Genomic DNA, 69,134 nt, shown 5'->3' on the forward strand with positions numbered 1-69,134 from the left:
ACGGAGAGGGGTTATGACGTTTTCAAAGGTTTTTATTAAAACTTTATTTTCAGACCCACTCACCCTTGTTTTTCACCCCTCTAGGTTCTAGTAGTAGAGCTTTCGTATCAACGAAGATTATTGGCAAATCTTGGTGTAAACGATACCTTCGATGGTATAATTCTCACCCTGTTTTACTGTACTGTACTTAAGCACTTTTAGGTTTAAATTTATTCACATTTTCCACATCACTACACTTTATGGCTTCGCCACCTTCTAGGTGTCGGCCAATACAACTCGATTCGGAGTCTAAGTGGGCATTCCGGATCAAGGTGTGTCAAAATGAGAAAGCCAAAAAAAACTTCAAAAATCATTTTTTTGTGTAAAAAATATTGAATACAATGCAATTTTTTTTGTTAGTTGTTTAAGTTCATCCACATTTTGATCTCCTATCAACTTTAAATCACATCGCTAATACTTGCAAGTTGGTAAAGTCCAACCATTTTCAGTTTGTATTTTTATAGTTCAAATTTCATTTTGTTTTAAGTTTTAGATATTCATTTATAAAATTTTATTTGTTTTTTAACTTCTTCTATTGCTTTTTTACATTTTAAGTTGAAGTTCCTAATATAGCACTACATTTTAGGGGTGGGTTCAAAAAACCGAAAACCGAAAAAAACCGAAAACCAAACCGAACCGAGGCCGAAAAAAACCGAACCGAAAAAACACCGAACCGAAACTGTCAAACCGAACCGAACCGAATCTGACCGGTTCGGTTTCGGTTTTTGAGGTTCGGAAACCGAACCGAACCGAACCGAACCGATATATATATATTTAATTATTTTTTAAAATATTATAAATAGTTTAGTCATACAATCATAACAAAACATACCTTGTTGCTAAGTTGGTTTCGGTGAACCTTTTAAAACCCCAGCGCACGGGTTCGAACCTCCAGATGTCTGAGATGTTTTTTAATTTTTTTGGAGAACTTAACAAAACCCTTTAACCCTAGCCACTAGCAGCCATACCTTTTCAAATTGATGTTTCATTCCCTTCCTCTCTCTCTCTCGTTCCCTGCCTCAGCCGAGCCTCCTCTCTCTCTTGCTCTGTCTCTCTCGTTCCCTGCCTCTTCTCCTCCAGTGTAACCCTAACCCACGGCGGCGCGACCCTTTTCCCTTATCCCTCTTCTCTGTACTCTGGAGTCTGGACCCTCTCTCCTTCCTTCCCAACTCCGCCGCTCTTCCGCTTCGTCTTCTTCCTTCACAGTGACCTGCAAGTTGCGTGTGTGGAAACCCTCATGGTTTGATCAGGAAGTACGGCCTCATGTGCTGCAGGCAGTGCTTCCGCAGCAATGCCAAGGAAATCGGCTTCATCAAGGTAAAGGCTTCGAGAACCCTTAGCTACTGATTGTGTTCTGATTCCGTTTACTGAGCTGAGATTACACCGTTTCCACAATGTAATTGGGTTTCATTTTTCGAACTTTTTGTTTGCAGTACCGTTAAGTGGCTGATATTCAAACATTGCATGAGTCGATGATTTGGTCCAAGATGAGTACTAGTAGTAGTGGTTTCTGAGTTCTCATAAACTTTTAAGAAGATATTTTTGTTTTAGCTGATCTGCTATTGAACTTGAATTGGTTGTCAGACTTAAGAATATTTGTTATTAATGAAATCGTGTTTCCAGTTTGCTATTTGTATAAATGATATGGAATCGTGTTTCCAATTGGTCTTAGATCTTTGATTTTGCATTGATTGCCATGATGTATGTTTATAAATTTATACAACCATGACATTGGAGCCATCTCATGACCCGTCTGTATTTTTGTGTGTGCCAGATATCCATTCAAACAAGCACTTCAGCTGGTTTAGAGCAAACTTTGCCATGGATCTTTTATCATAAGGTTATTGGAGTAACAAACTTTTTCCTTTTCGTGGAAGGGAAGGCTGCATCCCCCAAAGTATCTAAAAAATTTGGTAAATGTGTTATTGCCAGTTAACTAGCTTGAAATGAGGATCTGTCTAACGTGTTTTTGGTTTTACCTTTTTGTTGTTGTTTTGAATTAATTGAATATAGTCTTCCTTTGCCACCTCAATTCTAATGAGAAATTTACTGGCTTTTGCAGATTGAGCTAAGACGGGCATATAATTGCGAAATAATGCTTACTAAAGTAAAAATCCCTTTGCCTGATTTGATGGTAAGCTAAACCTAAATGGACATGTTTTCTTGTATATCCTCAACAGTTTGAGTTAGTCTGTGGTTTTATAAACAAAGAAATGGGAGTTAAATACAGATTAAGTTACAATTTCAAAACTTCAAATACTAGCAAGTAGTGGCTGTTTCTTTGCTGAAAAGATGCATGATATCTTATGTTGGGGTTGTTTTGCATTTTTTGGAGGAAAAAAAAAAAAAAAAAAACCGAAAAAAAATCAAAACCGAACCGAAAAAACCGAACCAAAAAAAAAACCGAACCGAAAAAAACCGAAAAAAATTTGGGCCGAACCGAACCGAACCGAAATTTCGGTTTGGTTTCGGTTTTGGCAAAAAACCGAACCGAAACAAACCGAACCCAGCCCTACTACATTTAATGAAAAAAAAGGCATTAGTGAAAAGGACCAATAGTGCAATACATTGTTAAGTTTGAGGACTAAATAAACTAATATGAGAGTTCATGTACTAAAATTAAATTACTATGAATAAAATTCAAGGACCATTTTTGCAATTAAGCGTTTTAGAAAAATAAGTTATTAAATAAGTCATTAGATACAAGGCTTGTACATAGACCTGACAATATCTTACACAACCCATTAACACAAAACAAAAACTACACGAAAATAACATGTTTTGAGTCAACACTATAATTGGGTCACCCGTTAAGAATCCATTAATTAATAACGGGTCTTTAACGGGTTTACACACAGGCAACCCATGCGTAACCCATTCGACCTGTTAAGAAAAAAATTATTTTGAAATTTTAAAGTTAAACTACTAAAAAAAAACTTACTACAACATACAATAGCTAGAATGTATATATTGTATGTTAAATATGTATTGTTGTATTATTGTTCTATTTAAGTTTAAAAAATTAAGTTTTATTTATTTATTTATTGTATTATGAGAGTTTCTTATTATCATTACCGGGATAAATTTTACTTAACCTGTTGTCCACAATTCAAATAACTAGTATAGCAAAAAAGATAGACTTTTAATTTTAGAGTCAATGACCTAAGAAAGTTTTTTACTCTTTCTCGTACAGTCATACACATAAATGTTTTATCCTTTTAAAAATAAGATTAAAACAATATAAAAGACATTAAAAATTAAAAAAATTAAAGTAATTTAAAAATACCAAACACATTAAAAAATTATAATAATTAATTTACCAAGTGTGAAAAAATGTGAAAGAATATTCAAACACTTGTGATCGCACCCTCTACGTTTTGAGACGCTTTGAGATGGGTAGATCATCGTCTTAATTTTTAAAATCCTACAAACCCTCGTGAATAGTATTTTTAGGGGAGTTCAAAATAAATAAAAATTCATAATAATTAATGTACAAATGTGATTAATGTGAATGAATATATAAGTGCTCGTGATAGCATCCTCCATGCGTAGACGATGGTTACATCATTGTTTATATTTTTAAAACTCTCCAAACCTTCATGAATAGTGTTTTTTATTCGTTTGAAAAATTAATAAAATGCATAATTGTTATTGTAGAACTATGAAAAATGTAAAAAAGATATACAATCACTCATAATGACAAGTTTTACAACTTTCTTGAAGGGGTCAACTCCGAAATTCAACACCATAATCCATACACCTTAGATTTATATTTAACCGTCGATTGTCGTTTACGCTTTATTCTTCTCACCGAATTTCGTTTTTCAAATTTTCTTTTTGAAAACATGATCTTTTAGTGGAGGTAGAAAAGTGAATGGTTCAGATTGTTGACATCACATTTTGATATTTATGGTTAACTAAAATATGAGTCGATTTTATATAGTTTATAGAGACTTTATAAACTCCAAGCAATATTTTTACTAACGCTAAAACTCTAGACTTAATATCAACGATCCGAATCGTTCATCTTCCTGCATCCTCTAAAAGATAATGTTTTCAAAAAATAAAATTTGGTGAGAAGAATGAAGCATAAATGTAAACAACAATCAACAATTAAATTTCGATCTATAATTTATGGGATTATAGTGGCGAATTTCGAAGTTGAGCCTTTCACGAAAGTTGTAACGCTTGTCACTACGAGCGTGTATATATATATATATATTAAAATTAATAATAGGAGGATTCTCTCCCCTCCTAACCTCTCTCTCCTTCCCTCCCCTCCTACTCTCCTTCCCTCCCCTCCTACTTAAACGGTTATGACTAAACCACGTCAACATTTTATATTATTTTTTTTACAGAGACAATAAGACACAAAGCAAAGTGTGAGAAAATGAAAAAAAAAAGGCATGAAATTAGAAAGGGAGAAAATCCTACTCCCATCAAATTATCCTTTTGAAATTTGATGATCCTTTTTGCAAAAGGTTCAAGGGCAAGGAGACATATGGTGAAAAGGACGGCACCAGAACTGTATTATAAGAAAAGACAACAATAACACGAGCCAGTAGACGGTGATGGATGTAATGGCCCTTGCCAAGAATGATCGATGCCATTTTTCAATAAAATTTGCTGTGCACCATTCATTCAGTTTTTCAGTTGAGTCAATCTGACTAGACGGTAGGCAGGGACCATCTTCATATTCAAGCCTGTGATCCTCTGCATTTACGATTTATATTAAAATTCAACAAGAAACATGCAGACGTGAGACCGTAGTAACGTCGGACAGAGTACATATGTTCAGTGGCTGAGTCAGAAATCAAAGTTAGGAGAGGCCTCTAAGCCATATGCCAGAAATTGACAAAAACTAATATAACTAATGAGAAAAAAAAAAAGAGGAATTAAAATTTTTAATCAAAAGAGAGCAATAAAGTCACAATTTTTTTAGATAATTATATCATAAATACCAAATGCCTTTATAAGTTCCTACATTGAAGTTGAATAAAAATTAATATTCATGGCTCAAAACTGCAGCTATGGGAATTTTCTTTTAAGAGAAATTCTTCTTCTATTCCATATATAAGTGTTTCATTATAAAAAAAACAAGCTATCATGCAAAATAGTGAACAAAGGAAGACTATAGTTGATATAAGGCTTTGGTTTCATAACAATACTACTATGTTAACTCATATAGTAAAGTCGAAGAATGCAGAGTATCCAACCAAAATGATACAAAGAGAAGCTACAAAAGGAAAAATTTCAAGGTATGTCCGAACCTCCTCTGGTCCTCAAGTGGCTCCACCACTGCGTATGCTTCCTTCATATATTCACATATGAGTTTGAATCATGTTTCTCATTAATTTGAAATAAACACTACAAGAAATATGGACACTGCACACAATAAATTATCTGTGCCCTTTGAGGTCAAAGAGCACCAAAAATTGTGCCCATAGACCAATAGCAACAGAGCAGCAACAAAAATATTGTCTGTGCCCTCTATGGGCGTCACCATTTGTCAAAGAGCACAATAAGGTATGTTGTGCTGAAAAGTGTAAGCACAAATAAAGGTTCTTTTGTGCCCAGTTCTGACAAAATTGTCAGATGACTGCTACCACCCATGTTAGCACATTTATTGTTATTGTGCCCAATATGTCCATTATTTTTAAAAAAAAATTTAAAAACTGAAATCACCTACAAATTGAGATCGAGGCTAAACAAAAAATTATTTTTTCATAAAATTAAAACAGCCCACAACCACAAGCATCTATAATATTACAATTTACAAAGATATTTACAACCATTATATATAAAAACAACTATAATTTTACATGTTCTTTCCCCAACTAAAATTATAAAGGTTTTAAGTGAATATCGGTTCTCTCTAGAATAAGGACATCAAATATTAAGGTTTTAAGTGAACCTGCACAGTTCTTTTCTCATCTTCCAGTTCCAAAATTTTCTTTCCAAAATGCTGCTTGAGTGCCACAGTGTCGGACCCTTCAAAATTTACACAGAGCAATACGAAATGAGTATGTAGTGGCTTCCAAATTTTCAAATTATGATTCTTTATCTTTATCTCATGAGCTGTTGTATATCATTCATCCCACAGATTAATTGGTGTAATTCTGCTATGTATACATGCACTTGTTTGTGATTGAAACATAAAGACTTTTGCCCGACACTTTAGTAACATTCTTAAATGGATGGCAAGCAATCCTCAGACAAATTAGGACATAAAAATAGAATCCAAAGTCCCAACAATATAATTCTCACTCTTTCAAATGTAAAGAACTAAATCTAAGAATTTATCCAAACCCTAAATCTAAGAATTTTAACGAATACTCTAGCATCAATTGAGAGAGGAATTGAGAGAATACCATATACACGGTATGTTACCCGTGGGCCACACTCAACAACATATCCAAGCTGCTCCTTCGTCCTATTTCCAGAAATAGCAGACAATTATATGAACATATATTCAAATATATTTGAAAACATTATTATTAGTTCCCAGATTCTTTTGCTAGGCAGTATGTAAGTAAAAGTATCAGCCTCAAATAAAATCACCTTAGTTGATTGAAAAGTGGCTCCACAATTTCATCGAAAAGATCTATCAATGCTTTCAATCGGATTGACTCAATCCCTGCTTCTTGCTCAACTTGAAAATACAGCTGCAATATGAAACCACAACCAAGGGAAGAATATCAACGTACAAACAAAGACAGTACACCTTCATAAAGGGAAACCGAAACGAAAATGTTCCATTTTGAGTTACCTCAATCACAGAGTTCATTTCTAACTTATTCTTCACATTGGAATCTCTAATCAGGTTAGCACCAGGAGGAAGACAAATAACATACTCTTTATGCCTCAATTCGATAGGCAGTGGTGGTACGGAAAAATTCGATTTGAATATATATTTGACAGGGTAATTGCTTCGTCCTCTTAACAAATTTCCATGGCAAAGGCCCTCAATGTATAGCTGCACATATTAAGGGGAGGGTAAGCTGAAGCAAATGCCTTAATTAAACTTATTCTAAGAGCTTTGACAAAAAATAAACAAATGAATCATTCTAACATCAAATATAAAAAATTATTTTTAAATAAAAGTCAAAATTAACTATTGGGCAACTCTCCGATTCTCTCACTAGAACATACTACTCGGCACTTATCAAGTTACGTGTCAAAGTGAAAGAATATAAGGTCAAGAAGCCTGAACCGCATGGATTTCTCATGAAAATATACCCTGCTTGAGGATAATGTTAAGAATTTGAGTTTCACAAATTGACAGCAGTAACCTATAACAAATATAGGTACATTTGTGTAGTGTACCTGGGAACAAAGCTCGAGAATGAATGACTTCAAATCAGAAATAGAAAATTCATCCAAAACATGCAACTTCTCATCTGCATCATAAAAAAATTGACACAGAACTTGCAGTCTTAAGTATGATGAGTGACTCAGAGGCTTCATATTGGTGTTCTTTAACCTTCGCTTCATATCTTCTTTAACGACCTGTTAAAGTGTCAATTAGCAATGGACAAGCCAAAAGAAACAAGCAAGGTATGAAAAATCAAACTTAAACCAGACATAGAGTGGAGTCATAGAAACAAAAGGCAACACATGTACCTTAAAACGATCATCTGTTGGCATGCAACTTTTGGCAGCTGCCAACACTTCTGACAACACTTTTCACAACAACAAATAAGTAAAATTGAGCAAAATTTACCTCCATCAAGCAAAAATTTAGCATCTTCCATCTTCACCATAGCAGGTGGACTCATCTAAACCCTAGCTGAACCAAACCAAAATCAAGTTACCAAAGTTAATTCCAACCGTTAATTTCTATAAAATCATACCTCAAAAGGTAAAACCAAACGAAATTGAAGGGTTTTACATGGATTTGTGAATGCAAGAATTTGAATTTCCAAAAACCCACTACTGTAAACCCCCCCCCCCCCAAAAAAAATCCCAAGATTTATACCCAAAAAAGAAAGAAAATTTCCAAAACATGAAACCCTAAAAACCAAAAACCCACAAATATGCCCTCCTTGAGGAACCATCCGAGATTCAAATCAGAGAAATCGCACAGAAGAAATTGGAGATTATCACATACCGACTTGGAAGAGGCAACCTTCGGGAGAGCAAATCGTGATCTGACGATCGTATCCGCCTCATCTTCCTCGGCTCATGATTTGAATGCTTCGATTTCTTAGCCTCTTCCCCTTCTATGGTTTTAAGGGTTCCTCTGAAATGGCGTATCAGACCTCTGAGCTTCTTCTTCTATCATCGTGATTCTGCAAGCCGCAAGCTCTCTCTCTCCCTCCCTCTCTGCAAGTCGAAGGCTCTCCCTCGTAACCCATCCCACACAGCTGTTGATACCACCGACTGCAAAAGAAAGAGAGGGAAATAAAAATATTTGGGGAAAATGATAAAGAGAGAGAGAGCCCCTGGGGTGGAAGAGAGGCTAGGTTCGATTGGGAAAGGGAAAGCGAGAGAGAGAGAGAGAGAGAGGAGAGGCGGAGGAACTGAGGAGAGGGTGGGTTTGAATGGGGAAACACAGAGAGGCGCAGGTAAGGAGGAAAAGGAGGACAGTGTGAGGTGTGAAGATTGAGGAAAGTGTTTTTTATTTTGTTTAAAACATTATTTTGAGCAAAGGCACAAAAAATCTACTTTTACTTTAAATATATTAAATTACAGGGCACAATAATATTTATAGTGTCATTGCAAATTAATAAAAAAAATTCATTGCTGACATTAAAGGCACAAAAGTTTTGGTTATGTGCCCAATAATGTGTTTGTGTCTATTTTTCTTCACATTGGGCACAATACATGGTGCTCATTATGGAATGAACACTGTTCCACCCTATTGATGTTTAAACAAACACAAACACCTCATTTGTGTCCTTAATTTTGTGCCCAAAGGCCATTTTTCTTGTAGTGAAAATATCACTTGTATTAAAAATTTTGAAATGGAGTTACATTTCTTGTCCCATACGTTAATAAAATTTGAGGTTACTTTGTGTTAATTTTGAGGTTACGGCACAGCGAGGCAGCCTAGAAGGATTTTGGTGCTTCTTTGGGTTGGATGCATGCATAGCTACTGTGCCACTACTAAGCCAGCATGTAGCTTAGGTGGGTTGAATATGGAATTTTGGATGACGGATAATGCGTTCGGGGTCTGACTTTTAAGTATCCAGCTAACAAAATGATTGTTCGGCTAAGGAAGGAACTTTGTTGACCTAGATTCTTTCTCCACCTTGCTATCAAAATCAGGTACTATTTTTAGTTCATGGCAAAAATGATGCTTGTTCAAAACTGAAAGTGTTTGGACGAGAAAAAAAAAACTAGGATTATGAGTGACAAGAGTTTTTTCTATTTTTCTTTATTTAAAGAAAAGCCTCAATTTATTTACCGCACAGGGCCTCCTAAATCAATAGACCGAAACTAATACAACAATTTTAGGTTGGTTGTGAACATGGTCGTGATAACATGTTAGGCCATGAACATTCTAGTAGCAGCGTAATTTGACGCAACACAAATCGATCAAAGGGTTACCAACGTAATCCCTTGTAGAACAAAGTCTTAAATCCACAAGAAAATTGAAAGAAATTACAAAGGATAATTTGATTAAAGATTGAATTGATGATTACAATTGAAAAATCCAACAACTTAAATAAAGGATTTCAACTGCTTGAAACAACTTAAAGGACTTTGGTAATTAAAACAACACTGATCAGATGACAACTCAAAGGTCTGCTTTCTATAACAAAAATTAAAAGGGGTGCATTCAATTGGAATTTTGTAGGGATTTTAATGGATTTATACATCCATGGATTTGGTGAAGTTTACTTGATTCCTAAAAAGTCTTTGTAAAATTGTGAGTGAATTCCCTCAATTTTTTAGGGGGGAGATTTGAGGTTTGAGAATGTTTAAACAAAATCTCTCCAATTCTCTCAAATTCACCAACTTTTTAAAATTCTTAAGAATCAATTTCTAATTGAATATACTAGGATATAAACTCCTTTTCAAATACTGATTGAATACACCTAGACTTTCGAAGAATCAATTAAAATTCTGAATAAGTACCCCTGAATTTGTAAAAAGAATTCAAATCTGTCAAAGTCTCAATTGAATACACCCCTAAAACTGTGTTTTGAAAGCCTAAACGACTTCAGATGGCTTAAAAAACGATGGGCTCATGGTATACCGTGAGTTGTTGTGTTCGATATTTTCTTCAAAATCAACATATATATTATACATTCAATTCTGACGTCAGAATATTATTTGTTGTCATTGTCTAATCTGTCACCATATCGATTGAATAAAATATTTTTCAACTTTAATTCTTCTTTTCCATAATTTAAACATTTTATTTTCTTTACATTTCTTCTTCAAAATTGACCCATATTTTATCCTACATCTTTATCCCATCGACTAGTTAGCTTCAGTAAAATTTCGGCGTATGTTAGAATTCAACCTAATTAGACTCGAATGACCAAAAAACAAAAATAACAAAAAAAACCCTAATTAGACTCTTGGTCTACGCCACGCCGCACGTCCATTTGTCATCTTAGTCCAATATGGCCACTATATAGCAGTCCAAATTCATTCTAGTCGGGCGGTTTTGAATTTTGGGTACAAACATGATGGTGTTCGCCAATATATATGTGCAGTTGTAAGGGGTTATTCTTGCTTTATGTGACGTGTACCCTAATTTGGTTTTGATCTAAGGATTTGGATTCCGGATTCAAATTATGGGGTTCTTAAGAATTCTCACATCTTAGCCATTCATCGTGCATCGTGGGATCAAAAATTATTTATTTATCTTTATTTAAAATTAAACACAAATAGTACCTGACAAATTCAAACCTAAATGAGTTGGTCAACCTTATCATGGACAAGTTAGTTCACTTTTTTTTTAGTAATTAAACTTAAAATATGGTATTTTGACTTAAATTTTTGGGTCAATCTCACTTACTACTCTGAATTTTCTTGGTTTTCAACAATTGGTACATGAAGTTTTTTCATCCCAGAGTGGTACCTAAAGTCATAATTTTGGGACATTTTCATACATCTGTTAATGTTACTGTTAAATCAGCCGTTGACTGGTGACGTGATGTCCACGTGGACAATGATAGGGTGTCACATGTCAATATTAAAAAGTTATAAGTAATAAAAAATTATTAAAAAACAATTGGGGTCTTCTCCTACCTCCCATGACCCTCCCTCCCTCCCTTCTCTCCTCTGCACCCACCCCCAAACCCTCTTCTCTTCTTCGATAGCCCCACCTACCAGATCTCGTCGCGAAGCACTGATGTCATGGCCGAATCGGAAGCAACATCAAAGAACCAATTGCAATCAGAGGAGCATCGCGAGATGATATGCATCAAAGGGGTTGCAATTTTGGTTGGTGCTCCATGGCTCTCCACTGTCGTCAAATATGGTAGGTGGGGCCCGAAGGTTTGTGCTCACGAGGCCGTCGAAGAGTAGAGTAGAGGAGAGGAGGGTTGGGTGGGTGGAGTCGAAGAGGGAGGGGGAATGGTGGATGTGCGAGGAGTCGAAGAGGAGAGGAAGGTTGGGTGGGTTAGTGCAGAGGAGAGAAGAAAGGAAGAAGGGAGGAAGGGAGGGGAGGGGGAGGTAGGAGAAGACCACTAAAAATTTTTTAATAAAATTTTTAATTTTTTTAATACCCACGTGGGCCTCATATTGATACGTGGCACCCAATCATTGTCTATATGGCCACACGTCACCAGTTAACGGCTAATTTAACAGCAACCTTAACGGATGTATGAAAATATCCCAAAATTATAATTTCAAGTATCACTATGGGATAAAATAAATAAATTTAAAAAAAAAAAACACTTCATGTACCAAATTTTAAAAATAAAAAAACTTTAAGGTAGTAAATTGAGATTAATCCTAAATTTTTTTTATTGTTTATTCATAGCTGAATGATTTACCTATCATTCCCTTATTACCAATATCACTCACTTTCCAAAAAATGTAAATAAACATACCACTAAAGAACTTTTTTTCTTTTTTCTTTTTCTCCATCAACGTTGTCATCGTAATTACACAGTTTTTTGTTCCCAAAGAAAGACAAGTATTAGAAGTGGTAAAAGTGATAAATGTGATTGGAGAAAAGAAAATTAAGAGCTAGCAAACCTCTACTGATTTCAAAACAATCTTTTTTACACATGGGTGTAGAAAACAAGTATGATATGATTTAAGAAAGGAGATAAATATACACTATTTTCTTCTATCTACATAACCATAAATAAAATTAAATATAGACGTGTAAAAGAAAGAAAATCATCGTGTGAATATCATTTCCCTACTATAATTATCTGCCATAAAAGTACAAAGGTCAATTGGATCCGTCCATATGACTAATTGACGTACGTGAGCTGGACAGTATATCAATCCAATTCCAATTCCAGCCATAAGGGCCCCTTCTCCTACCGTGTCAGCAATTTGGAGTTTCTCTCACCTCCTTTTAGCTTGAAAAAACTTATTAAACAAAGCTCACGAGACACTGATAGATTTTCAAAAGCTTCGAAAAAAGGCCATCCACAAACTGAAATATTACATAATAACAAAGGAAATATTATACGTAGCAGTCCCATATAAAACAAAAACGCGAAAACAAATCGGAGAGAGAGAGAGAGAGAGAGAGAGATCTCAACACAAGTTGTGGTTGATATCCATCCGACCTCTATAGACTCCCACTACCAACTGCAAAAGCAACAAAAACCCTTGAGGGATATCCAACCTCATTACACAACTTGTTTGCCTCCTCTACTCTCCTCTCACATCCTTCATTCTAGCATAGCTACTCCGATGGAGCAGTACTTACTGGCTAGCTGTTAACCCTAGAGGGTGAGCCGTGTGCTTGAAATTATTTTTCAGCAGACTAGCTGATTTATTAGCTACTACCGCTGTTAATTTTGGTATTATTTTTTTGCATCCGGAAATTAATCAGAAATAATTGCTTGATGCTTATTTTATCACCTTTGCGGGAGGGTCATCATCACCATCAGCTCAAAGATGAAAAACAATTAGGTGATGATGGTGACGTGGAGAGTAGTTTTGCTTTTAATGGCGGAAATAACGCGGTGCTTGATTTCCCAGAGTTTTCCGGGGGAATGGGAATGGGGAGTCTGCTGGATAGCATCGACTTCGATGACTTCTTCATTGGTATCCATGACGGAGATGTGTTGCCGGATTTGGAAATGGACTCGGAAATACTTGACTTTTCAATTTCAGCACCAGCCGGCGACACCAACACAACAACAACTACACCATCCAAAGAGGAAGAGGAGGTTGCTGACGGTTACTATAATACCGCAAAGACTACGACGACGTTGTCCAAAGTGGAAGAACCGGAGGAGGAGGACATGCAGGGGCATGACGAGGTTGCTGCAGCCGCAGTTGGTATAACGAGTACTAATAATAATTCAGGGTTGAATCAAAATTACTCCAGCTCCAGTACTACTACTCCTACTCCCGATCATCGAGTAGATCAAGAAATAGCGAGTAAAAGATATGATACTAATGAAATTAGGGCAGCTCATCGTCCATCCTCCGGATCCACCAGAAGAGAATCAGCTGATCAGAAATTAGCAACAAAGTCTTCATCCACAGTCCAATCCAAGAATTCTCATGGGAAGCGAAAAGTTAAGGTACATATATATAGCTTGGCTTTTGCAATTATCAATTAAATTTCTAGGTTTTGCAGTATGTTACTTGAGTTGGATGAAATATATGAGAAGCTCGTACTATGTAATATGTATAGATAACAACTCTCTCTCTCTCTCTATCTCTCTCTCTCTCTCTCTCTCTCTCTCTCTCTCTCTCTGTGTCGGTCATGGGATCTTCACAAACTTCATCAACTGCAAAGAATTCACGGGAATCAAGCAGGAGCGGATTGTAATTTATTCGTTTCTTATCAAGCTTGTGAATGGCAATGCTCTAAAAAAATGTTTGTGAATGGCAATAATTGAGAGAGAGAGAGAGAGAGAGAGAGAGAGAGATTTGTGGTTTTTTCTTTTGTATCTTTTCAATTATTTGGCAACTTTAAAAGAAATTTTTGTATATATATATATATATATATATATATATATATATATATATATATATATATATATGCAGTGCGGGAATCTGACATTGAAAATGGTTTTGGTTATTGAATTGTGTGTAGGTGGATTGGACACCAGAACTTCACAGGAGATTCGTGCAAGCAGTAGAGCAGCTGGGGGTGGATAAGGCAGTCCCTTCCAGGATTCTAGAGCTTATGGGAATAGATTGTCTTACTCGCCACAATATTGCTAGCCACCTTCAAGTACAATATTTTCCCCACCTAGTTAATTCTATACTACTCTATTCCATCTCTAGTTAATCTAGTTAATTAGCCTTTATACATAACATATATACATGCTGAACATGGAACTAGATATATATAGCTTATTCAATTGTCAGTCTGCGTTTTTATTTTTTTGGTTTTAGTTTAGGTCTCTCATATATAGTTTAAAATAAGGGTGTTTTCCTTCAGATTGATATTCCAACGAGCGGTATAAATAAGGGTTTTCGATCTTCAAAGAGAAACAAATCTATTTGGGAATTACAAAGATATTTGTTTCTTTCATGATTTTGGAATTCGTTTTAGTGACTTTTCCAATACATTTAGATTTATAAATTATTATTTAATGTGCAGAAATATCGATCGCATAGGAAACACTTGTTAGCCCGTGAAGCAGACGCAGCTAGCTGGACCCAGAGACGGCAAATGTATGGGGCAGCAACTGCCGCTGGAGAAGGAGCAGGAGCCAAGAGTAGAAGGGACGTCATGATGATGAATAGCCCTAATTGGCTTAATGCACCCACCATGGGTTTCCCTCCGATAACTAGTACTACACCTCCTCCCATGCACCACGCTCAACACCACCACCAGTTAACCAGACCCTTACATGTGTGGGGTCACCCCACCATGGACCAATCCATGATGCACATGTGTCCACCAAAGCATCATCTTCCCCACCATTTCCCATCTCCAGTACTACCACCTCCACCAACAACTCCTGCACATACATGGCCTCCTCCTCTACCATCTCCTCCAGACGCTTCGTACTGGCACCACCCTCACTCTCACCACCAGCGTGTAAGTTCTCTCTCTCTCTCTCTCTCTCTCTCTCTCTAAACAAATTGGTTTAGTTCTCTATCTCTATGTCTAGTTAAGTAAAGTGCTTCTTAGTATAATTCTCTATCTCTAGGTCATTTCCTTTTTCAGATTTTGTCTCTTATTTATACTTTTTAACAAATAAAAAACCTTAATTGGTAACTGTATTCAGTTTTCCAAAGACTGAAAGTTGAAAATTAAATGAAGGAAAATTTTGAAACCTTACAAAAGTAGTTTTTACTCCAAGAACTAAAAATAGTTGTTATAGACAAGTTGACTTGCTTGGTTAACTAGAGCAGGAGAGATTTTTCAGTGTAACCGTCACACGAGGTGGTACACCACGTGTTCTTATATAAATGGTGGGTTATGTGTGTTAAAAGGTTAATAACTTAAAAAATTAAAATTTTCCACCACTTGCTTAAAAACACGTGGTGTACCATCCGTGTTCCCATCACAACTAAAAAATTTCTCCTAGAGCAGTATGCTCCATTCTATACACTCAAGTTTGAACCTTTCTTGTAGTTTAGATAATATTTTTGCTTATTTTTAGCTCCGTCCCCTATAACTTGATTTTAATCTCACTTTGCTTCCTATAACTCAAAAGTCGCAATTTTACTCTCTGAAACTCAAAATTCGCTTCACTTTGCCACCTAAAACTCGATTTTGATTTCATTTTTCCATCTGAAACTTGAAAGCCGTCTCTATAAAACTCAAAATTTGCCCATTGCTTTAGATCTGTTAATTTCTTTTTATTTGGGTGAGCCAGGCTAATCAATTTCATTTTATATTTTCATCTCTCAATTTCTTTTAAACTTAATATTCTCTGATTGTTGAATGTTGATGCATAATGAAGACTTATAATCAAATTTATTGCACATGTGACATAGTTAGTTATTGGGTGTTGGGTCCCACATATGTTTTAGGAGGCGACCAATAAGTTTCAGGGAGAAAAAAGAGTCCATAGTCAAAGTAGAACAAATTTTGAGTTTCAGTGAGTAAAGTTATAACTTTTGAGTTATAGGGGCAAAGTTAGATTAAGATAGAGTTCTAAGGAGTGTAGCTAAAAATAAGCCTAAATTTTTAAGAAAAACTAATGAAATGATTTTAAAACTTTGAATATTAATAAAAATCATTTAATTAGTTTATTTAACAATAAGGACAAGAGAAAAGGGCAAAAAAAAAACCTACATAAAGGCGCGTGCAAGGGCACGCCAACCAATCCTTCAGCTACATAACACTTTAACATAATCCAAACATATTTTATTCCTTTAAAATTAAAATTTTAAATTGAGGTGGGTTTCGTGTGATTTAGAATCACATATGGGGCAAGTATGGTTGGGAGGGAGTGGGTCAAGTCTGGGTTGGGATGATGGGGGGTGGGTGCAGGGGTGGGGCAGCGGCGGTGAGCGTTTTGGGAAGGGATGGTGATCGAGTTTTGTGGAAGGGCGGGCATGAGGCATGCCTTTTCTTTTTATTTTTTATTTTATTTCTATGTTTTTAATTCATACAATTTTTTAGATCTTGGTTTATAAATTGATAATGGAAGAAAATTAAGTATTGGTGTAGAAAGCTAAGAAATTGAAGAGATTTCGAGAAAATTTGATGAGAATAAGAAAATTAGAAGAAGAAAAGTTGTTTGGAATGTGAGAAAGTGTCGAGAAAAATCAAAAAGAGGAGATAAAAGAATGGTCGTTAGACTTCCTGGAGAGGTACCATATTTAGTTTTAAAACATATTCAGTGCATGCTAACTTGTGTTCAATTTTAAAAATAGTACCCGTGTTCAGTTGCAGAAATAGTGTAGTAGCTGTGTTCAATTTTAGAATAATGTAGTACTCGTGTTAAGTTTCAGAAATAATTAGTGTTCAGTTTTCAGAAATAGTGTTCAGTTTAAAAAATAGTGTAATACCGTTCAGTTTCAAAAATAGTGTGTGCGTCATTTTTTTAATTTCTTTATTTGTATTTTATTTTTTATTGTATTAAACTTTTGCCATTTTTATTAAAATTTAAGTCATTTTCATTAAAGTTCAAGCCATTTTCATTAAATAAAATTATAGATGGTTTTTGCCTTTTGGTTAAAACAAACTTAACCCTAACCTTTTTCATTAAAACTCCCAAATTTGAGTACTAAAATACATTTACGACTTGATGGTGTAGGTTCCGGACGGACTAACTCCAGGAACACCGTGCTTTCCGAGGCAGCTGGCTGCTCCGACGGTAACTAATCATTCCTTACACTTTTGGAGTTTGTAGTTTTTATTGGTACAAATACAATGCAATTCATAAACATTTTGGAACATAAAAAACGTTCCATAGATTACATGATACGTTAGCCGACATCTTTTATGAATGCGTGTCATTGTATTTTGTACATGGAACAATATTTTGGCTTAATTAATTTTGTTTGAATCTTATTTGATGCAACAGAGATTTCCCGCCCCACCGGTTCCGGGTATTCCACCGCATGCCATGTACAAAGTAGACCACGCAGGCATTGCTGTCCCCACTCCACCACAATCTGGCCCTCACCCTCGTCTCGACTTTCATCCGGTGAGTCAGTCTGTCACTTAATTCATGGGAGTTATATTGCAGAAATGTTCTCGTAGTCAACTAACCAACAATTCGTGATTGTTCACTTTTAATATTTTTAGATTTGATATTAAAGATAAAGAATAAAAGAATGTATTGTTAATGTTTTAATCTCAACACTTGATATTAAATCAAAAGATCAGTGACCATGAATATTCTTGGTCATCAGATGACCTAGAAAACGAGATCTTATTTATTATCTGTGTATATAAATTCAAAATCGTTGATATCTCATTAGCAGTAACTTTAGTTTAGAACTAATTAAGGATGACAATTTAATCTCTTTTAATTGTATATGTAACAGTCAAAAGAGAGCATAGATGCAGCCATTGGAGATGTTTTATCGAAACCGTGGCTGCCTCTTCCTCTTGGCCTAAGACCTCCCACTACTGATACCGTCATGGTGGAGCTACAGCGACAGGGAGTTCCAAAAATACCACTCTCCTGTGCCTGATGGTGTTTGTTCAAGACACAGAGGTTGAAAACCTCAAATTTGACGACATGTCCTTTCATGGATAATATTGTACACATCGACCTGCTCTGCGAGTTTTTTTCTTTTTTTTTTTTTCTTTTCGGCCCGTCATTTTTCTGCCTTCTTCCATAAGCTAATTGAGTACAAACTACTTTCTTCGTAATATGTGTCCAAGACACCTTCTTATATTAGCATATATATGTCGGAATAAAGCGAATGATTTTTGTAGTGGTTGTTCAAAGTAAATAAACTACAAGCTTTTTATGCTCAACCATGCACTGTTAGTTTGCCTTCTGTCCACAATTATATGGTCACGTTTTAGTGTATAAAGGTAGACTCACTAGATTCGAGATGTGATGAAAGAACAAAATGGTAGAATATCAACGCCTTGTAACTAATACATATAATTTTTTCAACCTGGGTATAATTTGAAAGCTAATCTCAATTTCTTACTTTGAATATACTAAGTTATCTAATAGGTCAATATTATATTATATATTTTACCCTATTCTTAGTATAATTTGGTAATTATTTTGGTAGAATTTTGATATTTTGCTTTATATTTTCAATGTAGGACATTCGACTTCCTCTGAAGAAAAACGTGATCATACAAACGAATTTTAGAGTGATTCAAATTGGAGAACGTTCGTGTGTCTCTTGGCTTGTTTGTATCAAAATTTGGGAATTTTCTACCAAGCGGTTATTTTCTGACGATTTATTAAAGAAGTAGTGTACATTGCTGAAAAGTGACGTTTCTGGGCTTAAACTGCATTTTTGGAGCCCAAAATGACCTCAGATGGGTTCGTGGCCTTCTGGATAAGTGTTCAGAATAGTCCAAGCTTTAAATCCAGCTATTTTGGACCAGTTTTGGAGCTGATTTGGGTCCAAAACGTGGCTGTGCAGAATTTTGGCCGAATTACCAAGTTAATGTAGAATTATGTTTCCTATTTTATTTCAATTTATTAGGTTTCCTAGTCTTATTCTAAGACCTTTTACTAGGAGGATTTTAATTAGAGTAGTATAAATAAGCCTTTTTGGCCAGCCTAGGGTTTGGGGAACATATGCAAGATTTAAGAAGAAGAATTTGACTAAATCTCAGAGATTTTCAGACTTTATTCTACAAGGTGTTTTCAATCTTTTTCTAGTTTAATATAATTTTTTTGATTTTTAATTATGAATATGCGTAACTAATTTTCTTTTGCTAGGGCGATGCCTTGAGCCTTAGCATGAATATGTAGTTTTTATCTAATTGCTTATGATCTTACGCATGCATACTTTGAATTATTAATCAATGTGCTTTAAACTGTTTTTGTTTCATAATGATTCATGACCATTAGGATGTTTAGATAAGTAATTGGATGCAATTCGGTCGGAATGCCATCGAGGAATTGAGTATTGTTTCTTGTGATTGATAGTTGTAATTTCACTTAGGGTGAATGCCACATCTTAGGGGTTGCATGGTTTTTCAAAAGGTTTTCACAAATCATAATGAGTCATGCATGCTTATATTTGATCTGAATGTCACAGACGGATTGCATGTTTGATATACGTTCTAGCTTGAATGCCACAAGTAGAATATGCATAAGGAAAACCTAATCTTCAAAGTTGCATGGGTAATTCATAAGTAATTAGCAAATCTACATATAATTGTTAAGGGGATGGTGGAACCCTAGTGCTTTTCCACATTTATTTCTCAAAACCTTTTCTCTTTGATTTATTTCCTTTTTAATTGGTTATTATATTACTTTTAAATTCAAAATCAACATTTTCCAATCTTTGTTTCAAATAATTAACTGAGATTTTGGTTTTGCATTAATTGTTTTAAATAATCCCAACGGAAAACAACATTGCTTGAGCCATTTATGTTGGAAAATATTAGTATTTTGGTTTATTTGAATGTTTGGTTTTTTAGGCTTAGCCCGTTAGAATTAGGTTTTATTAGGAATTAGGGTCAGTTTATTATAAATAGGGTGCTTTGTTATTCATTAGAGAATAAGAAATCATTCACAATATAACCTCTTGGGTTATATAACCATCATGGTAATCTTTCGTTTACTTAATAAAATTATATTAGTATATATTCAGTTTGTTCGTTTGTTTATTGCGTACTCTGATATTCAACTTAGTATCAGAGCAGGTTAAATCCTTCGGGAATTAATCTGTTTTGGGGTTGATATCGATTTGTTTGTCTGTTCAATATCAGTTATGTTGTTAAAAGAAAGATGGTTGAATTTGTTTGCTTGGGAGGGCCGAGGCACACCGTGCTGAACCCAGAACCCCAGTTTGAGACCACTGCCACACTAGATCGATTCCTCTCATACCCGCATCACCACCCACACTTCACTGCCTGCCTGAACCTTCCGTGCATCGTCACCCAGCCACCAGCTTTTATACCAGGTTTGCATCATCGCACCACCAGCCACGCCACACCGCCTTGTTGCCCAGAACTCGGACATGTACGATCCTATTATTGTTAGCATCTGACGTTGTAAATTAGCCCTGAACCTGTAAACCCGTCCGCCCATCTGCACGCTGCCGCTGCAATCAGAAACCCAGCACATCTGTCGTTCGAATCCACCCCGTCGCCAAGCCACCCAATCACGCCTCCACCCATTGCTTGAAATCTCACAGCCGTCACTTGCTTCCTCGCCTGAAAAGCTGCAACCACACCTCGGAGTCTGGGTTTAGAATGTTGGTCTGCACATGTTTTGCGCCCATTTTGCTACCAGAACCGAAGAAAGAAAGAAGGAAAGGAAAGAAAAAAAAATAGAAAAAGAAAACAGGAAAAAGGAAAAAAAAGAAAAAAATGTATGGAGCCCACAATCTGTTGGGCTATTATGATTTGTTTGAAGGCCTTTAGTTGGGCCTTGTTGATTGAAGCCTGGATTGTTCGTTTGCTTGCTTGATTGCTTGCTCGCTTGTCTGTCTGTCCGTGTTGCGGAGTCTGCCTATTTGTCTGTTCGCGTTGCGGAGCCTGCCTGTCTGTCTGTCCGCCTAACGGAGCCTGTTCACATCTGCTTGTTTGCAAACTCATGTCGTATACCGCCATGCGTTCGACAGGGGGTGTTGGAAAATATTAGTATTTTGGTTTATTTGAATGTTTGGTTTTTTGGGCTTAGCCCGTTAGAATTAGGTTTTGTTAGAAATTATGGTTAGTTTATTATAAATAAGGTGCTTTGTTATTCATTAGAGAATAAGAAGTCATTCACAATGTAGCCTCTTGGGTTATATAGCCGTCATGGCAATCTTTCGTTTACTTAATAAAATTATATTAGTTTATATTCAGTTTGTTCGTTTGTTCATTGTGTGCTCTGATATTCAACCATTTATATTATAACAACCTTGTTCGCTTGCAAGTATTTTGTGTGATTTTAACCTCTTTTGCACAAGTACCTAAAAATCCTATCATTATCCAATCCAATTCAATCTTTCGTATTATGTTAATATGACTTATAGAATGAAATCTAAAACATTTTAAATTGAAAGTTAATAGCAACACTTATTCATATCAGTAGCTTTTTCTTTATAAATAAAACTTAGGGATATATCCCAAGTGGTTAATTATGACTCAATATAAACTCTTCAATATGATATACCACATTTGAATTTGAGTTTACCATGTACCTTACCCAAGATGCTACAGCAGCTGGGAATATCTCAAAAAACCAACTCAGATTATGATACTACTCAGCAAACCAATCCTTTGGGTTGTTAACAATGTTTAAACTATAGATCGGTTTTGTATTTCAATTGCAAGATCTGAGTACAATGGTATATATGTGCTGCTAAATAAATTCTGCTCTTGGACTTGTCAGTGTATCTCGCAGCTGCAACCGGCCAAAACCTCCCGTAAGACTTCAATATATATGGCTGTGCTAAGGTTTCTTTTGTGTAGATCAAAAGCATATAAGGATAATCATGCATGCGATAGGATTAAACTGAAAAACACTTGGAATTATCAACTTGATAAACATGCAAACTTATCAATTTAGGTGTTAACTAACATTCTAAATAACAAGGCAACCAGGAGCTGATTCATCAAGTCCAAACCAAAATAACGGTAATAACCAAATCAGGATCAATTCGTAAGCCCAAAACCATGCAGCCAAAACTAAATGTATTTGAACCAAAATAAACCTAATTACAAAAAATGCATATGCATGACAAACTTACCTGAGTGTATCTAAAATGCTTGACATTCTTATGACCAAGAGCACGAGAGACAAACTTAGACTTAAATAATTATAACCGAAAACATACACTAGTATAAGAAATTACAAACTCAAGCATTTTGTTAGAAATTGCCAATTTTACACAAATGTCTTTCAGTCTAGAAGTTTATGTGATCATTCTTAGTGCTTTAAACCTGATGGGTGGTGATTTAGGCCTTCCAAAGCATCATTCATAACAGCCCACTTGAGTGGCTGATTTCCCCCACCATTTCTGGAGCGGGGTCGTAATCAAAAAAACAAAAAATATGACCTTTGAAAAGAAAAGCACTCACAATGTTTTGACATGTCGAGGCACGCAGGCATTCTTAGTCCAGTGATTGCGCCACAAACAACAATACCTTCAACTTCAAGATTGCTTAGAAACAAATCAATGACTATTGGGGTAAGATGCCATGCTTTTTGTTCATGCCGCTTTTATCCAATACTTCTGTAAATACTGTTTTATTTGGTTTTTCTTTTTTAGAAATTGAGTGACGATAAAATATTTACACTAAGACCCGTGAGATTGAATAAATTGATATCAAAATTGCCAGTCACGAAACTCAAACCTAATAAATCTTTCACTTGGAAATGAAACTAAGTGATTTTCTTTTGGCATGAAGCACAAACATAATTTGAAAAACAAAAAAACAAAAAACAAAAAAAAAAACACATCATCAAGCAATATCAAAGGAAAGCCAGAATGGGAATGGGGAGTGGGGCCTCTCACCGTCCTTTTCTTTTTCCTTTCTCTTTTTAAATTTTTATTTACCTAACTAACTCAACTGCCAGTATAAAATATAAAAAGAACTAACTCAACTAGTTGATCTTTAGTCGGAATGGGGAGGTGAGTTCGCAAAGCATGTTTAGCTTCTCATACAATTTTTTTTTTTGCATTTGGTCATTAGATTCAACAAATTTAACAGGGACAATGGACAAGGCTAAACTAGATTGTGTGAGAAGTTAAACAAGGTGTATATTTATCATTAATTATTGATTCATACACATATGTGTATATAGTGTTTAGCTTACAACTCAACTATTAAAAGTAGACTAATTTAGTGGTATAACACGTGTTAAAAATTATGTAAAAGATCTAACAACTAATTGCATTTTGCAATCTTCAGATTTGAGGTGATTTTCAAAATGGGTTAAGAGGCTCTAATTTTTTTGACATTGCACTTTGAGGTTTTCAAATTAGGTAATGCTAGATAGACTAAATTTGTAGACTAAATTTTTAAAACTAAAGAAAATGAAAGTTGATGATTGGTTTATTACTTAAAGCGTTGATAAGCGAGCTAATTTATATTGGTAACACATTATTTAGTTTGTAAAGTTTGAGAAATTTTTAGTTGTGACGGGAACACAAGTGGTACACCACGTGTTTTAATAGGAATTGTGGGAAATTTTATTTTTTAAGTTATTAACTTTTTAGCACACATATCCTACCATTTGTTTAGTGACACGTGATACACCACCCCATATACCGGTCACACTGAAAAATCTCTCGTAAATTTTGCCTAAAAATTTAGGGGTGTGCTATCCACACACCCCAAATTACTTCTCACACACCCCTTGTTAATTTCTGTTCGTTGATCTTCTTTAATTCATCCGATCCGATGACCGAAAATTAAAAGAGTGTGTGAGAAATAAAATGGGGTGTGTGAATATCACATCCCAAAATTTAATCTCTCTAGTATTACCCCTTGAAATTATATCAGCGTAGGACCCTTTGGTTGCATAACTAAAAGGAAAAAGGAAAATCCGTTTCTATAGGCTTTTGACCGAGAGTCATGCGTCATGAATTGCACATGCAGCGTGCCCTATATCCCTCTATTTTCAAACCCCACATGGATCCCCTTCCTCAATCTACGCATAATTGCTCGGCCAATTAGTTAGACAACACAAGCACAGCAAAATCCTCTCTATAAATAAGCTTCAAAAATACAAGACATTACACCACCAAGTCCTAAACCCTAAAAGCAATGGCTTCTTTTGCAAAACCACTGCCATTTTTCTTCCTTCTGGTGCTAGTTTGCTCTTCTTTTACACGCATCATTCATGCTAGACAGAGCGTGTCTTTCAGCAAGGTCACCCACGACAACAACAACAACAACGACAAAAACGATAATTATGTTATGGAGGCGGAGGCCGAAGCACCAACGCCAGCACTACAAGTAGTAGCAGAGGCACCGGAACTAGTACCAACACCGGCACCGACACCAAGTTACACCGAAAGAGACCATGGCAGCAACAGCGGCCTTTATGGTCTTGGCTCGACCAATTCCCCTTCCACGAAGGAGACTCCAACCACAATTACCGATGTTGAAGATCAAATTTTGAGTGAAGAACTTAGCGGTGAAAGTTTTGATCATCCAAAAGGTAATTACGAAAGCACCAACTTGTACAACAAGGACAACATTAATCAGGACACTGGCTACACCGGCAACAGCTACTATGTCAAAAACTACGATAGCAGAGGAGGCTACAACCGCAATCCCCCGAGTGGAGGCAATGGGATTAGTGAACAGCAAGGGATTAGTAAACAGGACATTGGCTACACCGTCAACAGTTACTACGTCAAAAATTTCGATGGCAGAGGAGGCTACAACCGCAATCCCCCCGGTGGAGGCAATGAGATTAGTGAACAGCAAGGGATGAGTGATACAAGGTTTCTGGAAAATGGTAAATACTATCATGATGTGAAGAATGAGATCAAAAATAATAATTTCAATGGTAACTACGAATCAGATGGGAGAGGAAGTACCAGAAATGATGTTGAGGGCTATTATGGCAACAGTCACAGCTCCAATGAATTCAACACCATGGAGGAGTATGATAGGTACCAGAAGACCCAAGGATATGTGCCCTAAATGATATTTATGTTACACTTTGCATAATTATGTCCAACATACAGAGAGATCTCATGTTTTTAGGTGTGCGTTGAAAACTTAATCAATATATAAGAGATTTTATGGTTTGTTTTGGAATTCCATTTGTCTTTTGTATATGTTTTCGCTATAAAAATTAAACCATTTCACTCCTAACAAGTTTCTAATTCGCCAATTCTTCATACTTTCGAATATATTTATATGGATGAGTGTCCAAAGATGATTTTTTGGTGTAAATAGAAATACTGTTTTCCCTTTTACAAACATCTGCTCAACTGTTATAAATTATATGGGTGCCATGTTAATGTCACATTATTTTCATTTTGTTATATCTAGAAGGTTTAGTCTGAATTCATATTAGTTAAAGAGTCATTGGGTTAGCTAGGCAAATTATCTTATCTTATTCTTTTGTCCAAGGATAGAAGATTTTATTGAATTGGAATAGAAACGTATATAGAAGATTTTATTGAATTGGAATAGAAACGTATACATCGGATGCCACATCATTGAACTACCAAACACATATTTTACTCTAGCCTTTTTTTACCCCTATTTTTAAAATAATTTAAGCAGTACCAAACCAGTACAAGCGCGGAGATCAAACAAGAACTCTACTGACCTCAAGTGTTGCTTCAAACAGTGTATGTCGTATGGAAAAATTTCAATCGTAGCCTCCGGCTAAACTTCACCTCTAGGGCTCTAACCACTCCCACAAGGGTCTGAGAATCAGATTCTATATCAACCTAGATAAATCCTTTCTCCACACAAGCCACCCGCCCTCACCGGCTTCCGCCTCGACCATGATACTCCATTCGCAATGAATTGGTCACAACCACCCGGACCTTGAAATAGACCCGCAAAATTTCTTGCCACCCACCCAGTGGCAGACCGACTTAGGGGCAAGGGGGGTCAGTTGACCCTCCAAACTCCAGTGAATCTCCATGGATGACTTGGGTGTTGCCTTTTTGAAGATTGGAGTTGCCCTTCATATATGCCCTTCAATTGCTTGATAAAATGCGTTAGAGATGTGTTACCCCCCTTTACAATCTAGTCCTAATATTATATACCTTTGGCTTGTTTGTTAGTTGTGATTACAATTGTAGGAAGAAAAAAATAAGAGAGCTTTAATGAAAAGGGTTTGGACTAACTTTACTTTAACAAAAAACCATACAATAACTTTATTTAATCAAAAGGCATGAGTTTTAATAAAAAAGGACAAAACTAGAAGAAAACAAGCCTAAATAAAAGGCCCACGAGCTGGAAGCAAGCCCAGCGTGCAAAACAATTTTTTTTTTCTTTCAGTCCATGCCCCTGACGGAAAAGGCCTTCCGTCAGCCCAAACCGTTAGAATTTTGAATTTCCAAAGCTATTTGCTTAATTTGTCTTGTTGTAAGCAATTACATGCGCAATTGGGCATGGACTTCTCATTGTTTGATAGATCAAATTATATTTTTTATGTCATTATTGCAACTCCCGACCTACCTTCACTTTCTTAATTCTTTCTTTCCACTAAATTACTCAACCATCCACTATAAGACATTTTCCGATTAATTTCTCATTTTATAGACGACTAATTATGTAAACTGTCATCAAATTAAAATTACGTAGCAGAAATATCCCATCAAATTATGATATACAACAACAAATTAATTGTCTAGGATAGCATCTTTAAAAGTCTCCTTGTTATGTCCTAGCAACAACCTGAAAACAAATGAACCAAAAATGCATCAAAATCGTACTAAAAATTTAATACATCACGATTCTTCGAGTGTAAAAAAGGAGCTTTAATGAAAAGGCTTGGGTTAACTTTAATTTAACTAAAAACTACCTTAAACTATTATTTAACCAAAAAAAGCCTAAAATTAACCTTATGGACACGGGCTGAATAAAAGACACGAGCTGAATTAAAAGCCTAATGCTCAATACATATGTTTTAGAACTATTGTGATTTATTTTGTTGTATTTCCAAGCACAATGTGGATTATTTTAGTTCTGTTTAAAAAATAGTGTGAATTATCTTGCTGTTGTTCCATAAATAGTGTTTATTTTGGTTTTGTTACAGAAATATTGTATTTTGTTTCTTTTTAGAAATAATGTAAATGACACATATAAAATAAATTTAAAAAAAAGGCCTGAAAAAGAATTAAATTTTAATGAAAAACCCTTAAATTTTAATAAAAAGAATAAAAAAACTTAAATTTTAATGAAAATGACACAATTTTAATATAAAATATATATATATTTTTTTTAAAATACCTAATGCCCATGACTCGTCCATCACATACACTATTTTTGAAATTGAACGGTACTACACTATTTATTGGTCCAATTTCATAAATAGTGCCTAGTTATTGGTTCACTTTCATAAATATTGTCTAGTTTTTTGTCATATTTCATAATTAGTGCCTAGTTATTGGGTTTAGTCTCATAACTAGTGTATAGTAGTTAATACAGTTTCATAAATAGTGTCTAGTTATTGATCAACTTTCATAAATAATATCTAGTTCTTGGTCATGTTTCATAAATAGTGTCTCTTTTTTTGTCCAATTTTACAAGTAGTGCCTAGTTATTGGTCCACTTTCATAAATTGTGCCTAATTCTTAGTCATGTTTCATAAATAGTGTCTAGTTATTGGGTCCAGTTTCATAAATAGTGTACAGTAATTTGTACAGTTTCATAAATAGTGTCTCTTTCTTGGTCCAGTTTCATAAATAGTGCCTAGTTTATTGGTCCACTTTCATAAATAGTGTCTAGTTTTTTTATCATATTTCATAAATAGTGTAGTTCTTGGTCCAGTTTCATAAATAGTGTATAGTCCAGTCTCATAAATAGTTTTCACCTATTGGTTTAGTTTTAGAAATAGTGCCTGATTCTTGGTTTCGTTTCGTAAATAATGTCTACTTATTGGTCCAGTTTCATAAATAGTGTCTACTTATTGGTCAAGTTTTATAAATAATGTCTAATTCTGGGTTGTTCGAAAATATAAAATAAAGATGAAAAAATAAAAAATAAAGTCAAGAAATTGGAGATTGGATGTTCGGAAAAAGACTACCGAACCTCAAAATTTTATCCTTTAGAAACTTTTGATTTTTTTGTTTAATATGTGCATGTACATACGAATGTTTGTGAGCCCATAAATACGCATTTATTAAAACAGAAAGATGAGAAAGTGATTTTCTTAGAAATTTCATCTACCAACGCAGACATCATGTAATAAATGGTTAGTAGTACGTATTCAGTAAACATACTTGGCGATAAGTGACTCTAGCACTTCCAGTGCAGAATCCTCCTTCTGTGGCTAAGGCGTGTCCCATTGCAGCAGTAATAACATCTATTTTTTCAACCTGAAAAATCACACCACGTAATAATATCTATTTTTTCAACCTGAAAAATTACACCACTAGAAATCACAAACAGTAATGGATCAATACTTACGAGATATTGGAAAAAAAGGAGGCTTTCTAGAAATACCGGAATCCCACAGTATTCAGTTAGACCTCTTCCAGTTTTTCCAAGCACGCCAAATGAGTTACTCTCATCCAATAAAACATGAAGCTTATATTTCTCCTTCAATTCAACAATCTTGTCTAAGGAGGCTATTTGGCCAGAATTCTGCAAATTTTATTAAAGGGAGAGAAAAGTCATATAAAATCAACATACATCTAATTGCATACAGATATAGAAGTTCTGAACAAAACTGGAGACATTTGTCAACATGCAAATGACAACTTTCAATGCTGAAAAGACAGTGTGTTTTTCTATTTACCAGTGATTCATGTAGAGATGAAAGTTTTCCTCAAAACGTAATATAACACCAAGATTTTAAGAAAAACCTTGAAAAATTGTGTGCGCTGAAGAACAAGCAACCTATTTCGTGAAAGTGGATGATGCTGGACTGAATCATAAATGAGCTCACAACATATAAAAAAGAATTAAATAAAATTTGATATACGGAATAGACTGGGATATCTGGTACACAGCTTTAACTACAATGTATCGCAACAATGTCTTAACTCGCTCACTTTTCTTATTTCAAGTGAGTTTCTCCAGAGCTTTCCTTAAATCTTCCATGTTGTTGCGTTTGAAATACTACTTGATTGTGCTTCTAGAAAGATGATCATTTTGTATTACCTAATGGACACCTTCATCTCTAGGAAAATGAAAAAGAAACCGCCTTACATATTCATATGTGAACAAAAAATTTCATGATATCTTTTTAGCAGGGCATAAGGTCCAATGATACTAAGGTACAAGATCAAAAATATCAGACATGTGTAAAAATAAAATGAAAACATACATAGTACTTGAAAAATATGAAGGCAAGGGCTAACATATTGAACTCCATGTCATGCAAATACATCAAACAAAAGAAATTTATTCCCACTGGACAAGGCCATACAATAGAAACCCAGTGGGAATAAAATTTCAATAGAAGTGATTCCATGTCATGCAAATATTAGTCGAAGGATACCAATTGTTCAATAAAACCCACGAGGACCACATGAACCAACACCATATTTTTCCAATGCGGAGTTACATGAATCCTGAGATCAGACACTGCTATAAATGCTCTGTTTAAGAAAATATACATAAAGAAAAATGTATTCAGTAATGCTATGTAAAGCTCTGTCTTACAAATGAAATTTACATATAAATAGCTAGTTTTTCTTAACAATCGTCCACATAATCGCCAGAAAATCAGGGTGTTCAATGAGATCCAACAGCAAACAAAACCCTGGAGTCGCCTCCTAAAATAAATTAACCAAAAATTCGGGGCCTTTCGGTTTGCAATTCAAAATAATTCCCAAAATATGAGCTGATTAATCTAAATTATCATTTGCGTAATCTATACATATACATACATATGCGTGCTTATGATCGATGGATGGAGACAGAAGACAGTGAGGAGATGAGTGAAGAGTAGTACCTGATGATCATTGAGAGTTGGTGAGACGGCGGAGGTGGTGACGATTGCGGCGACGGAGCAACGAGGAGGATTCAAATGTGTTCTTCTTTCACTTCCATCACTTCTCTTCTCTCTCAGATGTGTCAGGAAGAAATGGGGGAGACAGACCATAGCAGAGCAGAGAGGAGAGATTAAACGGAGAAATGCTTTGCCATCAGGGGCAAAATCGGACGCTCACTGTTTGGGCCATTTTATTTGGATTGATTTAGTGTTGGACTTTGTCCTAACCATTAAATAAACTTACAACATGGTTTTTTGTTAAAATCCAAAATTTCCAGGCCTTTATGGTTAGTTTTCCTAAAAAATAACCAAGTGAAAAAACTATCCAAAAATGCAAAGTAAATGAAATGGTGATATCAAAGAATAACAAAGCATCATCATTCTTGGACAAACATATTAATGAGATGCAATGATATCAAACATTGTTAGTGTGTTCAAGATAAGTGTGTTTCTTTGTTAAGCATTCATATGAGAGCAGTCTTGGAACATGTTAGTTACCCACTCAAATGAGGCATTAACATGTGTGTAGTATGTCTTTTCAAATGACTTCAAGTCTATAAAGACTCGATGAAATGACAATATACATGCTATTTCTGATATAAAAAAAAAAGGTGCGCGCTACGTGCGCTATTCTTCTTTTCATCTCGTCTTGCGCAGGCACTAATTTAGAAAATGTCGAACTATGCACCCAGCAATCGCTGTATGATTCCAGGTACAATGCAGAACACGATTGACAATTAACGGACACATTCAACCAATCCAATCTCCAATGAGCAATCAAAGTTAAAAAAAAAACGAAGAAATAAATAACAATTTAAAAGCAGGAAAGGAAGAACAGCACAGATGTATGATGTATCAACATAATAAATGTCCAACCAAAATATAAGCAACTACTGCAATATTCGAAAATCCATGCCCGAAATATCGGTACTTAAATCCAAATGTATAGCAATTTGACTAAAACAAAGTAAATCCAATTGTATGGCAATGCTAAATTCCTAAACTAAGAAATTAATTATAAAACAAACATGCGCGTTTAAGCACGTTCACCACGGATCCTCCTAGCGAGCTGAACGTCCTTTGGCATTATGGTAACTCTTTTGGCATGAATGGCGCAAAGGTTGGTGTCCTCAAACAGTCCAACCAAATAAGCCTCCGCAGCTTCCTGGAGAGCAAGAATAGCATGGCTCTGGAACCGCAGGTCCGTCTTGTAGTCCTGTGCGAGTTCACGAACAAGGCGTTGGAACGGCAGCTTGCGGATCAGAAGCTCAGTGCTCTTCTGGTATTTTCGAATTTCGCTGTAAGTTAATATAAAATTGAATTAGAACACGATTCAGTAACAAAATTCAAGAACATTCGCGTACCAAAATTCAGGAACACGGTTCGGATAACGAAATTCAAAGAACACGTACGATACATATAATAAAATTAAAGAACTTGATTCAGAAGATTGAACTGAATTGATTTGAAAACATACCGAAGAGCGACGGTTCCAGGGCGGTAGCGGTGAGGCTTCTTGACTCCTCCGGTTGTGGGTGTTGATTTCCTTGCAGCCTATACAAAATTAAAACAATTAGCAACTTAGATCAAATAAACCGGATAAAATCGCTTGCAATTATCAATTCTAATTTTCTAGACATTAGAAACCCTAACGAAACGCACCTTGAAGGCAAGTGACTTCCTCGGAGCCTTACCGCCAGTGGATTTGCGAGCAGTTTGCTTCGTACGAGCCATTTCTTCACAATAAAAGACGCAAAAGAATTTGAAAATCAGAGTGACGAAGAACCGATCAGAAAGAAACACAAAGATTACGAACTCAAACAAATTGGAAGATAACAAACTCGAACCTTTCGAGAGGGGAGAAATTAGGGTTTTGATATTCACACTTCGTCAAGTCGCGAATGAGATAGAAGGAGGGAATGAGAAAACGGTTATTTATAGTGGTAGAGGCGGTTGAAAACGTGGGCTACAAGTCTTCTGCAACAACTAGGGTTTGGAGGGGGTTTTAATTTCGGAAATATCTTAATCCTCGTGATTTGTCTCTGATTGGCTGAATTGCTGATTCGTGGATTGCCAACGTGAATTATTTGTGTTTCTTTTGTGAGGGATTCGTGATTAGGAAAGCTTAACAAATAAAAGAGATAAAACGGAAAGAAAAAAAAAACTGGAAGTAACGAAAAGAAAACTGTCATGAACCCATAAATCCACGTTGAGCACTAGAAATTATGAGTAGAAGATAAATCTTTCTTCTATTTTGGGTAAAAAAAGGTTTATCAATTTTTTTTCACTTTTTTTGTTTTCTAGTGATTCCAAGTTCCAACATTTAATTTTGCAACATTTAAGTTTGTCTTCTTGCTTCTAATTGTTTTCGAATATTAACTATAACAAACGATACTATTTACACTAAGGGAATGGAGGAGTGGCCTAAGCCTTATAATTGATTAACAATAATATGGTTCAAATTCGTCTTTGGCGAGAATCGAACATAAGATCTCTTACTTACAAGTGAAGAGAAAATATCACTAAACCGTAGTACTAAGTCCCAAGGTATACCAAGTTTTTAACTAGAAGATATTCACGCTCTTTATCTTCTCAAATTCAAGAGTCGACCCGTTTGTATTGATCACGTGTTCCGTGTCTACGAAAGTTCATTAATCGGACAGTTCCTTAAAAAAACATGTTAAATTTTTGAATATAAGGCCCAATACATCAGCCCAATAAAACAGTGCAGTACAGGGTATTTTTCATTTCTATAAACCACCTGCAGAGGGAGTGATAAAGAAAGGAAAAGAGTTGTGAGTCGTGACTGAGGTTTTCTTGTTCAAGAGGAAAGCAGAAAGAGGAGAAAACGAACTTCGATCATGGCACCTCAAGATCCAAACGCCCCAAGCGGAAGCGGCTCCGGCAAGCGCAATGAGGATACCGTTAAAGTCCCCGCAACGGACCCCAAGAAGAAGGACGATAAGAAGGATGAGGATTTGGTAAGCAAATCCAGGGGTTAGGGTTCCGTTCACTGCCTGTTTGGTTCTCCAGAAAATTTATTAAGCTGAAGTTCCCGCACTAGAAACTCTCTACTAGCATTGATATTTAGGGTTCGTTCATGTCTATTTGTGTCAAGGCCAGTATTAGCATATAAAATTCGAGTATTTTTTTACTTAATCCAAGTCGTTTTCAATTTATTTTGTTTCTTGATTAGTCCAAGAGTTCCGATGTGTTCGATTGTTAAATTGATTAACAAGGGTGTTTACTGTTTAGTATTCGATGAAAATTTGCTTCTTTAATTGAGCTGCATTGGATTTCCGTGCAGTCTGAGGAGGATTTGGAGTTGAAGAACCAATTAGAGTTGTACGTCGAGAGGGTTCAGGATACTGATCCTGGTGTGCAGAAGAATGCTCTAGAGAGTATGAGGTAGACCCTTTTTGTCCTCTTAAAAGTTAGTAATAGACCATCAAGCAAAGTGGTTTGTAATGTAATTCGCTTATATGGAACCCTTCACTGTCTATGGCACTATGGGTAATCGCATTCTATGCCATCCTTTTTCCCCTCCGATAACCACTGTCTTTGTGAATTATAGTCTATACTTTATCACAAGTCCCAATTTTTATTGAGCAGTTTTTGAGGGAATAGAAAAAATGTGTGGAAATAGCGTGGAGGAATATTTATGAAATTCGAAGGGAAAAAATTACTTGATATTCTCAAAGGGAGCCAAGTATAAAATAATATTCACTTTTACAGTGAACTGAATTCCGTGATGCTTTATCCGCTATCTTTTAAGTTATAGCTACAGGGCCGTTGAACGAAAAAAACACTATCTTTGAGCCCTTTATATTTATGATTATTTGTTTTTATGGCAAAAAAACGAAGGTAAAGAGGGGTTGACTTTGGGGTATTCTATTGTTCCTCCTAGTGAATCTGTAAAGAGACATTGGTAGTCAGCACTCAGCAGTAAATATGGCACTATAAAGATCCAAAAGGGTCTTCGGTGGGAAATTGTTTTATCTATGCTTCATTGTTGCTGAACCTAGAGTTTCTAGAAAACATAAAATTATGGAAAGCAGAGGTTTTCTAACTCTGACCAACGCTGTTATGGATGTGATGTGTGTGTATGATTATTATGTTATAAATGCAATTTGCACCTGAAAGTATTTTGCAATCTTTGGTTAGTGTAGAAAGTGATTGATGTGTTATATTCATTTTTTACTTTTACATAGCAGTTACTACGCTTCATACCTGGAGTGGAAGCAGTAATTTTTTCTTATATAGTTTTATCTCATAAGAGGTCGCACTTGGTGCGATGGCAAGTGCCTTCGCCCATGAGCGGTAGGTCTCGGGTTTGAGACTTGGGAGCAGCCTCTCCATAAATGGGGGTAAGGCTAGCCGACATTCACCTCTCCCAGACTCTGCGTAAAGCGGGAGCCTTGTGCACTGGGTACGACCTTTTATAGTTTTATCTCATAGGGTGTGACCTGACATCACATAAAATTTCATCTCATAGGCAGGAAATCCGTACCTCAACTAGCTCCATGACTTCAGTTCCAAAGCCATTAAAGTATCTTCGCCCACATTATGGAACTCTAAAAGCTTACTATGAAACAATGGCAGAATCAGAGTTGAAGGTATAATTATTAGTTTCTCATAGAATAGGTGTAGTTCATGTATTTGTACCCTGCCGACTTTAATATTGTTCACTGTAGTGTAATTAATCTACCTTCTCGTACATGCAGAAATACCTAGCAGATATATTGTCTGTTTTGGCACTGACCATGTCAGCTGAGGGAGAACGGGTACGCCAATATACTTATTTTAGGATTTCTGTTCAATTATTCTCCTTATTGGTTGGTTGTATTTATTAATACTAGTATACTTGTTCATTTTAGTTCTGGTTCACCTTCCTTGTGATATTCAGAATAATTGTGTTCATCTTGTCTATATGTCCACCACTTTCAGGAAAGCTTGAAGTACAGGTTGTTGGGTTCGGATGGTGATATTGGTTCATGGGGCCATGAATATGTCAGGTCAGACTAATCTAGTTTAGAACTTTCCTCTAGGGAAGTTTTGTGGTATTATAGTATCATAATTCCCAATATATTTAGGTTTTTTTGGGGGTTTTAAAGGTTCCTTGGGATTAGTGTCTGAATTTGTGTTCAGAAAATTTTTTTTGCTCACTACTGGTTGACTTTCTTGTTTGTAATCAGGAACTTAGCTGGAGAAATTGCTCAGGAATTTGCTAAGCGACAGGTTTTATGTCTATCCTGTATATATGATGTAATAACATTTTTATTTAAAAGTTACTGTAGGTTGTTCGGAGCATATTTTTACGTTGATCTCAATCATTTGTTTACTTGTGAAATTGAGAACATTAGCATAAGCCAGATTAATATAGCTAGGAATACATGGTTGCAGTGCTTAATATAGCTAAAAACACAAATTGCATGGTCATTTGTTTCTTAGCCATATCTTCTTTTACTTGTCTATTCTTGGTATCATTAAATTTATTTCTGGAGATGTGTCAATTAATGAGTGAAACAAGACCTTTAATGCTTCATGTCATTGTTTATGGCCTCATTATAAAAATTTATTCTAAATTTTACTTTGTTATTCTCGTTACAGAGTGAAGAGGCCCCAATTGAAGAATTAATGGAATTAGTGCAGCAAATTGTTGCTTTTCACATGAAGGTAATATTCGTAACACGTTTGCGCTTTGAATTTTTTTCCTTCTTGCTAGGGTAGATGATCAAGTTACACATAAATCCTTGATAGTTTGAAATGCCCCCTGAAGATGGGTAGATGATGTAAAGCCAAATCAGGCTCCTCTTCATTTGTGTTTTAAGTAGAGCTTTAGCTTGTATTATGATATTATCTATCTCATTGCAAACAAAAGCTTGGAAATATATTATAAATAAGACATTGTCCACAAAGTTTCAAAAGCCGAACTCCTCTTGTTGATGCACTTCAAGCCATTTAATTTAATTGAATGGGAAATTTCCATCTGGAAGGTGGACAGAAAATCCAAATCTGTAAACAGTAGGCGATGTTAAATAGGAAAACTGTATTGGTTTTGCTTCTAATTATTTGTTCTGCATTGCAGCACAATGCTGAACCTGAAGCTGTCGACCTTTTAATGGAGGTAAAATCTATTAATTAATTATTCAATATTCTTTTCCTGTGAAGCCATTTGTACTTTCCCTTTCTTCTTGGGCCTGATAATTTGACCAATGACCAGGTTGAAGACCTTGATCTATTAATTGAGCATGTTGATAAAACAAATTTTAAGAGGACTTGTCTCTACCTCACCAGTTCAGCAAGGTAAGCAGATGAAGTTAAGAAATTTCTCTTTGCATGTGACACTCTTATGGGGCAAAAAGTGGCATAGCTTCTCATGACTATTCAGAAGTCTGATTTAAGTTGTTAACTGAATTTTTCTTAAAACAAGTTCATAACTTTAGATGTGGAGGAAATATATGGAGGTATTCCTCTAAATTTGTCATTGCATGTTAATGCTACATATGACAGTACAGGCCTATGGACTTGGTTTTTCCAAATTCTTTGATTTTGCTTCTTTGGGGATGATGTTAGAGCATCTACAAGACTTTCCAATACCAAGTGAACCTGCTTTCCAATTTGGTTTGCATTCTAGTTAGTTTAGGGTTTTTTATTTCCTTCTGTCTTGTCTGAAGTTTATTTTGTTTTTAGTTTGGCAGATCGTGTTTATTAGTCTTTTTAAGTGATCAGGTCGTTTTTGAAGTATTTCACAGGGGTAGGGTTGAATCAATTAGTTAAGCAAACAAGGGCTAGGATGCTAGGGCTACTAACCCTAGTATAAATACTCTTTTTGGAGGCTCATGTGCATTTTACCCAGCTTATCTCAGAAAATTAGATTTAGAGTCTAGCTTGGGTCTCTATGCCCAAGATCTAATCTGTCAACTTTCGAAATTTGATCCCATTGCTTTTTCTCTATTGTTTCCTATTATTAATTGCCAAAACGTTGAGATTTAAAGGTTTCAGTTGGGGCATTTGGCAATAAAAATAATTTGCCATTTTTTTTTTGTCCTTATGGTCAGAGAATATCGTGCGTCAGTTGCTTTTATAGACTTGTGAGACTCTTCATTTCATATCTTTGTATGACATGGACAAAAAAAAAAAAAAAAAAAAAATCTTTGTATGACATATGTTAAGTGGCTGCCAGGTGCCATTGTATTATTTGTTCTTTCATTCTCCTTGACTGTACTCCGAGTGCTGACTTTTTTCTTCTTATCTTAACGTATTGCAGATACCTCCCTGGACCAGATAATGTACTAGTTTTGGATATTGCATATACTATATATATGAAATTTGAAGAATATCCAAATGCGCTTCAGATTGCACTGTTCCTTGATAACATGCAGGTTTGTGCTATGCAACAGTTTTGATATTTTTTGAGCCATGTATTTATAAATTATAGTTGAGTATGCAACATTTCAATTTCTTAAGGGTTTCAGAGAAGATTATTTTTCTGTGAAATGAGAACTTTTGCAGTATGTATATGTTGCACATGTAATTACCTGTCTCTGGTCTTTACATATTTCTAATTATTTGGTATTAACAATCAAGAGTGTATGCGTGCAGAATATAAAGAACGTCTTTACATCATGTGATGATCTGCTTCGTAAAAAGCAATTTTGTTACATCCTTGCTCGACATGTAAGTGTTGAATTTTCCTTAGTTTTCATTTCCTTCTCTACTAAAATACCACTCTCACCACATTTTTCATACTACATTTGTACCACCTCTCTAATAGAGGTGGGACCCACTTGTATTGGTGGGCCCTACCTCTATTAGAGACGTCGTACAAATGTGGTATGAAAAATGTGGTAAGTGTAGCATTACTCTCTTCTTTATATGAAGGAATGCATGCTTATGTTCCTTGTTAAAACATTCTAAGTAATGTTCTGAAATAGAGTTATATACCCTTCTCATGATACATTCATGGCTAAATTTAGCTTGATTCCTTGACAATAAGAGTGAACTGTGATGGGTTTGTTCTGGGTGGGACAATGTGTCCTCTTGTTCCTTATTGTTTCTCTCTTTGGCTTGTTATCATAAGATAAGTGGGGGCATGTAATTAGGTGTCATTGCTCAAGTGATATTCATTAGCCTTGGAAGTATTTTGTGCACTTTTCCTGAAAAGGTATCATTGGACAGTAATGTTGTATGGCATATTTTTTATGCGTGTTTTCTTAATCATACTAATTTTAATCACATTTATAATTCATGCAGGGTATTAGTTTTGAGCTTGATGATGAGATGGTTGCGGAGGATGATGACAGAGAAGCATTGCAGGATATTATCAACAATACTAAGCTAAGTGAAGGTTATCTTACTCTTGCTCGTGACATTGAGGTCATGGAGGCTAAAACTCCAGAGGACATTTACAAGGTTTGAACTTTTGATTATTTGTAATGCTTGAGCTAGAATGATATGCATATCTACAATACTTGTGGGAATAAATCTGTGTTTCTGTGGCATGTGTAGTGAAAATAAATGCAATATAACTGTTTTATTCATTGTGGTTGTGTAGTTTATTAAAGTTGCTTCTTTATTATCCTTCTTATCCCTTCTCTGATAATTATACTGTCTTGGAACTTTCAATTAGGCACACTTACTTGATGGCCGGGCAAGTGCTGGTGCTAGTGTTGATTCAGCAAGACAGAACTTGGCTGCAACATTTGTTAACGCTTTTGTAAATGCTGGATTTGGTCAGGTAAAAAGTTTCACACTCGATATATCTGCTAAAAAGTTGTTGATTTGCGGAGCTGATTGACATGCGTTCTTTGATACTTCGTTTTGGTGCAGGATAAGTTGATGACAGTCCCATCAGATGCCTCAAGTGGAGGCTCTTCAGGAAACTGGCTTTTCAAGAATAAAGAGCATGGGAAGACCAGTGCTGCTGCAAGTTTGGTATGCATGACTTTATTGCCTTGCTCATTTCATCATCTTATTTTAAACTGCATTTTACATTCTTCCTTGTTATTCTTCTTGACAGGGTATGATTTTATTGTGGGATGTTGACTCTGGACTTGCTCAAATTGACAAGTACTTCCACAGCAAGGATACCCATGTTATTGCTGGTGCATTGTTAGGGGTTGGGATTGTCAATTGCAGTATCAAGAATGATTGTGATCCTGTGGGTACCTCAATCTTTTCATCTACGGAATACAACCTTAGAAATGTATCTCTGAATCTTAATTCCTTTTACAGGCGCTGGCACTTCTTGGTGAGTACATTGATAAAGAGGATCCATTTATCCGGATTGGTGCTATAATGGGCCTTGGGATTGCATACGCTGGTGCTCAGAATGAGCAGGTAAAGTGTCTTAGCTTTTCCTGTTGATACATCTGGCAGGCCACGGAAAATTTTCCATTGATGGCCAACTCTATGTATCATTCTTGGTTCAAGAATCAAATGAGAGGAGTCTGTCAAACCTTCTTTAATCACTACTGTCCTTGGATTTGTAACATGTGTTGATCTGATCATTACAGGTTTTTTTTTTTTTTTTCTTCTTTTTTTTTTGGGGGGGCGGGGGGGGGGGGGGGGGGTTGCATACAGGAGTTTGTTAGGTTAGAGTCTGGATTGATCTGTTGTTGAATGTTAATTTCCATTTAAAGCTAACTTATCCTTCTTTTTTCAGATACGTAGTAAGCTGACTCCAATACTTAATGATGCAAAAGCCCCCCTTGACGTGGTCGCATTTACTGCAATCTCATTGGGGTTGGTATACGTTGGTTCCTGCAATGAAGAGGTTGCTCAGGCAATCATATTTGCACTAATGGACCGAAGTGACTCGGAGTTGGGGGAACCCCTTGCTCGGTTGATTCCCCTCAGCCTTGGACTTCTGTACCTTGGGAAGCAGGTAAAATCATGCTGAACTTCCTGGAATTCATTGTTTATTCTTTCTGCATTTTACAAAATCATGTGTTTTTCTTTCCTACTCGATTTTAGTTTCATTTGATGTTTGTTGTGTAGTTTAAGCTTGTATTGTTAAAAGTCATTGTGCCCAAAGAAGCTCATTACAATGTTGAACGCAATTGTTCATGATTCTAATGGTTGTTGGAATTTACTTTCTCACAGGAAAGCGTGGAGGCCACTGCCGAAGTTTCAAAGACATTTAATGAAAAAATAAGAAAGCATTGCGATATGACTTTGCTTTCTTGTGCTTATGCAGGAACAGGCAATGTTCTTAAGGTAATATTTTAAGGCTACTAAAATCTCATTTGATTCTGCCACATGTATGAAGTTGGGAACTCTTTTCTCATGCAGGTCCAAAACCTTCTCGGTCATTGTTCACAACATCTTGAGAAAAATGAAACTCACCAGGGACCCGCTGTTCTTGGAATTGCTATGATATCAATGGCTGAAGAATTGGGAGTTGAAATGGCGATTCGTTCGTTAGAGCATCTTTTACAATACGGAGAACAAAATATCCGTCGGGCAGTTCCGTTGGCACTTGGTCTCCTTTGCATGTCAAATCCAAAGGTATTAATCTGGTTACATCCATTGTGATAGTTAAACGCCTTTAAAAGTAAAACTTTTACTTCCAATGCTTGCTCAACTGCCCTTGAAATCTAACCATTCATGTATCGAGAGTTGGAATAGACATGGAACAGTGATTTTTGAAATACTTATCTTTACTAGTGATTCTACATTGGGAAGTTAAGTTACTTGGGTTATAGTTGCCCTTTTCACTGTTCTATTTGGGTGTTTCCTCCAGGTCAATGTTATGGACACATTGAGCAGGCTTAGCCACGATACAGATTCAGAAGTAGCAATGGTAACATATTACAGCATTCAATATCTCCATTGTTGGCACATATTTCATAGCAAGTCTAATATTCCATTTGGATTCTTCAGGCTGCAGTGATTTCATTAGGTTTGCTAGGCGCGGGAACCAACAACGCTAGAATAGCTGGCATGCTTCGCAATCTTTCAAGTTATTACTACAAAGATGCCAGCCTTCTTTTCTGTGTAATACATCTTGAGTCCTATCTTTTTGTTCTTTCCTTTTCCTTTTGAGTTTTCCAGTCTGCAGTTATATAATATCTTTGGCCACTGTCTGCAGGTGCGAATTGCTCAAGGTCTTGTACATTTGGGAAAGGGTCTGTTAACTCTAAATCCATACCATTCTGATCGCTTCTTGCTATCACCGTGAGTAAACCTTGTGGCTGCAAATAAACTCGTCATTTCTACTTCTGACAGAACGGTGCTTGGTGGCTTAGTCTAACATCTATAAACTATCTTTCTACTTACAGAACGGCACTTGCTGGAATCATTACCTTGCTGCATGCATGTCTTGATATGAAAGCCATCATTCTTGGGAAATATCATTACATTCTCTACTTTATTGTTTTGGCAATGCAGGTTGGTGTTTGATCACTTTCTTCTTTATATGCAGTTTTTTTCGGTTATTAAATCTGGTCTCTCTCACGTTATATTGGTAACTACTTTTCTTGTGCTAGCCGAGAATGTTGTTGACCGTGGATGAGAACCTCAAACCACTGTCCATCCCTGTTAGAGTGGGACAAGCTGTTGATGTGGTTGGCCAGGCTGGTCGTCCCAAAACAATCACTGGTTTCCAGACCCACTCAACACCGGTTCTTCTTGCTGCGGGTGATAGAGCGGAGCTGGCTACTGAAAAGTAAATGATTTTTCTCCGTAGTGTTTACGCTTCACTGACTTGCTGTTGCACCGCTCTAACACACTAACAACTGGTTTTTTTACAGGTACATCCCCCTGTCCCCGATCTTGGAAGGGTTCGTGATCCTGAAAGAGAATCCAGACTACAGGGAAGATAACTAGTTAGTCCAGTCCAATCCACCCAACAAACTGTCTGGAGAGTTTGTAATCTTTGACGAATGCTCTATTTTTCATGGAAGCATTCAGTGACCGTTGATTTTGTAACATGATTCTTTATTACTTTAGTTTTAATTACTCATATACCCTTTGGCGACCGATCAATTACGGTTATACCATTGATTTGCTCTGCTCTCCTCCTCCTCCAGACCTTTAAACATTTGTTTCTCTTCCCAGAACGCATTAAATAAATAAGTATAAATAAGTAAACAATACACCCTTCTCCCCTTGAAAAAACATTACGTGTTTCTCACGGGCTTTGTGCGTACGATCAAGGATTTTGGTGAGGGTGCTTCTGTTGCTACTTGCCGCTCCCAAATTCTCAATCTGTTGAAGGCAGTATTGAAAATTCCCCTCCATATACTTTCAACGAAACGACGGCAACGATGACTATGGTGAACACACTTGGAATCATAATCATCCGAGAATCGAGACTAGGTATCTAAAACTTGCAGTGCAGCTCAAGTGAGATGATCATGAAATTATAATAATTTGAGGCTAGATATTGAAAAGTAGTGTATCTTTTAGTAGAATGCACATTCTGTCTCCTTACCTCGAGCCGAATCGAATCCATGTAATTACTAATTAACATTTGAAGTTGATTACTCTCCTGTGCAGGACTAAGTGCGGAAAACTAAGCCTTCAAGAAATGAAATCAACAAAAGAAAACCATGTCTTCAAGTTGTCTGGGGCACAATTCAGTCACCATTCGGATTTGGACGCCGTTGAATTCTATCTGCACTGAAGTATCGGTCCACTGATCAATCCCCAGCTGTGGAATCTGATTAAGCTCGCCGCTTTTGCTCATCTTCATCTTCATCAGAGTCACCACTCTCACGAAACCGTGGATTTTTCTCCTGTTGCAGCAAATAAAAAATTAAAACGCCCGTCCTTCCTTCTTTATACTTTTTTGTTTCAATAATGAATGTACAATTGCCCCATGTTGCCATTCCAATGAAAAAGAGGAAACAGGAACATCAATGAACATGTGAAATGGCACTCTCAGTCATAGAGATGATACTACATTGCATGGCAAACAGGTTGACAATTGCAAATACCATATAAATTAAGAGGATTCAAAACGAATTGGGATGTGAGTCGTAGAAATTACTGGTCTAGATTCGTGATCAGTGTTCTTCCGCGATTCAGAATCCGAGTTTCTCTTCGAGTTGTCATATGAGTGGCGGTCATCATCGCGGTGCCGTTTCCGAGGATAATCTGCTTTGGCAAACAAGTTTCAAATTAAATCAGTTGTTCAAAAAAAGTGTTAACAAGAACGGCCAAAACGATTGTACAAATCTAGTACACAAATCATAGGAATATTTTTCTTAATAGATACCTCTACCAGGCCGATGAGTACCCCCGTAATTCGGACCTCCTCCATGTCTACCATCTGAACGATTTAAAACTCAAAAGCGTTCAGTGAGGAACAACTCTACTTTACACCACCATAGCAAACAGTTATATTATGCATCTCAACAGGATCGCTACTAATGCTTGTAGTCCCTTCAGATAGTTGCATTCAATCCTGATGCAATGCATGAAGCTCCAGGTTCTATTTGTAGCCGTGAGACACAGATCAGTAGTTTTCCAACCCCCCCCCCCCCAAATTCCACCTAAGTTATGTTTTGCAATATGAATCCAATGTCTATATTTTCCAGCACCAAGTTTTTCTTCGAATTTGCTGGCTATTCAAATTTTCCAAATATGACACACCAAAATGCTAGAGAAATGAGATGTATTTCAATAATTGAGTGACTTTTTTATCATGGGTTCACTAGTGAATAGGCAATAATTGAGTGACTTTGGAATCATTAAAGTGGCTATGCCCAGACTATTCTATTAAGTAGCGGTCGGAGACAACCTGGGTGCCTTCCCTATTCCAACAGGTCACAACACAATGAAAAGGTGTTTGACTTAATAAAGCTAAGAAATTTTCCCTCAGGTTAGGTCCACTCTCCATCTGGAGGATGCTTGACTGCATCATTTCAGGTGAGATCTTTTGCTAAGGTAAGGTTGCAGTTGCCAGTACACAGTGCTCTGCAATCAACCTACTCGAAAATACTAATGGAATCACATAAGCAAAGACAACCGATCTAGCAAAAGATCTAAATCTCTTGAACTATCTAAGTAGTTTAAAGCTGGAAACAGATCAAACAGTTTCAAGTAACTTACAGTGAGGTGGCATGACTGGAGGGAAAGATCCCAATGATCCAGTTCCATAATCAACAAGTGATCTTTGAGCTTCCAACTCTTTTTGAACTAACTTACCATACCCACCTCTACGTATAACATATTAAGGAAACAAAAGAGAAACGTTTTCTTCATCACGTATCCAATAATGTAGATAAATTATCCATCACCTGCTTATTTTTTAGAATGTGCTCTACTTTTTAAATAGAAAATGCTTCACAATAAGAAAAAGTGAACAGAAACACCACAAGTCAAATTCAGAGCAACTACTCAGACTGAATGTCAGATAAAATTTAAGCTGCAAAGACCTAATCACTTTACATCTTCTTCCTGCAACTCTAATTAAGTGGGATCACTATATTAAACGTGTACTTGGGTGGCAAATGACAATATGTAGATAAGCTTTTCAACTAATAAAATAAGAAAACAGCTGCTAGAGAATACACAAAGATAAAAAAAGAAAAGAAAAAGAAAAGAAACAAAAGGCAGAGGGAAAAAAAAGGTATATAAACTTGATGTCCATCCACAAAAGAATAGTGAAACAAAAAGTAAATCAGAATAGACACTCCTGAGCTAGAACTGGAGATGGATTGGCCATGTTAAAAAGTCGCTAATTTGGAATAGTTAAGATGAAATGAGACCGTAAATTATGGCAGCATAGTAGTGCCATAAAGTACCCATTGATGAACTATTTTCCATCGCATTGATAATCTAAAATTAAGTAGGTATAGGTTCACAGGAAAGCACAGCCTAGAAGAATTTATCCACCCAATAATTAGTCTCCAAGTAGAACATACAAGCCCTTACATTTTTAAATCATTTACAACATGCTCAACCTACCAATCCTTAAAATTCTCAAGTTTGTGAAACAGAAACCATGATAGCAAAAGAACTTATATAGAAATTGAATGCAAAGGCAGCCACATAAATAAGTTTAGCTTGGATAATCTATCTAGATTTAAAAGAAAAATAAAAGCTCGGGCCCCAATTTTAATCCCAAGGGAACAAGCAACATTTTAATTATAAACCATACTGAAGAAAGCTTTACCAGACATTCCAAACTAAAACAAAAGGATATCAGGATCATAATCAGTACGATATTCATCACGCACCTGCAAAACAGAGAAGATAAAATCAAAACAATAAGAATGGTACATTTTTCCCATGACAAGAAAGCAGAGTAGAGTAATCAACCTGTCCACCACTTCGCCCACGACCCCATTGCCTTCCCTCTTGAAATCCCCAATCGAAATCCACACGAATAGGGCGTTCATCAAGAATAGTCCCACTTATATATTTTACAGCATCCTCAGTATCCTCTCGAGAATAGTACCTGTATATAAATTTTTCAGATTAGTCCTGCAAACACATATCTTGATAAACTATTTCCTTTCAAGACACTAACAGTACGAAGAAGACGGAGACTTACAAAACAAAACAAAAACCACAAGGCGTCTTTGTATTCTTATCCAAGCCCATAATTATCTTCTTAATTTCTCCGGCGCGAGAGAAAAGCTCATAAACTTGCTCTTCTGTCGTATAGAAGGACATATTCCCAATGTAAACAGTGGTTGATGCCAGGAGGGCTTGTTCAAATTCCTCCTGAGAACCGGGAAACCGTCTATCCCAGTACTGCGAAAGCTTCGATTGCTCCTAACAAAATTACAAAGGATAAAAAGCTGGTATGCTATCTTCATCAATCTTTGACAAAATAAAAGCGCCAGATTTGAAGTCCAACAAATGAGAGGGAGCGAAACTTAATAAATCTACCTTAAACAAGGAAGCCATGGCCGTGTGTAACCGAGGGCTAATCAGTCAGGTAAAATTGAAGAAACAGTTGCAGAAATTTTATCAAATCTGCACTGAATAAGAGAGTATATAGAGAGAAAAAACAAATAATGCGTGATAAAATCATTAGAGGAACGGCAGTTATTAGTTGATTGAAGCAACTATAAACCCTAATATTTTAGGTCGGAAGAGAGAGAGTACCCGGAACAGGAAGACGAAGAGGAAGCGGTAGCTTTGGCCTCTCTCGCGCGCGAGACTGGGAAGTGTAGACGGAGGAGGGATGAGGTTTACTCCCTTCTCTTTCTACTTTATTCAGCTTCGGGTGGATTCCCAAGTTCCCCACCGGGTCCGGGTCGGCATTTTTTTTTTTTTTTTTTTTTTTTTGTTAATAATATTTTGCTTTTTATCTTTTTCAATTTCACCTAAATATAAATACAAGGCTCTTAGATATAAGGCATAAGTTTTGTACCAGGCCACTTAGTATTTAAATTTTTAGATTTGATTAGCGTCAAAGACGAATTTGTAATATATTATGAGTGATGATATGCCTACACCAATATTTTATTTCCTCATTCACCTTATATTTATGTGAACACGGAAAATTCCTGAAACGAAAGAGACAAAAACAACGTGCACAAAATAATATTTGTGTTTGATGATTTTGGGTTACAATCTCTCTCAAATTTGATCCTCTGATTCAATCTCCGTAAGGTGTTGATTTGTGGATGTTTCGTTGATCCAAGGGCCGTCGAGGCTTGATCTTGGATGAATTGTTGGAAGTTTCTTCAAGGGGCCGTGGGCTTGATCTTTGAAGGTGGATTTGAGTGAATCTTCAAGGAGCCGTTGGGGCTTGATCTTGAGGATGAGTGTTTCTTCAAGGGCCGTTGAGGCTTGATCTTGAATAATGGTGATGAACGGATCTTCAAGGGCTTTTGGGCTTGATCTTGAAGAACAGTGATGAACGGATCTTCAAGGGCTTTTGGGCTTGATCTTGAAGAACGGTTGGATGTGTGGATTTGTTGATGTTTGTTGATCCAAGGGTCGTCGGGGCTTGATCTTGGATGAATGGATGATGAACGATGGTGCTTTCTTCAAGGGCCGTCGGGGCTTGATCTTGAATTGGTGGATGGTTGATCCAAGGGCCGTCGGGGCTTGATCTTGGAAGAACGGATGATGAACGATGATGCTTTCTTCAAGGGCCGTCGGTGATTGATCTTGAATTGGTGGAAGTTCTTCAAGGGCCTTTGGGGCTTGATCTTGAATTGGTGGATTGTTGATCCAAGGGCCGTCGGGGCTTGATCTTGGGGGTGAGCGTTTCTTCAAGAGCTGTTGAGGCTTGATCTTGAATAACGGTGATGAACGGATCTTCAAGGGCTTTTGGGCTTGATCTTGAAGAATAGTGATGAATGGATATTTAAGGGCTTTTGGGCTTGATCTTGAAGATGGATGATTGTTGATCCAAGGGCCGTCGGGGCTTGATCTTGGGATGAACAGTTGTGTGGATTTATTGATGTTGTTGATCCAAAGGGCCGTTGGGGCTTGATCTTAGGATGAACAATTGTGTGGATTTGTTGATGTTGTTGATCCAAATGGCCGTTGGGGCTTGATCTTAGGATGAACAGTTATGTGGATTTGGTGATGTTGTTGATCCAAAAGGGCCGTCGGGGCTTGATCTTAGGATGAACAGTTGTATGGATTTATTGAACACTTTCTTCAAGGGCCGTCGAGGCTTGATCTTGAATCGGTGGAAGTTCTTCAAGGGCCGTTGGGGCTTGATCTTGAAGGAGGAATTTCTTCAAAGGCCGTTGGGGCTTGATCTTGAAGGAGAATTTGACGAAGAATGAAGAGGGCTTTCTTGATCCTTCGAGATTTGCTTGAATTTGGGAGGTTGGATGCTTGAAAGCTTTAGAGTTTCAAAGCTTCAAGGATTTTGGATGTGTGGGGAGTATTCTCTTCCATTTTGGGAGTAGAGAAATGTATTTGTGAATTGGTTCTTGATACCTTGATGTAGAAGCCTATTTATAGGCTTTGAGAATGAATCACCACCACAAAATATTTTTTTCTCTTCCAAGCACCATTGCCTAATTTCCCACTTAATACAATTTTAAACTTGAAGTGGTAATTTTATGGCCTAATTTTCCACTTAATATCATTTTAAACTTGATATGTGCATGCTTTGTCATTGCCCAAAATGAGAAGAAAAACTTGTGTAATCCTCCAAGGGTATTTCTTTTTATTTTGTTGAGTCACACACCATGTGTACAATTTGTATGACACGTGGCATATGCCATGTATGCCTTGACACGTCAAAATTTTAATGCGTTGGTGAACATTTATTTCACCGCAATTTCGATGTCTACAAATGCCCCCACTTCAAGGTGCGTCGTATACATGTGCTTGTCACGTGTAGGAGATGCGTTTTGAAGTCCCTTACTGTAGATATCAATCCAAGGGCCATCGAGGCTTGATCTTGAATTGGGCTGGAGATTTCTTCAAGGGCCGTTGAGGCTTGTTCTTGGACTTTGTTTGAAATTTCTTCAAGGGCCATCGAGGCTTGATCTTGAAGGTTGAAATTGGACCATAAGGAGCTTTATGTGGTAGATGATCTTTGGATTTGGTAGTGGATGAATCGGCACGTATTTGTTTTTGCGCTTTGTTGACTTTCCACAACTTTGATCTTGAACTGGGTTGGAGGATTTTTTGGATTCCTCCAATTGTTGATTTTCCACAGCTTATTCTTGAACTAGGTTTTGATTCAAGAGTGGTAGACAATTGATCTTGAATTGGACTTGTGATTTCTTCAAGGGCCGTCGAGGCTTGATCTTGAATTTGGCCGGAAACTTCTTCAAGGGCCGTTGAGGCTTGATTCTTGAAGGTTGACTCGAACACATGGCAAGCAGGCACGAGGTGAAGGTGACGACTTATTGCTTTGTTCAATCTTTCTAATTCACACCTGAGCAGTTTGGTCAACGGTATGATCTTCAAGATTGATGGGCTCTTCTTTCAGTTGGTGACTTGATCTTTAAGGATTTGATTCAAGGGTGGTGAAACGGCACATGCATCCCACATGCATTCCTAATCGACGAAGGATTCCTAATCAACGAAGGATTCCTAATTGAAGAAGGATTCCTAATCAACGAAGGATTCCTAATTGAAGATGGATTCCTAATCACATGAGGATTCCTAATTGAAGATGGATTCCTAATCACATGAGGATTCTTAGAAGAACAAGGATTCCTCCTCCAACAAGGATTCCTACTTGAAGTAGGAAAGTTAAGCCAAGGTTTCCTACTTTGGTTTGATTTTTACTAATTGTCCCTAAAAGTTCCAGCAATTATGAAGACTTTCTAAGCATTCTAGGACACAAAACAAAAGCCTAGAACCCTTTTGAACCCTTGCCGCACCCCCCTTTGCATTTCCTCTTCCTTATTTCCTGTTTTTATGCTTTAAAACACCTTCCTTTTGTGTTTTAAACCCTAGCCGAATTTCCCTTGCCCTTTCCTTTAATTTTCTGATTTATTTCCTAATTCTAGAATCCTTAGACTTAATTTTCTGATTTCCTAATCAACCTAGGGTTTTAATTTCTGTTTTCCTTTAAATAAACCTCCTTGTTGCAGCCACAAAACATTCCACACACATCCATATAACTCCATTCACGCCAGAAACCTTTCCCCTACCTTTGCCGTGCCCAATCTTCACCCAAATCCATATTTTCTGACCCCAAACCTCCCTAGCCGTGCCATACACCCATCTTAGACACTTTTCTACCATTCTACCTCATCCAAAACCATCCCAAACCATCTCCATACCTTATGCCGCAACAAGAAGGAAGAAAGAGTGCTCTTGAATGTGCTTGCTAGTCTATTGCAGATTGCTGGAACTTTTAGGTGTAATCTTTCTTATGTTTTCAATGTTTCAATTCAATAAACTTTGTGTTGTGAGTATGAGGAACTAAACCCCCTTAGTTGGGGGGTGATTCGAAACCATGTGCATGCTTGCAATATGATTTGATTACATTCAGTTGTTATTTCATAAGTTGTGGATTCAATTCGTTCATCTACTTGATTGATAACTTATTTGTGTATGTTGATTGAGAGTGCACGCTTAGTTTTCATGCATGAATATGATGCTAGATTATGAGGGAGTTTCACCTAATAGTTACAATCTTATAATCACAAGTAGTGAAGGTCGCTTGAAAACGATCGCGTTGAATGAATTCTTGGCATAAGTTTCATGCAATTCATAGTAATGAATGCCTCGTCAATGCTTATGTTTTTCATAGAACTTAATGATTCTTGCTTGTATCTCTATTATGCAATTCATGTAGGGAACTTGTAGGGAATGTTTTGGGTTGTCGTATGCAATCATCCAACTCAATAACTTGTGGAAAAACTGAGGGTTAATTAGTGCAATTCACGGTTAATTTGGGGCGTTGAGTATTCATAATTTATTGGAAGAACAACTGAAAATCGTTTTGTTTGCAAGTGTGACATGTGTGGAGAAGAACCTCCTAACTAGCCTTTTATCCATCATTTTCATCCAAAAACGTTTTACAATCTGTTTTGTTTCAAAGTTTCTGTTTTGTTTTCAATTTTCGTCCAAAACAAATCCCCCTTTATTTTGAAGTCTTATATTAGTTAGAAGGTGTTTTGATTTGTGTTTCTAAGTGTTTTGATTCAAGTTTTCACCCAAATTCGTCCAAGTTCTTGTTAGGTTCTCAAAACTGCCCAGAAAGTGGTTTTTAGGTAGTTTTGAGTCATTAGGTTGCTGTTTTGAGTTTTAGGTTTGTTTAAGTGTTTTAACCTTTAGTTTTACATTCTTTGAGTCTAGTTTAGTGTTTTAAACTTTGTTTTTGAGTTTTTAAGTCAGTTTCCAAGTGTTTAGCAATCCCTCATAATCCCCGGTCTAGAACGATCCCTACTTACATACTTTACTACATTTGTCAAAAGAGGGTTTAATTTGTGTGCTTAATATATTTCGCATCAATTTTGAAGAAGTAGCGGATGAATCGACACGTGCTTTATTGTGCTTGTCTCCACATGCTTCAATGTATCATTTTCCCTTGTCTTATCTATTCTTCTGGCAGAATGTAGCATCTTCTCAAGTTCTTCAGCTCAGACTCCTTCTGCTGAGCTGACTGTGCAGGTTGCATTCTTCTCTGCTTGTTTCTTCAGGCAGATGTGGCAGCTTCTTGAGTTCCTCAGCTCGGACTCCTTCTGATGAGCTGACTGTGAAGACTGCATTCTTCTCTGCTTGTTTCTTCTGCACGTTGTCTCCACATGCTGCAAGGTATCATTTTCACTTGCCTTATCTGTTCTCCAGGCAAATGTGGCATCCGAGTTTGAGTGGAGGTTCCGGCATATTGTTTTCTTTATCCTTGTCTTTGTAGGTAAGAACAAGGACAAAGGAAAGGACAGGGAGAACGCATGATATGAGATACTCTTACTTTCTACCCTGGTGATATGAGATACTTTTACTTTGGTGTCATTTGTTTGCAGAGGTACCCCAAGGAATAAGAAACACTGAGTGACTCGAGAGGCTTCGTTGGGAAGGCATTCTCGGAGATGAAGAAAGGTTCTCGGAGATGAAGAAAGGTTATGTATGTTTGCCTTGCTATGGAGGGTGAAGGTGGACAGTTATAGGAAATTCTTTAGTACCTGTAGAGGTACTATTCTTTTACTCATGTTGGCAACCAATGTGTGATTGATCAGTATGGCTTCACGTGCTTTATTCTTTATCAGAAATCTTCGACAAATTATCTGTAATTTTCGTCAAGTTGAGTGTGCATGTGACAGGTGTTGACGAGGCTGAAAAAGACTGGCGCCTTTTCGATATCTGGGATCGGCGCTTCGACAAATTGCCCGTGATTTCCGCAAAGCTGAGTTTGCGCATGACGGGTGCTGACGAGGCTGAAAAAGACTGGCGCCTCTTCGATATCTGGGATTTGCGCTTTAACAAATTGCCCGTGATTTCTGCAAAGCTGAGTTTGCGCGTGACGGGTGCTAACACGTCTGGAAAAGCAAGATGCTTCTCCGATTTCTGAGCTTGCCTCCTCGATTTTTTGAATTGGCCTCTTCGAATTCTGAGCTCACTTCTTCAATCTCTGAAATCCCGTCGAGTGTTGATTTTTATAGAGGCACGCAGTTCGTTTCAAAGCACACTTGAATTTTTTTTTCTTGTAGAACACTCCCTTCGTGCAATTCTAAGATCTTGATTTTGTCCGACTTCTTATTTCTTCAACACCTTTGAAAATGTCTGGACCCTCCGACCGTCGTTTTGATTTGAACCTTGGTGAAGAGGCAGCCCCGTCTTCTCCAGATAACATATGGCGCCCATCCTTCATATCCCCTACTGGTCCTCTTACCGTTGGGGATTCGATGATGAAGAATGATATGACCGCTGCGTTGGTGGCCCGAAACCTTGTCACTCCCAGAGATAACAGACTACTTTCCAAACGGTCTGATGAGTTGGCTGTTAAGGATTCTCTGGCTCTCAGTGTTCAGTGTGCAGGTTCTGTGTCTAATATGGCCCAACGCCTATTTGCTCGAACCCGTCCAGTTGAATCATTGGCGGCTGAAGTGATGAGTCTCAAACAGGAGATTAGAGGGCTCAAGCAGGAGAATAAACAGTTGCATAAGCTCGTACATAGCTATGCGACAAACATGAAGAGGAAGATTAACCAGATGCAGGAATCTGATGGTCAGATTTTACTTGATCATCAGAGGTTTGTGGGTTTGTTCTAGCAGCATTTGCCTTCGTCTTCTGGGGCTGTACCGCGTAATGAAGCTCCAAATGATCAACCTTTGGCTCTTCTTCTTCTTGGAGTTCCGCCGAGTGGTGTGGCTTCAAACAGTCAACCTCCGGCGCCTCTCATTTCTGGAGCTCTGCCGAGTGGTGAGGCGGCACCTGATCGTCCTTGAAGATCCCCTCTTGTAAATTTGATTTGATTTTTTTTTTAAGTATGTATAATGCAAATTTATGTAAAATTTCCAGAAAAAATAAATAAAAACGGACTTTATTTCTCTCAATGCATTTGTTTTGTTTTGTTTTGTTTTGTTTTTTTTTTTTGTAAATACATAATAACATATGTATTTATTTATTTATTCTTTTGTAATAAAATTGAATTTCTTTAATAAAACTTTTATATATATATTTTTTATTTTGATATGACTGAACTCGAAATTGAATGTTCGAGCCGCCTACGTACCCTTCCAAAGAAGAGATCAAGCCATAACGTAGTTCAAATGAGTGATGAATTTAACAATGATTTTGATGATGATTTTGCCGTACACAATTTATGCTCTTGCGGGCCAGGAGCTTTGGTGTTGCCTTTTATGCTCGTGTAGACCAGGAGCGTTGATGTCGCCTTTTATGCTCGTGCGGGTCAGGAGCGTTGATGTTGCCTTTTATGCTCGTGCAGACTAGGAGCTTTGTGCCATGCAGTTTAGACTCGTGCGGGCAAGGAGCTTTGGTTCGTGCAGTTTAGGCTCGTGCGAACAAGGAGCATTGGTTCGTGCAGTTTAGGCTCCTGCGAACAAGGAGCATTGGTGTTGCCTTTTATGCTCGTGCAGACCAGGAGCTTTGTGCCATGCAGTTTAGACTCGTGCGGGCGAGGAGAATTGTGCCATGCAGTTTAGACTCATGCGGGCGAGGAGAATTGTGAATTTTGTCAAGCAATTTTGGAGAGACGTTCCTCACAATCTTCATAGCAAGGAGCCTTGACCGAGTGATTGAAGAAGTCTTTGGGAAAGAAATCGCGCATCGTGATGGGGATGGACGATCTATGTGTCGAAATTTCATCATCTTCAACACGTTCACGTTGCTTTGAAGGTTGACAAGAGCTGCTTTGCCCCCTTTCCGATTGGCGGACTTGTGGAGGAGACGTATGCTTCTTGTGCAATTTCTTAGGAGTGACTTGAGTCCATCCTTCAACTTTGCTTGTCTTGGAGGATGCCCCCTGAGGTTGAGGTAAAAATTTTGAGTCGGAAAAACCAGAAGTGATGGTGGTATAGTTTGACTTCACCACATCGTCAAGATCTAGCTCGATGATTCCTTTTTGAGCCAGCTTCATGATGAGATCTTTCAGCACGAAACACTTTTCTGTCGGATGATTGATGAAGCGGTGGAATTTACAGTACCTTGGACTGTCGGTGCGATTCATCTCTTCTGGCCGTCTGCACTCAGGCAAGCCGATCACCTTCTTTTCCAGCAAGTCTTCTAACATGGCAACCACATCAGAGTCGGGGAATGGATAAGTTTTCTCCTCAAGCTCCTTCAAAGTGCGTCTACGCATCTCTTGATCACGAAAAGCTTCAGCTTGAATCGCCTTGCCTCATGTAGGGATTTTGACGGGAGATGTGTTGACTGTCATTGCTTCCTTAGTGGATTTCCACGTAGCCTTCTCCACCTTTGTCTTAAGAATTTTGTCGTTCTTGTAGTCGGCGATCGGTTCCTTCTTCCCATGATGGGCGATGCTCAACTCCATGTCATGAGCGCGGGTGGCCAATTTCTCGAAGGTCCGTGGTTTAATGCCTTGAAGGATGTATTGCAAACCCCATTGCATGCCTTGGATGCACATCTAGATTGAAGAGGTTTCTGATAGCCTATCTTTACAGTCGAGGCTTAGAGTGCGCTATCTGTTGATGTAGTCAATGACTGGCTCGTCCTTCCACTGCTCTGTGCTCGTTAGCTCTAGCATGCTCAGAATGCGGCGGGTGCTGTAGAAGCGGTTGATGAATTCCCTTTCCAACTGTTCCCAGCTGTTGATGGACTCAGGCTCTAGGTCCATGTACCATTCAAAGGCATTTCCTTTCAGCGAGCGTACAAACTGCTTGGCGAGGTAGTCTCCCTCCGTCCCCGCGTTGTTGCAAGTTTCGACGAAATGTGCAACGTGCTGCTTTGGGTTTCCTTTTCCATCAAACTGCATGAACTTTGGTGGTTGATATCCCCTCGGCATCTTTAGGGCATCAATCTTATTTGAATAAGGCTTTGAGTACAACCCGGAGGTATTTAAGCTCCTTTCGTACTGTGCCTTGACGGTGTTGGCAATCATCTCTTGCAACTGCTGGATAGAAAGAGATCCCATGAGTGCCGCTTCTTGGTCTGGCTCGGGCTTCACATCGATTCTCTCCACCGTAGGCTCATCTTCTGGGTTAGGGTTCTCGCCGTCCTGTGGCTCCAGTCGACTGACGAGTGCAGCGATTTGCAAGTCTTTTTCTTCCACAGTTCCGGTTAGCCTTGCGATTGCTTCATTCATTTGAGCCAGTTGTTCTTCAATGGAGATAACGTCGATGGTCATGACTTGTGCAACCAATAGACGTGACTTTCCTTTAGACATCCAAGATGCTGACGAAGAACGTCGTTGGTTGTTTTGGGATGTCATCTTGTGTGCCTCAGCAGCATGCTTCGGTGCCCCCAGCGAGGTCAGGTTGATGACAGACTCACACCTTTGATGCTCCCTTTGCTCTTTTAGCGGCACCAACTTTGAAGTGGCATGTTGAGGAGCGGTTGTGGCGCCAATGGATTGTCCATTTGCTACAGAAGTGCTTAGGATCCTTCCCTCAGTGATTGCGAGAACGGTTTGTCCCTTGCTTGATGCCATTAACTTTGAGGTGTGTTTGGATTCCTTGAACGGAGAAAGAGATGAGAGGTAGAGATTGTCCCACCGGGCGTGCCAATTTGTGAACACGGAAAATTCCTGAAACAAAAGAGACAAGAACAACGTGCACAAAATAATATTTGTGTTTGATGATTTTAGGTTACAATCTCTCTCAAATTTGATCCTCTGATTCAATCTCCGTAGGGTGTTGATTTGTGGATGTTTCGTTGATCCAAGGGCCGTCGAGGCTTGATCTTGGATGAACTGTTGGAAGTTTCTTCAAGGGGCCGTGGGCTTGATCTTTGAAGGTGGATTTGAGCGAATCTTCAAAGAGCCGTTGGGGCTTGATCTTGAGGATGAGTGTTTCTTCAAGGGCCGTTGAGGCTTGATCTTGAATAATGGTGATGAACGGATCTTCAAGGGCTTTTGGGCTTGATCTTGAAGAACAGTGATGAACGGATCTTCAAGGGCTTTTGGGCTTGATCTTGAAGAACGGTTGGATGTGTGGATTTGTTGATGTTTGTTGATCCAAGGGCCGTCGGGGCTTGATCTTGGATGAACGGATGATGAACGATGGTGCTTTCTTCAAGGGCCGTCGGGGCTTGATCTTGAATTGGTGGAAGTTCTTCAAGGGCCTTTGGGGCTTGATCTTGAATTGGTGGATGGTTGATCCAAGGGCCGTCGGGGCTTGATCTTGGAAGAACGGATGATGAACGATGGTGCTTTCTTCAAGGGCCGTCGGGGCTTGATCTTGAATTGGTGGAAGTTCTTCAAGGGCCTTTGGGGCTTGATCTTGAATTGGTGGATTGTTGATCCAAGGGCCGTCGGGGCTTGATCTTGGGGGTGAGCGTTTCTTCAAGAGCTGTTGAGGCTTGATCTTGAATAACGGTGATGAATTTATCTTCAAGGGCTTTTGGGCTTGATCTTGAAGAATAGTGATGAATGGATATTCAAGGGCTTTTGGGCTTGATCTTGAAGATGGATGATTGTTGATCCAAGGGCCGTCGGGGCTTGATCTTGGGATGAACAGTTGTGTGGATTTATTGATGTTTTTGATCCAAAGGGTCGTTGGGGCTTGATCTTAGGATGAACAGTTGTGTGGATTTGTTGATGTTGTTGATCCAAATGGTTGTTGGGGCTTGATCTTAGGATGAACAGTTATGTGGATTTGGTGATGTTGTTGATCCAAAAGGGCCGTCGGGGCTTGATCTTAGGATGAACAGTTGTATGGATTTGTTGAACACTTTCTTCAAGGGCCGTCGAGGCTTGATCTTGAATTGGTGGAAGTTCTTCAAAGGCCGTTGGGGCTTGATCTTGAAGGAGGAATTTCTTCAAAGGCCGTTGGGGCTTGATCTTGAAGGAGGATTTGACGAAGAACAAAGAGGGCTTTCTTGATCCTTCGGGATTTGCTTGAATTTGGGAGGTTGGATGCTTGAAAGCTTTAGAGTTTCAAAGCTTCAAGGATTTTGGATGTGTGGGGAGTATTCTCTTCCATTTTGGGAGTAGAGAAATGTATTTGTGAATTGGTTCTTGATACCTTGATGTAGAAGCCTATTTATAGGCTTTGAGAATGAATCACCACCACAAAATATTTTTTTCTTTTCCAAGCACCATTGCCTAATTTCCCACTTAATACAATTTTAAACTTGAAGTGGTAATTTTATGGCCTAATTTTCCACTTAATATCATTTTAAACTTGATATGTGCATGCTTTGTCATTGCCCAAAATGAGAAGAAAAACTTGTGTAATCCTCCAAGGGTATTTCTTTTTATTTTGTTGAGTCACACACCATGTGTACAATTTGTATGACACGTGGCATATGCCATGTATGCCTTGACACGTCAAAATTTTAATGCGTTGGTGAACATTTATTTCACCGCAATTTCGATGTCTACAATTTACACCCACCATAAAAATTGAAAAAATACATCAATGTTTTAGGCCTATTTTATTGAACGATCTAGGGTTTAGAGAGAGAGGTGTTCGGCAATATTGAGAGAGAAGAGAGATTGATTTAATTGTGAGATTTGTTTGATTCACCTTATTGTGCCTTTATTTATAGTAGTAGGAATGGTAAAACTTTTCCCTTTAGGATTACAATATTTAATAGGTAATCTAATCTTAATAGGAATATAAGATACTTTCCCAAATTCCCTTGGATTTACACAATTACATTCATAATTTAAATATGACTGCAACACTCCCTCTTAAGTGTGTAAATACTCAACAAACCATCACATCAGATCTTTAGCAAATAAGGTAGAATAGTTGATGAAGTCATCGGCACAACAAGTGATCGCGAGTCTCAAATTTAAGAAGTATGCATTTGTAGTAAAACTCACAAAATCTCGCTATGGTAAAACCCAAGGCATGGGAAACCCATAGACTAAGGAGAAAAGTGAGAAGTATGCATAATGTCTAAAATGAACGTCAAATTGGATGAAGGTAGTGAACTCAATGGAGTATGATCATCCCAGGATGGGTGCCTCATTAAAACCTCGTTAGGTAGCAAAAACCAGTAGGAAAAAATGCTCCTAATCGTAGGAAAAAGAGTACGTTAAGATCATGTGAGTATGCTTCTAGATACTCCCCCTAAGTTAGACATAACTTCTAAATAAAAGAACTACAAGCGATTCAACTCAGATAATTTACGCATACTGATTCCTTGGACGAGCTTCTGAAATGTAGACTTGGGCAATGACTTGGTAAAGAGATCGACCAGGTTGTCATGGGAACGGATTTGCTTGACTTCAATGTTCTGATGCTGCTGTTGCTGGTATGAGTAAAAGAACTTTGGCACTATGTGCTTGGTGTTGTTTCTCTTGATGTATCCCTTCTTCAGCTGCTCGATATATGCTGCATTGTCTTCAAATATTGTCGTAAGAAGGTCAACGACTGATGTAAGACCATTAGTGCTTCAAATATGTTCCATAACTTTTCTTAGCCAAAAACACTCATGCGATTTCATTTAGGGTGAGAATCTCAGCATATTTAGACGAAGTCGCAACTAGCGTTTGCTTGGTAGACCTCCAAGATATAGCGGTGTCTCTAATGGTAAAGACATAACCCGTTTGAGAACGTGCTCTATGTGGATCAGACAGATATCCAGCATTTGCGTAACCAACAAGGGGAGAATCAATCCGAGGGCCATAGACGGTGGCAACACTTGGAGATTCGTGGGTATAGAACAAACCCAAATCCATAGTACCTTTGAGGTAGCAGAAAATGTCTTTAACACCATTCCAGTGCCTGCGTGTGGGCGCATTGTTGTATCTAGCCAATAGATTCACAGCGAAGGAGATGTCGGGTCTAGTGCATTAAGCGAAGTACAATAAAGCCCCAATTGCACTTAGGTAAGGAACTTTGGGTTCTAAAATCTCTTCATCATCCTCATTTGGACGAAAGTGATCTCGTTTAGCATCTAGAGTTTGAATGACCATGGGTGTACTCGAAGGCTTTGCTTTATCCTTATTAAAATGTCGCAACACCTTTTGGGTGTAGTTCGATTGATGTACTAGGATTCCATCCAAACAATGCTCGATCTCTAAGCCGAGACAGTATCGAGTTTTCCCAAGATCCTTCATCTCAAATTCTGATTTCAAGGGTGTAGCAATTTCCTCAAGCTCTATGGGAGTCCTAATGAGGTTTATGTCATCGACATAAACTGCAACGATTGCAAATCTGGAATGTGACTTCTTTATAAAAATGCATGGGCATAGTTCGTTGTTCACATAACTTGTTAAATATTCACTCAGACGGTTATACCACATCCGCCTAGATTGTTTTAATCTGTAGAGTGACCTCTTCAACCTAATTGAGAGAGTGTTTCGTGGTTTAGAACTATTTGAACCAGTCAATGGAAGTCTTTCTGGGAACTTTCATATAAATTTTCATATCTAGATCCCCATAGAGATACGCGGTTACCACGTCCATAAGCTGCATATTCAGTTTTTCAGAAACTACCAAACTGATTAGGTAGCGAAACGTTATAACGTCCATTACAGGGGAATGCGCCTCCTCGTAATCAATCCATGGGCGCTGAGAGAAGCCTTGCGCTACGAGGCGTGCTTTGTATCGCACTATTTCATTCTTCTTATTACGCTTCCTCACGAAAACACACTTGTAGCCAACGGGCTTCACGCATGGTGGTGTAGGAATGATAGGTCCAAATACCTTATGTTTCGCGAGCGAATCGAGTTCGACCTAGATTGCTTGTTTCCAGTTTGACCAATTGGTTCTACGTCGGCATTCATCTACAGAACGTGGTTCAATGTCATCGCTGAGCATGATGTCAGTAGCTATTGAGTACGCGAATGCATCGTCGACGATCATCTCATTCCTATTCCAAACCTCATCCAATACTGTGTAGTGGACCGAAATCTCGTGATTCTCGAGAGGCCGGCATGTTTCATCTGAAGCATCACCGTAATCTAGAATAACCGCATGCGTTGGAACGAATGAGTGAGCGATGGTCGGATTCAAGCTAGGGTCATTAGTTGGTGCCATTTTCTTCTTCCAGGGTTGTGAATCCTTTGAACCAATGGGTCTTCCATGCTTCAGGGTCAGAGTAGATAATTGGTTAGCTGCCAATATACCTTGCCGCGTGGAAGGTGCGGCCTTCCCATATTCAGGGACGGTCCAGCCTTCCCAGGCGAGTTGTTGACATACACGGGGTACATCTATCCTTGCATGTGTGTTTGCAGCGGGTATGTGTGATCTTGTCACCTTTGCTAAATCATTAAAAGCATCCAGCATGCTTTGAGCAATGCTTTGAAGATCTATAATTCGACGTACCTCAGTTTCAGAGTGGGCAGTGTGGGGATCTAAATAAGACATAGTGGGAGCATACCACGACAATTTACAACATTCTACGGGAACGTTAGCATGCTTATCTCCCCCTAACAACGAGAAGACTATCTCATCAAAGTGACAATCCGCAAAACGTGCGGTAAAGAGATCTCCTGTCAAGGGTTCTAAGTAGCGAACAATTGATGGCAAATCATAATCGACATAGATTTCCATTTTTCTCTGAGGACCCATTTTGGTACGTAGCGGTGTTATTGGCACATAAATGGCATACCTAAACACCCGTAAATGCAAGATGTCAGGCTCGTATCCAGTGACCAACTGTAACGGTAAATGTGGTTGGGTAGCGGTGGGCCTCAAGCGGACCAACATAGCCGCGTGCAATATTGCATAGCCCTAGGCAGATACAGGCAGTTTGGTTTTCATAACCAAAGTTCGAGCTATCAATTGAAGGTGCTTTATGAAAGCTTCTACCAGGGTGTTTTGGGTATGAACATGGGACATAAGATGTTCAACATTAATTCCTACTGACATGCAATAATTGTCAAAAGTCTATAACGTAAACTCTCCAGCGTTATCCAGTCGAATCGACTTGATCGGATAATCAGGGTGATGAGCCTTTAGTTTAATGATTTGAGCTAGGAGTTTAGCAAACGTGACGTTATGTGTGGACAACAAGCAAACATGTGACCATCTTGTCGATGCATCAACCAACATTATAAAATATTTAAATGGTTCGCAGGTTGGTTAGATTGGTCCACAAATGTCCCCTTGAATCCTCTGAAGAAATTTAGGAGGGATAATCTTTGTATATGAGGGTTAAGTATTCAACTTCCCTAAAGAACACGCTTTACATGGTAGGAGTCCAACATAGGGATGTAACTTATGCCCGTGTGAAGATTTGAGGATACGGTGCATCATGTCACATCCAGGATGTCCCAAACAATCATGCCAAAGCAACAAAGTGTCCGAGAACTCAGGCATAGGGTCGGCCATACTATGGGCTTCTATGCTGCGAATGGTTGTGATGTACAACCCATTCGGCAAGCGTTCCAACTTCTCATGAATATGCTTCTGGCCATATTTATATGAAGTGATACAAAGAAATTCAAAACCATGATCTTCAATGGTTTCAAGATGATATTTATTATCTCGAAGATCTCTAAAACTCAACAACGTTCTTCCAGAACTTGGAGAATAGAGTGCCTCTTTAATGATCAGAATTGTACCATTAGACAACATGATACGTGCCTTTCCGTATCCTTCAATCAGGTTGGATGGGCCTGAGAGAGTTGTCAAATGAGCTTTCTTGGGTATTAAGTTAGTAAAATAGTGTCGTTCACGCAAGATGGTATGCGTGGTTGCATTATCTGCCACACAACTAACTTCCCCACTAGACATACCTAGAAATAAATTGATTGAATTGGTCACATGTATAAATATAAGTCCATTCATTCAATTAAGCAATTTGAGAAAATAATATCCATTCAAATAACAATCCATAATTCAAAACAAACCAAAACCAAACAAATTATTCCAAATACATAGAAAAATTGTTCAAAATTAAACCATAAACCTAGCAAAATAGGGGGTAAGGCCGGCCACTCCCAGTGGGTTCGGCCACTAGGGGTAAACACCCTAAAAACATGTCTAATTTATTCATCCATAGGTGCTGACGCCTCCTGGAAATCTGATATCTCCATTGATGTAGTTGCATCTTCCATATGATCCACATGTGCAAAGTTAGACTCACGACGAGAATGATATTTGGCTATAGTCTCAAGGGAAGCTCGGCATACGCGTGACCAATGATCTCTTGATCCACAACGATAACACATGTCCAGTTCAGTAGAAGCAACCTGAATGGGAGCTTTGCCCTTATTCTTGAAGTTTGGGACCTTAAGGGCGAGTGGTAGACGCTGCTGTGTCACATTTCTTCCTTTAGGTGTAGCACTTTGTAGACCTTGGGCCTGTGGTTGGGCTTGCCGCCCATTGCCACGGCTACAACGATTCTTTCATCGTTTATGGTTGGTAGAATAGGTCGCATGCGTTTCAGGTGTGGCATTCGAGCCAGTGGATCGAGCTTGATGATTCTTCATCAAAAGTTGGTTCTTCTTTTCAGCAAAAAGTAAAACAGAGATCAAATCTGAAAACTTGGTGAATTTCTATGCCCTATATTGTTGCTACAGGACAATATTTGTGGCATGTAAGGTCGAATAAGTCTTCTTTAAGAGATCTGATTCGGTTACTTCCACTTTGTAAAATTTCAACAGATAACGAATTCTACAAACTTCAGAGTTATATTCATTCACGAACTTAAAGTCCTGGAAGCGAAGATGCTGCCAGTCATGTCTTGCTTCAGGCAAGTATATGTTTTTCTGGTGATCGAAACGGTCGGCCAGAGCAAGCCAGAGGGTGTGTGGGTCCTCCTCAGTGAGATACTCAGTCTGCAGTGCATCATGAATGTGTCTTCAGATGAAGATCATTGCAGCAGCCTTTTGAGCTTCGTCAACAGGTTTGTCGGCGATAGGTGCCTTGCAGTGAGATGGAGCTTCACGTCTTAAACCCACTTCAGATAGTTTCTTCTAGAGACTTCTAGAGCGGAGAAATTGAGCTTGTTCAAATTTGACATGTCCCTAAAACGGAGGGAGAAAACGTGATTAGTCATATGGTAAGCCATATACCTATATCATAGAATATACAGGTTCTATAGACATGTAGTGGTTTAATTTATGCATGAAAACTACGGGTTTCATGTGGTATGCTTTGAATTAAAACTTCAGGTTTCAAATGCACTAAATTTGAAACTTTCAATTTAGTTTTATGAACAAGTAGTTCATAATGAGAGGTTCCTGCAAGAAACACAGAATGCAATATACTAACTAAGTGTAGTGGATTTGAGGTTCTTCGGAAACTCAAGTGTGAAAGCTTCGTTACTACGAAAGTATGTGACGGTTCAGAGTATAAAAATAAATTGTTGAATCGTTAATGTCCAAAAGTGATATTCAGGTCAATAATTTTGGATTCATTATCAGATTAATAGATTGTAGGTCACTTTTAATTAATTCAATAAATTGGGCCATACATGGTCGATTGTAGAAGCTAAATAATATTAACATAATATTATTGGATCGAAAATATAGCCTTACAAATATTTGGGCTTGGTGCCGTGGGTTAGAGGGCAAGGGTTAGGTGCCTTAAGCATAAGGCAAGGCCCAAAGGTATTTGGATGGTGGTAGCATGCTTCAGACCCATTAAATTGGGCTTGAGAAGCGGGCTAAGGGTGCACGCAAAGCCCAGCGCAAAAAGCTGGCTTTGGTTGGGCACAGGTGGACAAAGCCCAGCCTCGTGGGCTGGCATGTGGGTTCGAATGGGAGCCTAGCTGCATAAGCTAGCTTCCTGTGTTGCGAACCGCAAGGAAACAAGGCCCAATCAAGTGGGCTAGCACCAAAGGTAGCAGGTATGCGGGCCTGGGTGTGTGCGGGACAAGAACCCAACAAGCAAAGCTTGCCGTGGGTTTGGTCAAGGTCCAGGAAGGCTGCAAGCCTCCACAAAGAGGGACTTAGGGCTGCATGCCTATTCCACTCAAGCAGGCCAAAAGCCTGGAGGTCCATGTAGGTGCAGCAAAGCCCAGAGGGCTACTGCCAATGTTGTGCCGCAGAGGTGGTGCCAAATTATGTCCAATTTCCCTTTTTTTCTTTTCAAAATTCCATAGGGTTTAGGAAAACCCTAAATATGCTTCTAATTTAATTTTGTACTTTGACTCACAAATTCCACATAACAATTTAATTGTGCGATGCATGAAACAAATATATATATTGACAAATATATGAACATATACAATATATATATATATATCGAAGGGAAAATATTAACATAGAGGGGTTCATGCATCATGGGGAATGTTTTCATGCTTCGTGGACGTTTCAAGTATCTTCTTTTATTTTAAGCGTACTTGATTAGCAGAAAACGGATAAGCCTTTGAATTTGGTGGATGATAGCCTCCTTCAACGATGCTTTAATTTCTCAGCTTCTGGCAAGAGCGTGCTGATAACGTGTTGTAGGCCTATTTGATTGAACGATCTAGGGTTTAGAGAGAGAGAGGTGTTCGGCAATATTGAGAGAGAAGAGAGATTGATTTAATTGTGAGGTGTGTTTGATTCACCCCATTGTGCCTTTATTTATAATAGTAGGGAGGGTAAAACCTTTCCCTTTAGGATTACAATATTGAATAAGTAATCTAATCCTAATAGGAATATAAGATACTTCCCAGATTCCCTAGGATTTACACAATCACATTCCTATTCTAAATGTGACTGCAACAATCAACTATTTTTCTACCCACCATTATTTTCAAAATTACCCTACATATTTCTTTTTCAATTTTTTCTTGCTTTAAAAAAATTATGAAAAAAAACAATTATCACTAAATGAAAATACCCAATAACTCCAAATATCACCATAAGGCAGCAACCCTCTCCCTATAAAATTTGCAGAACCGTCACTATTGACTTCCCAAATCCCCAACACCTAGCGCCCTTCCTCTATCGCCAACCATCGCAGCCCTACCACGTCTCGAAAACCGCTCCAGTACCCAATTTCTATCGTTTCCAATTTGAATTCGTACCACACAAGAGAGAGTGTGATTAAATTGGAAGAGCTTCACTCATAGTTTGGTGTTGCACTGGCTTTCCCTGACATCAAATTCCTCCAAATTCAGTATATGGTAGGTATTCAAATTGTTCCAAAACACCAAACATGGTCCAAATTCAATAAGTGTCGGATCCGTGAGTCCCCTAATGTAATCTGGACTATGAGCTTCTCTCCTCATCTACCTCAACATTATAATAATCTTAAAGACTAACTTGTTCTACTCTCTGGTGAAGCTTGATCACATCTTCCACAATATGCGCTTTATTGCGAGCCTCGAGGCTCTTACTTTGTTAAGTCCCAATTCCCCCTCTTCCTGATAAGTTAAATTTCTAAACTTCATTCCCCAGGAAAGCTTGTGGGGTTCATGATATTTTATTCGTTTTCTTATTTATGATATTTTAGGTTTTTTTTATTAGTATAACTAATAATTTGTTTAAAAAGAATCAATATAACTAATAATTATGTGGCAAGACACGATTGATTGGTCTTTAGGTCTTTAAAAGTCATTTTATATTAGAATAAATTTGTCAATAAGAGTAACGATATTATCTACGAGAGGGGTTAGGCTAAGCCTTGCAATAAATTAGTAATAATGTGATTTAAATTTGTCTTTGCTAAAAATCGAACCTAAGACCTGTCACTTATAAGTAAAAAGGAATACCACTAGACGGTAGTAAGACAACATTTTCTCCTTTTTAAAACTTGTTAAAAAAAAGGGAGTTTTAAGAAAACACTCTCGGTACTGTTCACTTTTAACGAAAAACCACATTTTTACCTTTAACTGGCACTATTTACTATACCTTTAAAAAATGTTTTTTCGTTAAAAAAACAATTTTTTTTGAATTTTTTATTAGTTTCCTTAAAAAAAAAAAGGACGGTTGTTTAAATAATAATAATAATTTAGAGAATAAATAAGAACATTACTCAAAACAAAATGAAAAAGACCGAACTCTCAAACACGTCCCGAGTGTGAGTGGCAAGCATCCAAAACCCTAAATCCTCCTCCTCTGAGAAATAGTAAGAATCAATGGCCACCTCAGCAGCCGCCAGATCCATTTTCCGCTCCTGCGCCGGCCGCAGCTCTGTCTGTGCGGCGCGTCTCGCCCCCGAAGCCAAAGCCGCCCGTTCCCCGTTTCGCATGGCCGCGAAGCGGGCTTCCTCTTCTTCTCCTTTTCCCGCTCTCCGGTCTCCTGTTCAATTGAGCTTCTGCGTGGAGTCGATGCTGCCCTACCACACTGCAACAGCTTCGGCTTTGATGAACTCAATGCTCTCCGTCACTCGCCACAGTTATGGCTGGCTTTCAGAAGGTACACTCTCACTCTCACTCCCACTCTCACTTTCACCAATTTCTTCCTGAATTTGCTTATTTTTCTGGTGACTGATACTGTGTTTTGGTTTCACTGTAAAACTACTGTTTCGTGCAATAGGATCGAAATTGAAATTGAATTTGACATTGAAATATCCCTTTTTCTTTACTTCGTGTCGTTTCCATTTCAATGTGGCTGTTATGAATAAACTTGTCAAAAATCGAAATCTGAATGCTTTCTAAGTAATCCCCTGACATATTTTTCGATTTGATGGAAGCATTCAACTTATGGGACTATTTCTGTGGAAGTATCCAACTTTCATTTCTACATAAGCACATACTTATGTTTCTGTGTAACAAGTCCATCCATTTTTGTAATATCGTGCCTCATTTGTACGCTGATATTGGAGTTTGATCATTTTAGATTATCTTAGTAGAACTAACAAAAGAATAGACACTCGACGAGATGGGAGGATTTCTTTATGCCAGTGCTAACATCCACTCTTATTCTGCTTGTGCTTCTTAGTCCTCCTCCTGCTAGGATTTTGGTGCGGTTGCATATTTTTTAGGAGCAGCTTTGCTTCATTATGTTCAAGTTTCAACAAAGAAGTAGTTTGTTTGTTGGCTGCCTAATCGTTGGGGTTTTATTCTTGAATTAGGTATCTAGCGAACACTTGTAAGGTCCCTTGATATCGTTTTCTTCCTTTTTTGGTAAGTTAGTGGTTATTTATGTTGGGTTCAGATATTTAGAATCCATAAATTCTGAATTGTCATTGCAGAGTCATATCATATGTGTCTCTCATGATACAAGATGTTCAATAAGTAAGTTTTGTGGTCTTTAACTTTCACGAACAAATTTCTTAGGTACTAATAGCTCAATATGGAGGATTTTAACTCTCCGCTTTTTTTTTTTTTTTTTTTTGGTTCAATTTCTGTCTTAATAACTAAGTCAATATCTCTTCCCATACTCCTACATATTAGTGAAAGGTGCAAAATACCTCTTTTTATTGCTGTAGGCCAAGACAGATGAAGATCAAGAAGCAATATTGGAGTAACTTTGATTTGTTAAAATTTCAAGATTTTAAGATGGATTGGAGAACTTTTATGTTCTTTAAATTTGTAGACGTTTTATTGAGGAAAAGTTTATTGGAGTCCATTAGATGTGTTGAGTTATCTCATGGCAATTCTTTTTATGATGGCACCAGTTGTATTGAGAAATACTCTACATGTGTTTGAATTCATGGAGATTTTTAAGATATTGAATCATCAATGATAGGTAAACTGTTGAAGACGGATTTGAAATTGTATTTTAATGAGATTGTATCTTGTTATTGTTAAAGTTACAAGAAAATGCACCCAAGTGAAATCTTATCTCTGCTCTTCTCATTGCTTCTTCCGTGTCACCTCTCCTCTACTCTTTTAACTTAAAAGTGCCAAATTCAAGGGTGATAAATATTACATTCTCTGGGCTCTGAATGTTTTACATGTTTAAATGGAGTTTAAAAATTTTTGAACCACGATAATCATAAATTTAGTGTACTGATCATTTTTATTTGATCAGCTTGCAATGATGATGTGTGATGAATGTTCCAAGGATTCAAGGAAGTTTTATGTACTTATAAGGCAGTGACTGCTGGTAATTAGGAGTTTTGAATGAGCTGCACAAGAGATAAGTTGCATGTTCTGAGCTTTTAAACCTAGATCAACGAGTAGACTTGGTTACATTTTTCTAAAGTCCTAAAGACATTTCCCTTGTGTTTCTGCTTTACACTTATAAAGTGGCAATCTTTTGTATTGCGGCATATTTGATTTGTTTCCTTTGCATTGATGTTACTGACCAAAGAGTCATTGTATTTAATCAGCTTGCAACGATGATGCATGATCTTTGTCCAGTGAGTTCGGTAGAAGTCTGTTCAAAATTATTGCACTTGAAGAGAATGATGTCTTGGAAGCTTAATAATGCATGCTTACCGCATGAATCTGTTCTGAAATACCTTCTCATTTTTTATGCTCCTTCGCCTTTTTCCCTTTAGGGAGGGGGGTCTGAGTACAAGGAGAATATTATATGTAAGAATTGTATGAATACATTGTCCAGATGAATATATAATCTTCTCTGCATGTTAGTGTATTTTTTTTTTTTTAAATCCTGGTGGCTTTGAATCATGTCTAGCAAATTTTCTATTTCTCTCATTGCTCTTTTATTAGAAGAAAAATCGTTTGCATTTGGGGCCATGAGGTGGTATTGTTTCTGATATGAAGAAAAAGTAGCTTCCACCTTTTAAAGCATATAAGCCCTTCCAGTGCCATCAGTCTAAACGCTTCGACATGGCAATTAGAAGAGAATCCAGTTCTATGTTTGGGTGTATGCTCGATTTGTAGAAATTATCTTAGCGTTATGTTGTGGTAGAAGGGATGAATATTAGTGAGTGGAGTTTGGGGTATACTCAAGTCAACCTTGGGCCTTGTAATCCTTGATCAAGTGGTGAGGAACATGTTCGCCCATTCAAGTTTGGGTTTGCTAGCATTTTGGCTCATAAATGATCCATGATCTAAGTTAAGCTACGT

The 69,134-nt window shown here is 37.6% G+C and overlaps 7 protein-coding genes, 1 long non-coding RNA gene and 1 pseudogene across 19 annotated transcripts in view; 5 read left to right on the forward strand and 4 right to left on the reverse strand.

Moving 5' to 3' along the window:
• The first annotated feature begins 1,115 nt into the window (after positions 1–1,115).
• On the forward strand, positions 1,116–2,544 carry LOC126634376 (uncharacterized). The gene is made up of 3 exons (XR_007627313.1): positions 1,116–1,356; positions 1,473–1,952; positions 2,102–2,544. It is a non-coding gene; the product is annotated as an uncharacterized LOC126634376 (long non-coding RNA).
• Positions 2,545–5,744: 3,200 nt separating this feature from the next.
• On the reverse strand, positions 5,745–7,823 carry LOC126634373 (nardilysin-like; annotated as a pseudogene).
• Positions 7,824–12,677: 4,854 nt separating this feature from the next.
• Positions 12,678–18,541, forward strand: LOC126634370 (transcription activator GLK1-like). Its single transcript, XM_050304881.1, has 6 exons — positions 12,678–13,718; positions 14,237–14,377; positions 14,750–15,193; positions 17,367–17,426; positions 17,637–17,759; positions 18,103–18,541. Exons 1-6 carry the CDS (start codon positions 13,032–13,034, stop codon positions 18,250–18,252), a joined length of 1,605 nt encoding a protein of 534 aa, XP_050160838.1. The 5' UTR covers positions 12,678–13,031; the 3' UTR covers positions 18,253–18,541.
• A 5,880-nt stretch (positions 18,542–24,421) lies between these two features.
• LOC126634371 (protein E6-like) lies at positions 24,422–25,471 on the forward strand. Its single transcript, XM_050304882.1, has one exon. It carries the CDS (start codon positions 24,467–24,469, stop codon positions 25,352–25,354), a length of 888 nt encoding a protein of 295 aa, XP_050160839.1. The 5' UTR covers positions 24,422–24,466; the 3' UTR covers positions 25,355–25,471.
• Positions 25,472–26,946: 1,475 nt separating this feature from the next.
• LOC126634374 (long chain base biosynthesis protein 1-like) lies at positions 26,947–30,585 on the reverse strand. 4 transcript variants are annotated; one of them, XM_050304889.1, is made up of 5 exons: positions 30,300–30,585; positions 29,844–29,916; positions 28,808–28,984; positions 28,621–28,716; positions 26,947–27,073 (listed from the first exon to the last, which is right to left on the reverse strand). In XM_050304889.1, the coding sequence occupies exons 1-5, from the start codon at positions 30,308–30,310 to the stop codon at positions 27,056–27,058; spliced, it is 375 nt and encodes a 124-aa protein (XP_050160846.1). In that variant the 5' UTR covers positions 30,311–30,585; the 3' UTR covers positions 26,947–27,055. The 4 variants fall into 4 exon arrangements, with proteins under 4 accessions (XP_050160846.1, XP_050160845.1, XP_050160843.1 ...); XM_050304888.1 differs by having other exon boundaries at positions 29,844–29,943; XM_050304886.1 differs by lacking the exon at positions 29,844–29,916.
• A 599-nt stretch (positions 30,586–31,184) lies between these two features.
• Positions 31,185–32,300, reverse strand: LOC126634375 (histone H3.3-like). Of its 2 annotated transcripts, XM_050304890.1 has the most exons (4): positions 32,186–32,300; positions 32,001–32,074; positions 31,816–31,892; positions 31,185–31,636 (listed from the first exon to the last, which is right to left on the reverse strand). In XM_050304890.1, the coding sequence occupies exons 2-4, from the start codon at positions 32,070–32,072 to the stop codon at positions 31,375–31,377; spliced, it is 411 nt and encodes a 136-aa protein (XP_050160847.1). In that variant the 5' UTR covers positions 32,073–32,074; positions 32,186–32,300; the 3' UTR covers positions 31,185–31,374. The 2 variants fall into 2 exon arrangements, with proteins under 2 accessions (XP_050160847.1, XP_050160848.1); XM_050304891.1 differs by lacking the exon at positions 32,186–32,300 and having other exon boundaries at positions 32,001–32,178.
• An 804-nt stretch (positions 32,301–33,104) lies between these two features.
• LOC126634369 (26S proteasome non-ATPase regulatory subunit 2 homolog A) lies at positions 33,105–42,343 on the forward strand. Of its 2 annotated transcripts, none has more exons than XM_050304879.1 (25): positions 33,105–33,319; positions 33,646–33,746; positions 34,834–34,954; positions 35,063–35,122; positions 35,286–35,353; positions 35,534–35,576; positions 35,949–36,014; positions 36,427–36,465; positions 36,562–36,644; positions 37,609–37,723; positions 37,944–38,018; positions 38,595–38,753; positions 38,971–39,078; positions 39,171–39,275; positions 39,361–39,501; positions 39,576–39,680; positions 40,006–40,227; positions 40,446–40,559; positions 40,635–40,850; positions 41,086–41,145; positions 41,226–41,339; positions 41,434–41,519; positions 41,624–41,732; positions 41,831–42,009; positions 42,095–42,343. In XM_050304879.1, the coding sequence occupies exons 1-25, from the start codon at positions 33,200–33,202 to the stop codon at positions 42,168–42,170; spliced, it is 2,685 nt and encodes an 894-aa protein (XP_050160836.1). In that variant the 5' UTR covers positions 33,105–33,199; the 3' UTR covers positions 42,171–42,343. The 2 variants fall into 2 exon arrangements, with proteins under 2 accessions (XP_050160836.1, XP_050160837.1); XM_050304880.1 differs by lacking the exon at positions 33,105–33,319 and adding an exon at positions 33,333–33,456.
• A 352-nt stretch (positions 42,344–42,695) lies between these two features.
• LOC126634372 (nuclear cap-binding protein subunit 2-like) lies at positions 42,696–46,558 on the reverse strand. Of its 3 annotated transcripts, none has more exons than XM_050304884.1 (9): positions 46,407–46,558; positions 46,188–46,279; positions 45,847–46,070; positions 45,612–45,750; positions 45,496–45,529; positions 44,400–44,510; positions 43,564–43,617; positions 43,336–43,442; positions 42,696–43,081 (listed from the first exon to the last, which is right to left on the reverse strand). In XM_050304884.1, exons 2-9 carry the CDS (start codon positions 46,203–46,205, stop codon positions 43,010–43,012), a joined length of 759 nt encoding a protein of 252 aa, XP_050160841.1. In that variant the 5' UTR covers positions 46,206–46,279; positions 46,407–46,558; the 3' UTR covers positions 42,696–43,009. The 3 variants fall into 3 exon arrangements, with proteins under 3 accessions (XP_050160841.1, XP_050160840.1, XP_050160842.1); XM_050304883.1 differs by having other exon boundaries at positions 46,188–46,274; positions 46,407–46,556; XM_050304885.1 differs by having other exon boundaries at positions 46,188–46,224; positions 46,407–46,509.
• Positions 46,559–66,192: 19,634 nt separating this feature from the next.
• The window catches only part of LOC126582828 (protein NUCLEAR FUSION DEFECTIVE 6, mitochondrial-like), a 3,363-nt gene continuing 421 nt past the window's right edge, over positions 66,193–69,134 (forward strand). Inside the window, exons 1-3 of one of the 5 annotated variants that reach the window (XM_050247042.1) lie at positions 66,193–66,570; positions 67,229–67,280; positions 67,586–67,864. In XM_050247042.1, the coding sequence (XP_050102999.1) occupies positions 66,291–66,570; positions 67,229–67,236 (288 nt within the window). In that variant the 5' untranslated portion in view covers positions 66,193–66,290 and the 3' untranslated portion in view covers positions 67,237–67,280; positions 67,586–67,864. The other 4 variants (XM_050247038.1, XM_050247039.1, XM_050247040.1 and 1 more) reach the window with 4 other exon arrangements.

The sequence above is a fragment of the Malus sylvestris genome, chromosome 9 (assembly GCF_916048215.2).
Source record: "Malus sylvestris chromosome 9, drMalSylv7.2, whole genome shotgun sequence".
Lineage (NCBI taxonomy): Eukaryota > Viridiplantae > Streptophyta > Magnoliopsida > Rosales > Rosaceae > Malus > Malus sylvestris.

Coding starts and splice junctions, on each gene's coding strand:
- LOC126634370 (XM_050304881.1), top strand. CDS start 13,032: ATGCTTATTTTATCACCTTTGCGGGAGGGTCATCATCACCATCAGCTC. Junction 13,719..14,236: donor ATGGGAAGCGAAAAGTTAAG/GTACATATATAT, acceptor AATTGTGTGTAG/GTGGATTGGACACCAGAACT. Junction 17,760..18,102: donor CTCGTCTCGACTTTCATCCG/GTGAGTCAGTCT, acceptor TATATGTAACAG/TCAAAAGAGAGCATAGATGC.
- LOC126634371 (XM_050304882.1), top strand. CDS start 24,467: ATGGCTTCTTTTGCAAAACCACTGCCATTTTTCTTCCTTCTGGTGCTA.
- LOC126634374 (XM_050304886.1), bottom strand. CDS start 30,449: ATGGTCTGTCTCCCCCATTTCTTCCTGACACATCTGAGAGAGAAGAGA. Junction 28,985..30,299: donor CAACTCTCAATGATCATCAG/GTACTACTCTTC, acceptor TAAAATTTGCAG/AATTCTGGCCAAATAGCCTC. Junction 28,717..28,807: donor TCCTTTTTTTCCAATATCTC/GTAAGTATTGAT, acceptor GTGATTTTTCAG/GTTGAAAAAATAGATGTTAT.
- LOC126634375 (XM_050304890.1), bottom strand. CDS start 32,072: ATGGCTCGTACGAAGCAAACTGCTCGCAAATCCACTGGCGGTAAGGCT. Junction 31,893..32,000: donor GGAAGTCACTTGCCTTCAAG/GTGCGTTTCGTT, acceptor AATTTTGTATAG/GCTGCAAGGAAATCAACACC. Junction 31,637..31,815: donor CCTGGAACCGTCGCTCTTCG/GTATGTTTTCAA, acceptor ATTAACTTACAG/CGAAATTCGAAAATACCAGA.
- LOC126634369 (XM_050304879.1), top strand. CDS start 33,200: ATGGCACCTCAAGATCCAAACGCCCCAAGCGGAAGCGGCTCCGGCAAG. Junction 40,560..40,634: donor GAACAGGCAATGTTCTTAAG/GTAATATTTTAA, acceptor TTTCTCATGCAG/GTCCAAAACCTTCTCGGTCA. Junction 41,146..41,225: donor CAGATTCAGAAGTAGCAATG/GTAACATATTAC, acceptor TGGATTCTTCAG/GCTGCAGTGATTTCATTAGG.
- LOC126634372 (XM_050304884.1), bottom strand. Junction 45,751..45,846: donor TGTGGTTTTTGTTTTGTTTT/GTAAGTCTCCGT, acceptor ATTTATATACAG/GTACTATTCTCGAGAGGATA. Junction 43,618..44,399: donor TCCAGTCATGCCACCTCACT/GTAAGTTACTTG, acceptor TAAATCGTTCAG/ATGGTAGACATGGAGGAGGT.